Here is a 72,089-nt window from a genome sequence, read left to right on the forward strand (position 1 = left end):
ATTCTGTTTCGTCTTACATGTGGTAGGGACGTCGTGATGGTGTTGGACGCGTGAGGCTGTGCACTTTTGTGAAAAGCTTTTCGTGCTGGAAGCTCAGATATTCCCTCAGCGTACTCAAGAAGCGCGCGAAATTGTACACTTCAAAATGAAGGTTAGCATTCTCTGAATGCGTGCCGATGCAGCCTTCGGCACCGGCACATCAGTTATGCACCAGGGGAAAAAGCTTGGGATTGGAAGCCTGTGAGATTCCTGAGACTAACGGAAAAATTGACGTGTAGACATTCCGCTTATACAACATATTCTACCCTCTAACGGACGCGGCAGATAAAGAGTTTCCCGACAGTATCAGCCAACCTAGCTTTCACCATCTCACTCCATTGTTGTACACATTGGCCGACTGAAAGCTTACTTTATCTGATGGGCAAAAGCGTTGTGGTTCGAGTATCTTTTCGCATACGCCTATTCCGGTATTGCACTCCGCTACTACTGGCACCGCGCGTTGATTACCTTAACTGCCGCACTTGATGATTCCTTGCTTATGTCTTTTTATGGAGGAGATGGAATAATGCCCCCGATTTTCAAGTTGCCCGAGGTGGAAGAAACTCGCGGAGTTGTTTGCTATGAGCGCTTACCGCAGCATCCATGTTGAGCTACCTCTTTTAGGTTAATTGGTACGATATGACCCATTATTGTGGCAACATGGCAGCAGCAAATGAATGACCCACCGATGACCCAAGATGCACAGAACAAGTTAAAATGCAGGTTGTCTCTGGCTAAGCTACAACTAGCCTCCAATAACTAATCATAAGCAAATGTCTCCATAAATGCGTCTGCGTGCATAAAGACATATAAATGTTAGCTGTTTACATGAGTAACTATTACTCCTCGCATTTTATTTGATAAAAGTGTCACATGGCACACCTGAAATCATGCACATGGTGAATAACATAGGGAAGTTACAAATTCCTTTATTTTTAAAGACAGCATGGAATATATTTGTGCCATGTCTCGTACTCTTCGACATGGCCAGCCTAGAAAAGAGCAGAATAAATGTCAGTGTTAGTTGCAGCATTTCATAAATGCATTGTAAAGCGAGTGAAGCAGTGTCCAGTGCCATAAGAAACTAGCACCTATAAATCACTAAGCACACACCTGTACTAACATTCACTTATCTCTAATCATCTCTAATTTTGTATGGCTGGGAGGCATTATGAATATTGCACCAATACTTAGAGTAGGAAAGTACACAATTCTCTACTCCAGGAGTGTACAATCAGCAGACAGGAAGAGAGAAATGAATCCATGATAATGCTGGCTGACAAAAGCACATGCTTGACAGCATAGCTAAGTCAATGCAGAATATGCCTCACAGCTTGCGCGAAATCAATATAAAGAGTATCAATCTACAGTCAAACATAAACTCAGGTGAAAACCTTGTGATTTCGCAGCAAATTTGTTTTGCCCTATCAGAATGAAAACGGCTAACAAAAAATGAAATACATTAGGATTATCATAGGAAGAGTCATGCTGACAGATTACATCCTATATTGTCCATGCAAAATGAATGTTAATAATTAAATACCTGAAGGACCGAAACAGCTCTAGCCATTAGGAATGGCGCCACTTTGCTAAGCTCCAAGTAGTCAGAAGCAAAAAATAAATAGATCGGTTGGAAATAGTAATTTGTCGAACATATTGCAACAATTCTATGCCTCTCAGGTTTCTAATAAGAGTATATAATGCATGAGCTCCTAAATTCCCAATACCACAACAAGTATAATGGTCAGCATCTGAGGAAACGAGCCCTATGTAGTAATAGATTATGAAAAGCTAGTTCAGGCCATGAACACTTGAAAATCGTGTATTTATTTAATAGGTTTTCGGTCAGATGGAAATGGCAAGCCTTATTTATTTGTCAACAAAATGCAAATGAGTGCAAACCAGGGATAAGCAGATCCGAGAATTTGGGGTATTACAGCAAAGGGTGGCTAGCATGGCCTGATGAAAGAATTTTTTTCAGAGCATTATCGCCATCCATGCACATGACATAATGTTATCATGATAGGCAGTTTTTCACTTCAAGAAAAGGTCACCTTATTCTGCAAAAACGTTCTGGCAGAATCAAGACCTCGGAGCATCACACTGAATCTATAATAGGGGCACATATCAAAATGGGCATTTTATTCTTGAACGTAAATCAATTTACAATTACTACTGTTGTTATCTGAGGCGAAAGAAGCTACTTTAGGAAAACCTGCTAGTCAGTGATATTTCTCACAAAATGTGTCTTACATCTCCCAACATTCTTTATTGTCACTGCATTGGTATGGAATTGTAAAGATACAGTGGCCTCTCAAGCCTTAATATTCAACATTTTATAGTTATGTACGCCTGAGAGGCAAGAACAAGATCGACCGAGCTCGCCACCGAATTAGCATGCGACATTTTCTGCAGAGTTCAAAGTAATGCCTAATGCAGACGTAAACATTTGTAGTGCAGCGGTGAAACTAAATGAGTGGAAACACATTTACCACCAATTCAGTTATATCAAAGTATTTAATCGTTTATCAATGTATTTACCACCAATTCAGTTATATCAAAGTATTTAATCGTTTGTCAATGTTTAGCTTGACAAACAAAATATATATAAGTTTGGTACAATCTAAAATTTTAGCCTCTCTGTAAAGATGTTCCCTTTTGCTCAGAATTGTGCCATTTCACTTTATTGCCTAGTTATGTTCATACAGTAAGTTATTGGTGCACTTCCTCATCTGTGTAATGTGTATGCACCCGTAGCTCAGAAAAATGTGACGCACAACTTTAGTAAGTTGTTCAACCATTTTTCTGTTTCACATAGCCCGTTTCTTGGACAAAATGGTACAGATTATCAGCAGGTTTCTAGTTGCGGAGTAAAGCAGCTCTAAATCGCATCTGTTGCATATATTTATATTGTGGAAATTTCAGCGATATACGGATTAATGTGACAGTCTTCGACTGTATGACGGAACTGGTGAAAGTTACGAAATCTCGTAGGTCGTGCAGCTTATGTTGTGATGGTATCAATATGCTTAATACGTGGTTTGGCATGCTATATATATATATATATATATATATATTGTGGGACAGCACTTGCACAAAACGTCTGTCCTATTCCAGAACCAGCTGGCACACAGCGCGCGACGCTCCGAGCAGCAGTCAGCGATGATGATGATGATGATGGATATATACAGATGAAAGGGGTGAAAGTTCACGCGCTGCGCTCACACAAATCCCCCAACAAGAGAGCGGCCACCCTGGCCTCTGATTACAGGGATGAGCGACGACGGGCATAAGGCTTCATGCGCGAAACGTGCACGATCTCTTCGGAGCGACGACGTCGATCTGCGACGGTGTGCGAGGGAGTAACGCGGTAGTTCACCGGAGATGTTTGTTGAAGTACTGTATAAGGGCCAATTTAACGATGAAGGAACTTCTCACATAGGCCAGGAGTGCGGATTGGTGTCCACAGGAGAACTTCATCACCGGGGTAAAAGGAGGGAGTTCGATGGCGTTGATCATACAGGGCTTTGCGTTCTTGTTGAGCATCTTCAGTGTTCAAACGGGCAAGTTGGCGACACTGGGCCATACGAATGGCAAATTCTTCGCCCAGAGATTCAAACGTAGAGGGAGCAGAGAAGAAAGTAGTGTCGAATACTGTCGATGGTTGACGGCCATAAACTAAAAAGAAAGGGCTATAACCAGTAGGCGCTGAACAGCGGAATTGTAGGCGTAGGTGACGAAAGGTAAAACATTGTCCCAGTTCCGGTGATCCGGAGCAATATACATGGATATCATGTCGGACAAAGTGCGATGAAACCGCTCCATGAGTCCGTTGGTTTGAGGGTGGTAGCTAGAAGAAGTCTTATGAACGGTGTTGGCAGCGCGCAGTACTTCCTCAAGGACTTGAGAAAGAAATGTCTTTCCACGGTTGCTAATGAGAATACGAGGAGCACCATGACGCAAAACTATCGCACGCAGGAAAAAATCGGCGACTTCAGAGGCGGCACCGGAGCGAAGAGGTGCGGTTTCAGCGTACCGCGTTAGATGGTCGATGGCAGTGACAACAAAACGGTTGCCGTCTGACGTCAAAGGGAGAGGACCAAACAAGTCAATGGCGACCGTGTCAAAAGGCACAGATGGGCAAGGTAGAGGTTGCAGTAGGCCAGCAGGAGGGGATGTTGAACGCTTGCGATGCTGGCAAGACGGACATGATGAAATATATTTGGCGACGCTGGCAGAAAGCCCAGGTCAGAAGTAGCGGCTCTTGATACGGTCGTAAGTTTTAAAGTGGCCTAAATGTCCAGCAGTGGGGTCGTCGTAGTAAGCCTCCATAATTTTAAAACGAAGGGAGCGAGGGGCAACGGGTACCCAGCGTTGACCCGTAGGGTGATAAACGTCGCGGTAAAGTGTTCCATGGTGAAATCGGAACCGACTAAGCTGACGGCGCAAGCGAGTGTTCGGGACAACTGATTCTCCACGGAGGCGAGCGATGATTGCGCGGCAGTAAAGGTCAGTCAGCTGCAGGGACGAGAAATGACCATTGTTCTCGAGTGGAGCTGGAGCGATGGGTGCAACATTCAGGTGGGCCGCAGAAGGCTGACTCGGATGGCAGGAGGGAGAGGAGACCGTATGTGGGGCCGCGTCAGTAGGTATCAATGGGCAGCGAGAGAGCGTCAGCGTCGAGGTGTTTTCGCCCAGATTTATAAGTGATGGTGAAGGTGTATTCTTGAAGACGTAGTACCCAGCGACCCAGTCGACCCGATAAGTTATTCAGCGATGACAGCCAACAAAGTGCGTGATGGTCTGTGAGAATGGTGAAGTGACGGCCATACAAATAAGGTCGAAATTTTTGAACCGAGCAAACAATGGCGAGGCACTCTTTCTCGGTAATAGTATAGTTACGCTCAGCTGCAGTAAGCGTACGACTGGCGTATGCGACGACTTGCTCTTCAGACACTGCGTTGCGTTGCAAGAGAACCGCGCCAATACCGTGGCCACTGGCGTCTGTGTGAAGTATGGTGGGCACGTCAGCGTCAAAATGGCGAAGCAGAGGAGTGGAAGTGAGTGCCTGCTTGAGAGCTTTGAAGGCGTCTTCACATTCAGTGGACCAGGTGTAAAACACTTGGGAAGACACGAGCTTGTGTAACGGGGCCGCAATTGTTGCAAAGTTCCGAATTAAACGGCGGAAGTAGGAGGCTAAGCCAAGGAAGCTGCGAAGATCTTTCTGACGTTGGGGCCGAGGAAAATTAACGACAGCCGCAATTTTCTCGGGATCAGGCTGGATTCCTGCCTTACTGACGACATGGCCGAGTACTTTGATGATCTTACTGGCAAAGTGGCATTTCTTGGTATTCAGCTGAAGCCCCGCCTAGGCAAGGGACGTGCGGACTTCAGTGAGACGCCGTAAGTGCTGAGCGAAGTTTGACGAGAAGACAATGATGGCGTCGAGATAACATAGGCATGTTTTCCATTTCATGCCGCGAAGCACGGTATCAATCATGCGCTCAAAGATGGCCGGCGCATTGCAGAGTCCGAAAGGCATCACGTTGAATTCGTAGAGACCGTCGGGGGTAGAAAAGGCAGTCTTGTCCTTGTCTGCATCGTGCATAGGAATTTGCCAGTATCCCGAGCGGAGGTCGAGACTGGAGAAATACTCAGCGCCTTGGAGACAGTCTACTGCGTCATCAATACGAGGCAAAGGGTAAACATCATTGCGCGTGATCTTGTTAAGTGCCCGGTAATCCACGCAGAAGCGGACTGAGCCATCTTTTTTTCGAACGAGAACCACAGGTGACGACCAAGAGCTCGTGGATGGCCGGATTACATTTCGAGCAAGCATGTCAACAATTTGCTCCTCAATGACTTTGCGTTGTGCTGCTGAAACGCGATACGGCCGTCGTCGAACAATAGCAGAGCCGTCCGTCTCTATGCGATGAGAGGTGACGGAGGTCTTCCCTAACGCTGAGGCGCACACATCAAAAGACTCTCGGTGCCGCATGAGGACGTCTAGCAGAGCTGTGGACTGCTCGGATGTAAGGTCAGGGCTGATGGCGGCTGCGAGCGCAGAGGATGTCGGAAATGGAGGCTTGGCAGCAGGCGGTGGTGCGCTGGAAAGTGTGTTGAGGGGAACGGGAGCGCAGTCAAAAATAAACCCAACTGTGGCTCCTCTGGGCAGTAAGAACGGCTGGAGAGTTGTATTGAGGGCCGCAACCACCGCGCAACCACGGGTGAAGGAGGTGAGGCATGAGGCAAGAGCTAGGCCGTCGGAGGTCCACCGAGGAGCGGGCATAACGAAGGCTTCGCCATCTAGAGGGTAGTCCAATGGCACGATGATGAGCTGCTCGCGTCCTGGGGGCAAAACGAAATCAACAGCTGCGAACACGTGTGGTGGTGAACAATCAGAAGTCGTTAATATATCGGGGTCCGCAAGATGAATAAGGCGCTCACGGCAAGAGATGAGGGCGGACGCCGACGATAAAAAATCCCATCCCAAGATCATGAGATGAACGCACGTGGGGAGCACAATAAATTCGATATGATGCCGCTGGTTATCAATGAGGACACGTGCTGTGCATTGGCCGGTGGGTTTCATAAGAGTTCCATTAGCTCCACGAAGTGGTGGACCGATGTATGGCATTATAACTTTGCGCACGTGAGAACACAGAGAGAAATGCATGACGGAATAAGCGGTGCCGGTGTCGATGAGGGCCTCAACGTACAATCCTTCAACAATCACTACTCTAATATTCGACGGTCGCCCAGGAGGAATTGTAAATTTCGAACTCGAAGCAGCGTTCCCTCCAAAAACTGCTTCGGTTAGTTTTCCGTTATAGGTTGGAAGGGTTGCGAGACAGGACGAAGCGGTGACGTGCGGCGAAAAGGCGAAGGGGATCGGCGTCGGGAAGGACGCGAGGGCCGTGAAACATTGGTGGAATTCGGAGGAGAGAAAGAACGCCGGTAAATGTCTGAGTAGGGCAGTGCAGAATCATCAGGCTGGCGCACGCGGGCACGTTCAAAGGGAGCATAACCCCGTTGCTCGTCTTGCTGGCGGCGGCGACAGACATGGGCAATGTGGCCACGTATCCCACAATAGTAGCACACAGGGCGGGAGGGGCGCCAGGCTGAAACAGGACGGTGCACTGTAGGATATGGTGCCATGGCAGCGACGTGACCGCACACGGGTGCCGAACAAGTCGGGGAAGGCGGAGTGGGTTGACGTGATGTAATCTCGGCATAGGTTGGCAAGGAATGTTGGGAGGCGTTGGGAGGCGGCGAGGGAGGTTGGGAGGCAATGGGAGTTGGGGCAGGTGCCACAGTGCAGTTGAAATTCGTCAGTTCATCTTTGATGATGCTGCGCAAATTCACCGTTGCTGGCGGAAGAGTTGGAGATACTGCAGAGGGGTTGGTGAGGCCGTAGAGCTCCTCTCGGATCATGGTGCGTATTAGGGACCGCAAATTTCCATCTATGAGGGAGCCACCATCACTGGGGTCTTGCACGAGGCGGCAGGACTGTAGCTGGTCCAGACGTTGACATGTGGATGTGATGTCAGGTACGGACGACGGGTTCTTAAACACGAAGGCATTGATAGCAGCAGTGTTGATGCCCTTATTTAGTGGCGAACACGCTCAGATTCAGGCATAGCAGCGTCGACACGGCGACAAAGGGCCAGAACGTCCTCGATATACGACGTATAGGACTCGCCGGGCTGCTGGAGACAAGCTTCAAGTTTTTTCTTTGCCTGCTCTGAGCGACCAGCCGGAGTGCCGAAAATTTTCTTTAGCTGGTCCGTGAATGTAGGCCAGTCAGCGATGTCGTCCTCGTGATTGAGGAACCAGGTTTTGGCGACGTCAGCCAAGTAGAAGACGACGTTAAGTAGTTTATGAGCGTCATCCCAGCGGTTAAATGCACTGACCCTGTTGTAGTTGTCGAGCCAGAAGTCGACATCTTCACCGCGAAGGCCAGCAAAGATTTGCTGATCACGCTGGCGGCTGGTGACAGTCCAGGCAGGGGCAGCCGTAGTAGGAGGAGGAGACGCCGGGGGTGAGCGAGCACCGTTGCCCTCATCCATGGCACAGGGCCGTTGACGCAAGCGAAGGCCTGAACGGAGCTCCTGGGAGAACGGTAGGTGGGTCTAAACGAGATTTGGGGAATACAAATCGCACCTCCACCATTTGTGGGACAGCACTTGCACAAACTGTCTGTCCTATTCCAGAACCAGCTGGCACACAGCGCGCGACGCTCCGAGCAGCAGTCAGCGATGATGATGATGATGATGGATATATACAGATGAAAGGGGTGAAATTTCACGCGCTGCGCTCACAATATATATATATATATATATATATATATATATATGCTGCTGAAGGCTTTGAAACTCCAAAGCGAGTTGTAGATAGCTCAGATATGTAGCCAAAAAACGTGCTGCCGGAGTAACAGACGGTTAACCTAGTGTGACGCAGTTGTCAATTATTTCCGAAAGGAGAAAAAAAGACAAGCTTTCGTTTTAGGAAGGATATTTTCTCTAGACCACCTTCAGTTTGGCGATAAAGGCTACTAGCTGGTTTTTAAATATTATGTGGTCATTCCGTAAAAATCAATAGAGATAGGATCTAAAAAGAAATGCCCTCCTAAAAGAAAGCATATGTAATCTCGAGCCCACTTTTTTTAACTATGGCCGAGTCCTCAAGATACGATTCTCGCTAGCAGCGGTTAGAGGACCATTGTATTTTGTCTGCCTTGTTAACAATATGGCGTCGCCCCACACAACCCTCCCTCCATTTGTATCTATTTGAGATGATGTTCCGTTTGAAACCCTAAAAACTGCCTATGGAACTATCCGCACATGGAACATGTGAAGTTCATCCGGTCTAAGTGAAGAGCTGAGTGAACAGCGGCGATATCTTTCAAATCAGCATTTTCCATGCCACGATTCAATGTATCCCCGAGAAATAAAGAATGCTGGTTTGATATTAATGTTCTGCTGGCTGTATGGGAATACCTTTCCAGAGCGACTCAGGCTATGGAGAGGCGTAGTGAATGGAACCTAAAATTTCGACCACCTAGGGTTCTTTAACGTGCACTAACATCGCACAATACAGGAATGGCTAGCTTTTAGCGGCCACTGGAAAGCGGCCGCCGAGGCCGGGATGCCATTTCGTATCCTTGGGCACAATAGCCGAGCGCCCTAACTACTGCGCAAACCCGGCGGGGGTTTTTACCTTTATGGCCCAAGTATTATAAGCCATAAACAAGCGACATGAATATGTTTAGAAGTTCCACAAACCCGGCGGGGGTTTTTACCTTTATGGCCCAAGTATTATAAGCCATAAACAAGCGACATGAATATGTTTAGAAGTTCCATCGTGATTACAGTTTTTCACCGCATCTAAGAAGTAAAGATTTCAACAGGATTGCTGAAAAAAGAAAGCAGTTTACATCACTTCACTATTCCTTCAAGTGCACATAGCCCATCCGCTAAAGTGATGTATTTATGTGACACGGGAATGTGATCAGCTCCCACTGGCGATTCGCGTGACCGAATGTAAGGTGAAAACCTTAACGTGGCAGTAAAACATCCAGCATCCTTTGAAATGCCGAAGTGGTATGTTCTCATTGCTAAAGTTCAGGCCAATTAACCTAATTTAAATGATAAAGGAAGGGCTACTGTAGATATTTTGTTGAAGAATGTTTATTGTTTGCTTTCTTCAGGAGCGTAAGTGCATCGCAAGTAGTTTTTTCTTTTTCATATACTTTAAGGACTGGAGTACCGCATTGCGAAAACATAATGAAAAGGCACTGTCTTGGGGTCTCCATGGGGTGGTCGTTTGGCACTCACATTGTACACGGTGGTTGCCCTGCGGTAAGAAAGAAGACAATCACCACCAGTGATCCCAAAAAATATTGACGGACGAACCTCGTTCTGACAAATGTTCTCTGACCACTGCTTGGTCTGAAACAATGCATACAACAATGCTGGTGGATAATTGCTTGTCACAAGACAAAGGAGAAGGAAACATTGGCCGGTTTTGAGAAGCAAGAAGGAACGTTTTAGAAAGCAGCACATTTTTTTTTTTCAAATTATGTTTTGTGGTTATTCACAGTAAGTGCATACCATATCATTGTATTTAATCTCCGTTGTTGCAACTTTGGTGCAGCATCGTAGTCATAATGCTGATTGGAACTAGTGGTCATATTATTGTATAAATACTTTTCTTTATAAAGAAATGTGGCGGCACCCTTGTATTTGGCACTCAGAACTGCCACCGATGAAATGGTGCGGATTTTGCCCATTTTGTTTGCATTTTTTCGCATACCATTTATTCTTCCCTTTTATGATGCAGATAATATTCTTATATATAACTTAATTCAGAATTGAATATGTCTTCTTGCCAATGCTTAGTAAGAGGGTGCAACATACCGTTCTTATTTTTTTATCTTCAGGTTAAGCTGCTAAACACGTGTTACCTTTATTTTGTGTCGTGTTAGTGGTAGCCGTAGTAGGTAAAGGAATGGGGGTTGTCGGGCGAGCATTTCAGATGCTTTGGTTTTGTAAGATGGTAGCAGTTAAAATATAATTTTATACTAACTGCAGTTATGCATATATTTGCCTCGATTTGCATTTCTCTCTTTGTTGTAGCAGTATTGTCGCAGTAATCGCCATAATACTCGCCGAATCGCACCTTACGAGGTGGTAACAATATCATGAGCTTTTCTGAAGTAAACATAGCTATATTTTTCCACTTAGAGGGGTAAACATCCTGAGATGAGGAGCTTTGCTACAGCTGTGTACTTTGTGCAAACGCTAGCTAACTTCATGTAGAACTAAGCGTACAAACGCTAGGTATTACAAAACCGCAAAGACAGAAAATTTGAGGTCCGTGAACACTTTCAGTTTGCATGTTCAATAATACACATATTGTAGAACTGTATAATGGATGCTGCGATATCCCTGGAAATTCTAAAAAATATGTGTTTCCCACGGTTGGAACATTCCTGCGTGGCATTTATTCATAATCTGCTAGGAAGTTTTGAGTACTAACACATTTACTTATTACTTTCAAGGTAATAAAATACAACTTTTTATTGGTGGAATATTGGCGAATAAATTATCCTTTCTATCTCACCTTTTTGTCAAAAAAGTCTCATCACAAAATAAACAGAAAAGGGTTAGGAGCAAGAGGCTTAACTCGTAGACTAATATTCGCAAACAGAGGCTGCTCATCAAAGCTTGTTCGAATTTTTTTAATTTACTTTCTTAGCAGAAAGTTTGCAAATAATTATTTAGCACGTGCTACATATATGCAATGGATCTTGGTTTTTTAATAAAACAAGGTTTTCACAGGACACGGTCTGAGACTAGCCTGTATGTGGTAAAATTGTCTTACCATGTTCCGTCTCAAAAGCGCCCAGAATTATGCAGTAAGGGTCAGCGTACAATACGGGGTAATTGTTACCCTTCGAGAGAGGAAGTGTTTCTGAAACTGTAGAAATAAGACATGTTCACTTAAGTTGATAACAACTTCAATGTTCTGTAGCCAGGTATAATTCATCGGTAATAAAGGGAGAAAATATACACGCCATCCTTTAGCAGGCTTAATATACACCGCTTACTGCACCTCCGTGCTTGTGAAAAGTAATGTATTTGCTACGACAAAATATCATGTAATCAATTAACGCAGCATTAGCAGCACATTATTAGTACAACATTGCTCTTTTCTCCTCGTTTCTGCTGGTAGTATATTGCAGAGAAAACGTCACTGGCATTTGACGCCCCTCTTATACCCTGTGATCTTGAACGGGGCATTCCAGGCTCAAGAAGATGGAACACAGATTGAACCACGGGAAGCCCATTGTTTCGTGGATGAGTTGGGAAGGCGAAGGGGGTATTGCCTCTGCATTGAAAAGCCCATAATCCAAGGAAAGGCTGACTTGGCTATTTTTAGAGAGAAGCGTGGCACGATTACAGCGAGGCAAGATTTTTAAAGTAGTGCTTTATTGTAGTTATAGATGTGTTTGGGTCCACGAAAGCTGAGTTTTCTCTTCTCACAGCGAACCTTGGCGTAATTGCAGTGAGGCACGATGTTTTCAAGTAGCGTTTATAGTATTTTTAGATGATTTTGATTCGACGATTTTCCTTTTATCAGTATATATTAACGAATTATGCCACAGAGAAAAGGGTATGCTGCAGAGAAAATAATATTTTGGAAGATATTTGGACTATATTATAGCAGTTTCTCAGTATTGGAGTCGAGCATCATTTTTTTTCAGAAACCTTGACTGAAACAAATTATTAAGAGAGGGTAAATAGGACTTAGATGTGCGATTGCAGAATTATGATTCTTTGTGTAGTCGCATTTTCTTGCACTTTTGCACTTATTTCTTATTTCAATAAACATTTTCTGGTAATATTTTCGGGCTTCCCTAGAGTATTAGATTGTTCTGAAATATCTTAAGTGGCTTCCATTCAAAAGATATTGGGAACTTGTACCTACAAATCGACAGTAGTTTTCAAGGTCTCAAGCCTTGGTAGAAACAGGAAGTCGAGTGCATGCGGTGCTTCATATGAGTATTCAAACCTTAGCACGTTGGCATGGCCACTGTACTGCTCTGTTGCATTCTAGCAGTATTTTTCTGCAACGTCTGAACACACCCGAAACACAGGTTATTTATTTACACGCACCACAGGATGATCCTCTTTATCTTTGTGCCGACTACTTTCTTTGCCTATGCGCTGCCTGCTCCCCTCTAGCGCTGACAGCCTTGGTTCGAGCCAGAAAGTCCACAAATTTCGTTTGTTGAACTACATTTTCCCTGCGTTCTCACTCGCCGCCATTTTTATCGTATTATTCCAGTGCCTACGATAAAGTCAGATGTGCCTTATACTCTATGCATCATTCCGATATAGCTCTAAATTCTTCATTTTATACAAGCTAGTCCGGCAGCTTGCTCTCTTAGGCAACGAAGCCTGGCTGATTTTGATGTGGCTCAATGGTTCCCCATTAAAACAAATAATCAACACCGCGCTTTATTCACTACGTTGATTTGCTTCTTCCTTTCTGCGTCACAAAAGACCAAACATGAGTGTTCTCTACGCGTACTCAAGGAGCCTCATGAATGAGTACATCGAGTTGAGGCTTCCGATATTTAACAGGTGCTCGAACCATGTTGCTCGAGATTTCAAAGATGGCACACGAGAGAAAGTTAATGTCAATCAGGTCATAGCAATTGTCACGAACATTTGTCTTTATGGTTGCCATGCGTCCTGCCGGGCGTGAAAGATTTAGTGCAGACGAGCGGGCTGACCGTTGCCACCGCCGCTGGATTGGATTGCGGAGATGTGGTGTCATTGCTGAGCGACTTAGTGGGAGCATCGATCACCTAACAACTTTTTTGTCTTTGTAATTTGATGAGCGTTAAATATCCAGCTTCAAAATAAAAAAGTTGGTTGCCCGAGAAAACACGCCAAACCGAGAGCAAAATACGTGAGTCGCTACTAATCCAGCTCCGTCTGAATATTTTCTTGGCTAACCAAAATGTGCTAGCTAGCATTTCACGGCTGTCAGATGAGTGGCAACCTTCCCTCTAAACGCGACCAAAATATGTGCTGAAAACAAAATGGTGTTTTCAGATTGGAAGAGGCACATATCTCAAGCAGGCGTCAAATGAGGACGTGGATAATTGCCGCCTAGGTTTTGGAAAAAATCTATTTCTGAGTAAATATTTTCTTGTGCGCAAATGAATGACTTGACTGCTTAAAGGATGGAATATTGGTACTAAATTACCTAAAACTAAAAAAATATATATATTTTTTTTAATTTTGCCTGTTATGTTTCCTTAATCGCGCGGCACACGCACACCTTTTGATTTCTATTCTCCAGAAAACGGGGCAGCCATCGCCAGTTTGTTCTAGCTCAGGCACTACGGATCAGCAACCGAGCGTTGAAGCTAGAGAGCCAGGGTGACGGGTCCGCTTTGTGCAAGCATCCTGCCTCACTGCAGTAAATATAGTTCATCCTGAAATGGAGTTGCCCCTGCAATAAAATATATGCTGTTGGAGCACCTTGCTAGTATGCCAGTCGCCGCAGAGAGGTGGCCGTCTACCAGCAGTATGGATCTAGACCACGGTGATAGATTTAGTTTTCCTACACATAGCAGAAGCTAGTGGCAATGTGGCAGTGCCCAAACTAATAAGTGGGTAGCACCTGCTCATGAGTGCTATTGGTATCGACGAATATTCTAGAAGAATTTGATAGAAGAATGCTGGAAGCATTGCGTGACGGCTTGTATCGGAAAACGATAGAAACACCTCACCTGTGGCACAAATCCTCATACAAGGGCAAGCTGTGTCAAGAAATAAAAGTTTAGCTCACCTCTCTTGCCCAGTTCCTTAATTCTTAGTTTAGTTTGCGATCCTGCAGTTTCCTTGACTGCAATGGAAATGTCGAGTTCTCTATAAATAATAAAGCATCTGTCAGTTGCCATTCACTAACTCGCCCACGTGGACAATGAGCCAATTTTTCACGCTTTATATGACAAAATCTGTTTAATGTTGTGATTATTAAAATATAAATAATTTCAACCATATCAATTTTCTAGCCAAATATCCTCGCCTTTAGAAAGAACGTGTAAACGCTCAACGCTTTACGACCATAATACAATTTTTCAAAAGTGCATTTACTAAACGTTACAACTTCGAAAAATCTAGGTAGTACACCTTGAAGAATAACGTGGTGTCGAACATGGGAATGACATGATATATATCAAGGCACGCGAAATTTTCGTCATGTATCCGTTGAGAACAAACCATTGTGGCTAACCTGCAAACAAAGCTACAAGACATATTTACGCAGAAACTTTAAAGTAACATTCTTTACAATATTACCAGCAGCTTGCTCGATATCGCGGGATAGAACTTTATGTGGTAACTTTCGGCAGGTGACATTTGTTTTACGACTTGGAATGGAATTTATAGATTGGCGTGTCGTATGAGGTTTCCACTCTAGATGAGAGGGCAAGGGTCGTGGCCGTGGAGTTCTTGTGAGATTGCAAGCTGATACAAAAAATGCACGTTGCCTCTGCTGCACTGCACAATGCTTGCAGGAAATGGCCAAAGGAGGTGGAGCACGTACGTTGAGCGTCTTGCATATGTAATGATAGCTTCTGTGTTTATGTTAAGGGTACATTAATAGAGGCAAACATTAAGGGACGACTGATTGGTTTGGTTTATTTTATGGGTTTTTTCTCCCAAAGCGATTCTGGCTATGAGAGACGCCGCAGTGGAGGGCTCTGGAAATTTCACGCACCTGGGGCTCTTTACCGCGCACTGATATCGCACAGCACACAGGCGCCTTGCTTTTCGCCTCCAATAAAATACGGCCGCAGAGCCCGAGATTTGATATCGAATCCGTAAGCACAATAGTCGAACGCCCTAACTACTGCACTGCCCTGGCGGGGAGACGACTGATTCATGAAGTTGCAAGTGCACGGATGATAGATGGCATGATGACGGCGAACCGGGGACTGGAATCAATCTCAATGCAGTGTTTACGTCTTTAATGAGGAATTTGTTTGTCCTACACTTTAATTACGCGAGTGGGTAAAAGGTTCTGTCCAGTATAATCCCCCTTAGTCGCTGTGCGAGAAATATGAAGGACGTGGCATTGATAGGTGATAGCACATGGCTAGCATGATGCACTGGCTGGACGTATAGAGACATCTGAAGGAATGTGACCATGTTCCAAGGCTGATTCGACAGGAGCTGCCACCTCGACAATCTCCTTTTGAAATAGAAGGATTGATTTGAAGCCGCCTTGCAGCACCCTTGCTATCTGAGTTAAACGCTCGGACCTGGGTGAATGTATTCTTCTCATAGCTCCCTTACACGAGCCGTGCTGTCTTCGTCGTTTACCCTTTCCAATGTAACTCTTTGATAGAGACTGCGTGAGATATTACAAGAAAAAAATTTAGTATTACTATTTCGGGCTAGTAGCAAATTTCATTTCATTGAAAAGGACTCTAAAGGAGATTTGGCAGATGGGAATAATTGCCTATATATTGTTATGCCCTTGAAGGCGGACCTGAACTGTGCCTCGAGTTTTTCTATCACGCGTCTATCATTGCTGCCATGACAAGGGCTGTCATTATTAGCGAACACTGGAAAAATATAGTCTAGAACATAGCTCTTCTTAGACCGGAATTGCCTTGTAAATAGAGTGTACTAATACTATAGTACCAAAAACACTAGGCTTTCGAAGAATAATATATTTCATCTATATGGTTACGGGTGGGAACCCAACTGTAGTGTGTAACACTATGCCAGGCTCGATGGACATCGCTAACCCTACTCACTTAGCGTCGTCTTCGTCAGGCCGACAATGACACTTCGTCTTTCATTTCCTGAATGACAGCATGGAACGCCAATTGACAATATAATGAAGCAACTTAACTTCCCCAGTTATTATGGAAAACATGCAGGTAAAGAAAGTGAAAAGGAACTCAAGAGACTTCTGATGCGCGTACAAGAAGAGAGTGAGACGTTTGGGCTTAAACTGAACATTAAAAGGACAAAGATCATGGCGTCTTGCCCCATCACGTCCTGGAGCATCAAGGGAGAAGATGTGGAGCTGTGACAGATTTTCTCTTCTTGGGCTCCAAGATTACCTCGGAAGGAGACTGCAGCCGTGAAATTAGAAGACGCCTGCTTCTGGGAAAGAGAGCCATGGCTAGCCTTGACCGCCTAGTAAAGAGCAGAGACATTACACTGCCAACCAAGATCCGTATAACTCGTGCTATGGTATTTCCAGTTGTGATGTATGGATTCTAGAGTTGGACTGTGAAGAAGGCTGACCGCTGAAAAATTGACGCGTTTGAATTGTGGTGCTGGCGGAGACATTTGAGAGTTCCTTGGACTGCGAGAAAATCAAATCAGTCGATATTGTCGGCCATAAACCTTGACTGCTCATTGGAGGGTCAAATTCTAAAGTTCAAGCTCAGCTACTTTGGTCATCTGATGAGAAGAGAGGAGTCTCTGGAGGAAGATTTGATGTTGGGAAAGGTTGAGAGTCACCGGAGAAGCAAGATAGTGAGAGACCGGAAAGCGTGGCGTGATATGGTCCATAGAGTCACGAAGAGTCGGACACGACTGAACAACTGAACTTAACTGAACTGAACTGAACTGTAAGAATATCCGGGATGCCGCGGATTTAGTTCCTGAGACTAACGGAACAATTCGAGTCTGTGTAAAACAGAAACTGCGCCTTTCTATTTCGCACAATTTGAATGCATTTAAGAGCGTCCCACATGCGCAGGTATTGAGAATGCATTAATATTACAACTTGTATTCCAACTTCGCGATCTTCTCGGGAGCGGTGAACAGGCCTCGAAAATAATAACAAACGTCACGGTACATGTGATCTTCGCCTGTAATGTGATGCCCAGAAAGCTTTATTAACTGTCGTGCGCAGTTTCTAGTGCGGATCCTTGTCTGCGTCCGCTCATGTCTTATTACATTCTGCCATTCTCTGATTCATTTATTTATGCTTCCAAGATATAAAAAATGATGTTTATTTATACGATTGCAACTACCAAATAACGGAGAAATCCAGGTGACAAAAATATAATGTTGCTCTTTACCAGGCCATATAAAGGAGCCTTCACGGTCACCAAGAAGCCTATTTGAATTCCGATAACAGAAGTTCTCGGAAGTTTAATTTCCATTCTTCGTACGCTCCTTGATGGAACTACAACATTTGATGCCAAGTCAGTCATGTCAGGTATTTCCTAACGCTGAATAAAGCACCGATTAGGAGTGTCTGGCCAATTTTCCTGAGAACGATCTAGTTCCTAAGACGTGCGCGTAATTTATTAATTCAGAACGCTGACATCGGAATGTTTCAAAGATATATTTAACGCTCTAGATTAAAAAACAACAATATTGACTGCCTCAAGACTATTCAAATATTCTGGACAAAATATATTCAGCCTCGCTTATTTGTTGGTATAAGGCTTGATTATCTTCAAAATATTTCTTCCTCAAGAATTAACGACCATAATCATTTCATTTGGCAGTCGTAATGTGGACATTCCAGTTACAGTAGCACAGCTCCTTACCCAGTCTGCTGCATGCGCAGAATTTCGGAATAATATATCAACCCATATGCACAGCGTCTAAGGAAAAACGTGATTGGGAAGATGTGACTAAAATAAAGTGATAAGGAGAGCTTTTCATTCGCGACGGAGTCCTCTTAGTGTCTACTGATTGGGGTACGTAAATAATGTTAAGAGAAAACTATTATTAGCATTCTCTTAAGTCGGGTTTGAAAAAAAAATCAAATCACTTCATGATGTTACTTTATCTGCTATTTTTGGCTTGTTCTTATTGCACCCACATTTTGTAGCCCCTTTCATTATGCTCCTTCAGTGGAGGCCCTTTCCGCCCCTTTTATTGCGTAAACAATACTACGCCAGGTTTCAGCCCGTCGCATAAACTCTGTCAGTAGCAACGTTTGCCATTATAGCGATCGCAGATGGGGCCCTTCTTCAAGGCGTTGGGTAAACCCGGTCGGTAGCCACGCCGCGCCGCAGAAGAAGAAGAAGAAGAAAAAAAAGCAGAAGGAGAAGAAGAAAGAACAGAAAAACAAGATATGTCGACTTTGCTTACGCAACCTACCGGGTTTAACTAAAGCTCAACCGCAGCTAATTGTTTATAACTGTTGCTTCGTAGCACCTTCTCTTTTAGAATTTTTTTTTTATCACGCATGCATGTCCCTACGACATTCAGGACTCTTTCCACTCTTACATGATTTTTACCACGACTCTTCTTAATCACTTTAAAGCTAGTAGCCACAAAGCGCAAAACGACTGGTAACGATGACCGCCAAGCAACCTTGCTTCTATACCTGACGGTAAGGAAATGCTTGTGGTTCAATTTTGGTAATCTCTCAAGATTGAGGAGATATGTAACAAATGAGTAATTATGCACAACCATACTCTCAAGTAAAACTTTCTAGGCTAGCTGGTCAATTTTTACTCATGCAAAAAGTTTAGATTAGTAAACATCGATCATCATCATCATCAGCCTGACTATACCCACTGCAGGGCGAAGGCCTCTCCCATATTTCTCCACTTAGCCCGGTTCTGTGCTAGCTGCATTCACTTGACCGCTTTGAACTTCTTAACCTCATCCGCCCACCTAACTTTCTGCCGCCCCCTGCTACGCTTTCCTTCCCTTGGAATCCAGATTTTTGCCCTAAGCGACCATCGGCTATCCTCTCTTCGCACTACATGTCCTGCCCATGCCCATTTCTTCTTCTTAATTTCCACTAGAATGTCGGCAACCTGAGTTATTTCTCTGACCCACTCTTCACGCTTCCTATCTCTTAATGTTACCCCTACCATGTTTCGTTCCATAGCCCTCTGGGTTGTCCTCAACTTAAGTAGAACTTTCTTGGTTAGCCTCCACGTTTCAGCGCCATAGTGGAGCACAGGTAGGATGCAACTGTTATATACTTTCCTCTTCAGCGATACCGGTAAGCTGCTAGACATAATCTGCGAGTGCTTGCCATATGCGCTCCATCCCAATCTTATTCTTCTTATTTCCTTTTCATGGTCCGGATCTGCTGTTACTACCTGTCCTAAGTAGACATATTCGCCTACTAATTCCGGTACTTCGCTACCAAAATCGATCACCTAGTCTGAAATTCAATTTTTTACAAAATTCAAGCACCGATTTCGATCATGGCTTTGCATGGTTCCAAGTGAAAACTTCTTTTTGCCAGATTGGAATTGAGGAAACAAATCGTGAATACTTATTGCACGTTAACCTCACATTCATCCTTAGGTCTGTTAGAGTGACTGCACTGCATGTCTTTAATTGTATATGCAGTTAATAATGGCAGCGGCCTGAAAAACGTAATCAAAACCAACCGCTAATTGGACAGGCCAAAATTGGACGTTCCAACTAGGCTCGGCTGGAACTTTCCAAACTCTCGTGCACACCCAGAATGACTTGTGTTGCCGAAAATCAAATTCTTTCAGCTGCAGGATCTGTGTTACGTGAGTGTCTCTCTGAAATCCTAGCGCCATTCGGACTCGATGGCAATATTTGGCAAAATATTCAGCGTCTGGAGAGTGGCGGCGCACTATGTGTTGATATCTGTCTTCCAGCGCCCTAACTGCCTAGAAGTCCACCTATTCACAGCAATATTGTGCTTTGAAGCGTAACTCTTACACAGGAAATTACGCGCACACGCTCAGAGCGGAGTCTGCATACATGCAGCAGCGTTAGTTACTTGAAAAGGTGTGCGTGCATGTTTTAATACAATGCGACATAGAATGTTGCCTTAGTCTGCATCGACACGAAATAGCATGATTTCCTTTTTCCAGCAAATGCGCCTTCATTTGCGAACATGCTGTAGTCGCATTTATTATTTTTTTTTACGAATATATTGCGGAAACAGCAAGGATATTCTTGAGGCGGTAAGGCTCTGTATTTCTGAATAATTGCATAAGCTTCATAGGGTGAACTTTTTCACAGAAACTTCCTCAGTTCTAGATACAATGATTTGTGGCGTTGACCAAACAGTTGTCAGCCAGGCCTCTGAATATTAAATAGAGGCATTAGCTCAGTATATGCATCATGTGGAATATAGAAATCGCCGACATTGACCGTAACATCTCTAGGATTCGTAATTCGCATGCGACCAATCTCATAGATCCTCGCATTATCGACAATTCTTATTCGTCCTATCCATACTTTGCCATTTATAAGAGTAAAATCTTTTTTTTTTCCTTTTTCCTGCATGAAAACTCCACGCTTACGAACGTTATACCATCACGATGAATTGGCGGTAACCTTCACATACACTATCGCGTTAGGTCACATAATGCGCTTTTCTGCTATCACAAAAGCGCATCATGTTTTGTTCTTTTCTACATACCTACGGACATCTGAGGATCCGGCATTTGTACATGCTTTGTTTCCTTATTTTGCGGCTGCATAAAAGCGATGCACTCATATAATAATTGCTGAATGAGATTTGACTGTTCATAACTAGAGAACAATGTATATTCAGCCATTTTAGCACAGCCATTATTGTTGACGCGTATCACGTTGCAACACTCAAAACAAATTAATGGTCAGCTAGTTTATAAAGCTTCTTGCAATTTCGGTAGATGCGTAAAAGGTGCACTTACTTCTCTTCCAGTTGCCCTCGTTCTTCACTGAAATAAATGAAAATTCTTAATGCAGTGTTTCGGCATCACAAGCAGCACATTAAGCTTTGGCATGCAGATGGGCCACACCACACGCCACGATTTGTGAAAATGACCACGGCTAAAATTCATTAACAATGCGAAGTGAATACTTTATACAGAGAGGATTAATAAAATCTCTTTGCTGTTACTAGAAGTCATTGATCACCTAAGCTCCTTCTGTTGAAAGAAATCAGCCTTAGCACAAAACATTTCCTTGCAGCCCACGTCTTGAATAAAGAACGAAAATATGCATTAAACTGGCACGCACTGAATTACGTTCGCCATTACCCAAGTTACAAGTTTTTCATAATCTGCAAGAGCAAAATTATGCACCGGTAGGTAACTTTGCGCCAGATTTAGTTATGTCCACTAGCTCCGTCTCGTTTTTATGCAGCGTTTTGAAGAATAAAAGACTTTGCTACAGTGGTGTCTTTGAAACCACCAACACAGTTAAGGATTAAATACCTGCCACTTAGACTGAGGCCGCCTCTACAAAATGTTAGACATCTAACAAAATATTAGACATCTGAAATGTTAGACTGTGAAGGCATAAATTGTCTTCACAGTTAGACAGAGTACTGTAATATGAAAAAATAATGAATTTAACATCAGCAATGGCCGCATGGATAGGTGACGTGGTCACTTTTGAGCGATCAAATTTCCGGTTTGCTTTCGCGTAGAGGTTTGTATTCGGTTTATGTTTTAGTGGTTATTCTTTTACATACACGAGGACAGAAGATGCGTTTAAGATGATGTTCATTAAAACTATTCGCTTTTGTTTATTGCGGAACGCGACATCAAAATCTAATGAATATAAGCGGAGGAAACCTGACGAATGGTTTTATGCTACCCGAAGCCCCTTTTCGCCTGGCGAGTTCGGCTAGCTTCAGGTCTCGCTGCTGCAGAGGTCGTGTTCGAGGTCCGCAACATTCTGGCAAGTTCCCTAGCAGCGGATCCGTACAACAAATTGAAAGCAGCCATTCTGGAACACACTTTGTCATCCTACAGCTGCAGCAGCTCCACATAGCTCGGCGACAAGCGTCACTCACAGCCTCCTAAGCCCATGCAGGGCCTTCTTGGCAACCGCACAGCCTCTATTGACATTCAGCTTCTTCGGGAATGGTTGCTACAACGCATCCCTCCTACAGTGAAGATTTTACTGGCGACGGCAATCAACACGCCCCTTATGACATTAGCCGACCACGCGGCTAAGATTCTGTACTTCGCCGCATTTCCAGCAGTGTCCCCCTCTGTGGCATCTCCTCGTTCTTCGGCTCCGGAAACTTCGCTGCCACTTAGTACAACACCATCCCGACTGTTTCACTGACATTGTTTTTCAAGTGTCTCCCTTTCGTGTTCGCTTGCATCGATGATGTCCTTTTCGCCCGTTCTTCCTCCGAGCCCCTCCGTCATGTGCGCCTCATCTTTGAATGTTTAGGCGAAGACGGACTCATTTTTAACACCGACACATGTGTAATTGGCTTTCAATTCTTGGCGTTCTTCAAACATATCGTGGACGTCAACGGTATCCAATCGCTTACGGATAAAGTCAAAGCACTAGCGGGTTTCCCCCTCCCCCCCTTACCCCCGACTCATACGGCACCTCTGCAGTTTCATCAGCCTTGTCAACTACTACATATGTTTTTCTTAGACGCGTTGTTATTTATCCACTCACAAATCTACTTTGGCTGGCGAAACCCAAGGCACCCGCTCTCACCTGTAACGACGATGCCCAAGCTGCTTTTATTGCCCTTAAGGAGGGCCTCGCCTCTGCCCCCTTCTCTTTCACCCGCCCCAAGATGCACCCACGAGCCTCGCAGTGGATGCTTCAAGCACCGCTATTGGTAGCCTCCTGAAGTAATTTCTTAATGGCGAATAGTGTCCAGCTGGGTTTTCATCTAAGAATATTTCATCGTCAGAACAGCGATACAGTGTTTCGGCTGTGAGCTGCTCGTGACCTAGCTCGCAGTAAACGACTTCCCTTTTCTTTGGCAGATGGCTAGTTTGTGATCTTCACAGGCCACCAACTACTCATGAGCGATTTCTCGTCCTCTAAGACCACCTACCTAATTGAAATTCAAAATTGGTTTATTGATTCCTCATACAAGCGAGAGGAGGCAAGCACTAAAGGCTATGTGAAAGCCTGATAGAGGTCCCTGTCCCCCACACATATTCTTACATTAAAATTGAGAACATGTATCAGTAACAGTTTGTCATTGCACGCAGAAAGAGAAATTTGGAATTTCGATTTCCTACCCGAATTTATGCCGACATGCGACACATCAGGGTGCCAATAACACCACCGGCGACACACTCAGTCGTGTATCTGACTTACATCTCCTTCTTTCATCTTAGCAGATCTGGTTCGGTATCAACAGCAGGTTGAAGAGCTCCAAGTACTTTGTTCATGATGTTCATAATCTACACCTGTGCCCTGTGCATTATCCTGTTGTCCATCCTGGCGTCAACCTTCTTTGCAACGTGAACCCTGTCACAGGATGCACATGCGCTTATATTCCTGTACCTTTTCGCCTCATCGTTTTCAATGATCTTCGCCAACATTTTCATCCCTGATGCCGTGCCTCACGCCGCCTAATTGCGGAGCGTTTTGTCTGGCCTGGACTCAAAGCTGACGTTCACAATTGGGCTGCACTGTACCAGGGCTGCCAATAATGCAAGATTAAACGTCACACTACCACTCCTCTGGGAAATGTTCAGCCGTACGACTCGCGTTTTTCTGTTATTCACATCGATCACCTAGTACCATTGCAATCATCACACAGTTACCGTTATATAATAATTATAATTGACCGTGTTACGTGCTAGCCGTAAGCCAGCTCTATACAGGCCTCCACCGTTGAAATGCTTGCCTCCGCACTCATTTCCATGTGTGCCGCCCTGTTTCTCCGTACCAGCGGAGATCATCACCATCAGAGGTCACCAGTTCGAGCCCACACTCTTGGCTAGTTTGACTCAGCTACTCGGCATCACCCAGCTCAAAACTACAGCTTACCACCCGCATGCCAACGGCTTGGTCTAGAGGCTACACCATCAGCCGAAGCTTTTGCTCATGGCATACGACCTCCCGGAGCACTGGGCCACTTCCCTACTAATCGTCCGTTTAGGAATTCGGACGGCCATCAAGGAAGACCTCGGACATGCCTCTTCTCATCTCGTCTATGGCACATCGTCGCGCCCACCGGCCAATATCGTCTGCCCCCCTGCCAAGAGCGCCGTCTGCCCTAATACCATATCTTACGCTAACTACTCTCCTGTGCACTATCAGCGCCCCTCCACCACGCGCTCGCCAGTACAAGTCTTTCTTTGGCCATCGCAATTTGACACACAGCGCCTACGTTTTTGTGCCCGTGGAATGTTCCCGCTCCTCACATAATGCTCCCTATACTCGACCCCATTTCTCTGTGCGCGGGGCGACAAAAAGTGTGCGCTGCGCGTAAACGGTCGCGACATGATGGTCTCCCTCGACTGTCTAAGGCCTGCACAAATTGACAACATCATGCTACCTTCTCCAGCTGCCCTCTCGCGTTTTTTCGTTTATCGCAACGAGACATCTCTCTGCCTCTTTCCACTCCGGCTAAAAACCTTTCCGTGGGACGACTCCGTCTCCTGAAGGGGAGGTACAGTGTTGGCGCGTTTACCACCGCGCGCAGTGAAAAAAGCAGCTTAAACAACATCTTCTACATTACCATTAAATGACATCTATTGGACGCAGTGCTGTTTGCTTTGTACACTCCAAACAGGCCATGACAACAAACCTCAACGTACAACCTCGAATCCCCCGTCTACTGTGCACTAAGCCAGTCGCCATCCGCAGTGCTGACTACTAGTCTCAGACTCTACCCCAGAAGGACGCTTTAGCTTCGACAATATCTGAGCCCAGACTAACGGTTAAAATTGTCCTTCACTGCCACACACCATGGTTCATTTTCAATAGTGCTTTGATGAAGCTGGCGAGGCGTGGCTGGATGAATATAAATGAATAGCATCCTTTAACAATGGGTACAATGGTTTAAAAATCCGGAACCCCTTATTAGGAATTCATAAGTCTGTTCTACATTAAATAAAACTCTTCCCTGATAATATAGGAAGAATTAAGAGGAATGTGTTGAAAGCGTCTACGAATGACATGAGGAGCAAATGACCCGCAATGCTTCTTCCATCGCAGATCTAGCTGCGTAAGCAACTGTGCTCAGTTATGTATAAAGCACAACATGCCAGTTTTAAATAAATTCAATTCAATTTATTTGCCATCATGGTACGGGCCAAATGTTACAGTTTTGGCGCTCGTCAAGGCAACGGGTCCTCATTTTGGAAGCCTTACAGTAGTCAGGCATATGGATAAAAAGTATCTGTCATGTGCATGTCAATGCATGATAGACAGCCAGAAGGGAGAATAAAGCTCTTTTTATTTAAAGCCATCAACGTACGAAAAGTACTCAAGAAACCAAAGGGACAAAAGCGTGTTGTTTTGTGTCGGTTTTAATGGCGCATAAGCAGTTAAGCCTATAATGAGCCAAGCACAATGTTATAATATGTTTATTGGAGCACATTTGATTCATTCTACAGTATGTGTAAGACATGATGCACCACGCTGCAGAGTAGGCGATGACAAATAGGAGAGGCCCACAACCACATACACACACATACACATAAACAAGGACAATGCTGCCTTGTTATGTCTTGTTATGGTGTTATGCCTTGTTATGTTGTTTATGTGTTGGTGTGTGTGTATATGTGTGTGTGTGTACCTCTCCTATTTGTCAGCACCTACTCTGCAGCGTGGTACATCATGTCGTCTGACCAACTAGCTTGACTTTCTACTCTATTTTGTAAGACATTTGTTTCTCTTACAAAACTGAACATACAAGAAGCATTAGCAACTCCATCGGCACCAAAAATCATTTTTTGGTGAAAAGGAATGTGTTCTGTAAAACGGGGTAAATATTGTTATATAGTTCCAAGAGAAGAGTTCCATGAGAATAATATGTGGTAAATAATCAGTGCCTCCCAACATTATTCACTTTAGGGTTTGGCTTATTTTCTCAGCAGAAATTTGTGTGTCATGTGTGTGAGTGAGTGAGTGAGTGAGTGTGTGCGTGTGTGTGCGTGCGTGTGTGTGTGCGTGCGTGTGTGCGTGCGTGTCTGTGTGTGTGCGTGCGTGTGTGTGTGCGTGCGTGTGTGTGTGTGTGTGTGTGTGTGTGTGTGCGTGTGTGTGTGTGTGTGTGTGTGTGTGTGTGTGTGTGTGTGTGTGTGTGTGTGTGTGTGTGTGTGTGTGTGTGTGTGTGTGTGTGTGTGTGTGTGTGTGTGTGTGTGTGTGTGTGTGTGTGTGTGTGTGTGTGTGTGTGTGTGTGTGTGTGTGTGTGTGTGTGTGTGTGTGTGTGTGTGTGTGTGTGTGTGTGTGTGTGTGTGTGTGTGTGTGTGTGTGTGTGTGTGTGTGTGTGTGTGTGTGTGTGTGTGTGTGTGTGTGTGTGTGTGTGTGTGTGTGTGTGTGTGTGTGTGTGTGTGTGTGTGTGTGTGTGTGTGTGTGTGTGTGTGTGTGTGTGTGTGTGTGTGTGTGTGTGTGTGTGTGTGTGTGTGTGTGTGTGTGTGTGTGTGTGTGTGTGTGTGTGTGTGTGTGTGTGTGTGTGTGTGTGTGTGTGTGTGTGTGTGTGTGTGTGTGTGTGTGTGTGTGTGTGTGTGTGTGTGTGTGTGTGTGTGTGTGTGTGTGTGTGTGTGACGCGGAGACAGTATAAAATTACTTCTACGAAACGTTCCTCCTGCTGGCACAACTTCCATTCTCCAAAATTGAGCTTTACTAAGTGTAGTTGATTATCCCCGTCGGCGTTCCAGGAAGATTGCCACTTGTCTTTTAGTCTGAGATATACAAGTTTTATGCAGTTTCTGTAAAAATGTTTATACTCTTCATTTGCTTGTCAAGGATTTTAACAGCAAAAGCATCGGCTCTCTCGTTGCCTTGAAAGCTCTTCTCATTTACAGCCATCAACGCACGAACAAGTACACAATAAAACACAGGGAAAGAAGCGCTTTGTTTTATGTCAGTAAGCCCATGATGAGCCAAGCACATTGTTATAATTTGTTTATTGGAGCACGTTTATTTCATTCTACAGTTTGTGTAAGACATTTGCTTCTCTTAAAAAACTGAACATACAAGAAAATAACAGCTCCATCGTCGACTAAAATCAGTTTTTGATGAAAAGGAATGTATTCTGTAAAACAGGGTAAATATTTTATAGCTTCCAGATCTGTGCATGAAAATAAAACGTGGTAAATAGTCAGTGCCCAACAACATTATTAACGTAGGGGTTTGTCTTCTTTTCTCAACAGAAATTTGTGTGTCATATGTGTGTGCCTAACGTGGAGACGGCATAAAATTACCTCTACGAAACGTTCCTCATGCCGGCACGATTTCCATTCAACAAAAATGGGCTTTACTAAGTGTAATAAATTATCCCCGTCAGCATTCCAGGAAAACTGCCACTTGTCATTCAGTCTGCTATGTACAAGTTTCATACAGTGTCTGTAAATATATTTATACTCTTCATTTGCTTGTCAAAGACTTTAGCAGCAAATGTGTCTGCTCTATCGTTGCCTTGAATGCCCACATGACTCGGGATCCAGCAAAGTTTTATCTTACATCCTCGAGCACTGCTGTTGTTATATTCTGTAAGATGTCTCTGAGTAAGATAGCGACTCTATTTATGGGATTAAGAGCTGTGAGAACGCTTCGGAAATCTGTGTAAATGATGCACGGTATGATGTTATCTCTCATTATTTTTTCTACAGCAACAGAAATGGCGTGAGATTCAGTAGTGTAAATAGATTCACAATGCGGAAGTCTTATTATTCCATCACAATCTCCTCACTCAACTGCACTTACAGGGTGTACGTTAGTTTTCGACCCATCGAAATAAAAGGCTTTGATGCTTATGTACTCTTCCTGCAGTTTAAGGAATTCCTGCATAATGTGCTGCTCTGGGGTTTTAGTTTAGGAAACTGTGTGTAAATGTGGTCACAGATTGCAGGATTGTTGTAGCATAGAGGGAGCGGGCTACGTCGTGGAGCCATTCAAGGCAGGGTACATTCCGAAACTCAGAAACACCTGTTCAAGTCTCAAAAGCAGGGACCTTATGGCTTGAGCTTTGGCATTCCACAGCAGTTTGGATGGGCACGTCGTTACGTGTGGACGAGACGTGTTTCGGCATAAATGGAATTTTTAGAACATAAGTACAAGAGCAGTTGGCCTCCTTTCGACTGGGGGTTCATTTTTCTCTGCATACAAGCTGAGAATACTAGGAACTATGTGTGTGCTCCGCATGAAAGCTGCAAACCGGAGTTATGCACAGTATCTAGTTTCTGTAGATATGATGGTCTTGCAGAACCATAAGCTAAGCTATGCATCCGTAGTACAAAGAGAACTGTACCACACAGCGATAGATCTGCATAAGGTATGTTCTATCTGATCACCAGTGCTCCTCTGAGAACACTTTCAGTGTTTTAGAAGACTGCAGTGTTTTATTTTCGAGGACTTTTTTTTTTGGGGGGGGGGGATAGGAACGCGCGTTTTCTGTCAAGCACTATGGCTAAAAAGCTATGTTCGTTTTTACCGGTCATACATTTTTATTAAGACACATGGTGGAATCAATCTGCAAGTCTGTTCTGATTGAGAAACGAACCGCCACTGTTTTTGTGGAGGGAAGCGAAGTCCACTTCTGTCTGCCCAAGTTGCTAATTTATTTGGTGTCAACTGTACCTGCCGCTCACATGTTTATACGCTAGATGACCTGCATGCTTTTTGGATGTCGTCGACATAAATTAAATACATTATGCCCTTTGAAATATTTTAGCCATGCAATTCATTTTTATGATGAAGAGAGGAGTGCCTAAAGTAAAACCTTGCGGTACTCCTTTTTCCTGAATAAATTAGTTGAAAAGGTTCATCTTAGGCGGAACTGAAACGAATGATTGGACCAAAAATCTTTCCTGGACTTATGTGATCTGATGCGGATGCCTAGGTCGGTGAGGTAGCGGAGAATCGCGAACCTCCAGGTGGTGAAATAAGTTTTGTGCCATGTCTGAAAAGACTGCTAGGTACTGTTATTTGTGGATGAAAGCTTCACGAATTGTATTCTCTAAGCGAACAAGATGAATAGTTATTGAGTGTGCCTTCTTAGAACCACATTATTTGGATGTCTAAATGTTTCTAAAGTTCGATAATATACATTAGCCTAGTATTAAGATAACACTTCCAAATGCTTTTGCGAGACATGTTAATGCTATGGGCCTATAACTGCTTGAAGAGGTTGGCAACTTGCCAGGTTTGAGAAAGGGTATTGCGACCAGGAAATGCGACGCCTGGAAAACTCAACATATGTTGACTGATATTTTAAGGTGGGAACAGCCAGCCACATCCTTCGCTACAGCAGATATAGACGAACTGACCTAAACAGTATTGCCATCGTCGCTCCTCGACGCCGTTCTTAAAAGCTACCACCGTGACGCCACTCTGCGCAGTGAAGTGCACGCCTAGTCTCCGCGTTGTTCCGTTCCGGATCATCGTTGACAGTACGCTTTCTGTCCCTGTGCCATTAGCTAGCTATCTTCAAAAATGCCTTAGTCCTCCTAGAAAAACTGAATATTTCAACATTTTGAAGTGAGGCTGCTAAACCGAATTTCTCCCTTTGAGAGCGAATGACAATGCGGTCACCATTGCACCACCGCTGCATTTGGGTACAACAGTTACTACGATACAATCAGACTTAAAAATGACACCACTTCAAAGCGAAGAGAAGACGGTATGACCCGGCCTCAACATCAGTAGATGACGGACCTGAAGACAACCACCGAGGGAAATGTAAAATGGAGGGAGGCAAACGAACACCAGTAATGGAGCTGTCAATGTGGTATTAGTCAACGCAGAGCTGCCGTTCGGTGCCAAGATCAAGAACCTATACACTACTTAAGATTCTCCGCTGATTCACTCAGCTGGGACTGGCCTTATTACACTCTCCAGGCCATACGCCACCTGATAGCAGTGAAAGGATTTACTTAACCTTCCAGCTGCATAAACCACAACAGTTCCCCCTTGACGTTAGAATGAGCATCAACTAACGTCTAAATGTAGCAGTGATCGACCTTTTATCAAAACTATTCAAGCTTTTTAAGGACGATGCCATAACAGATAGGTCAGCTTGATCCATAACGCTTGTAAACATCTCCGATGAAGGATTCAGATCTCCAAATTAATCAAACGTCATCGTACACTTTGGTATTGGATTAATGATAGCCACCAAAGCCTCGTCTGATGAAACAACCAGTTGATTTTGGAACAATCTCTCTGCATCGCAAGAACCATTACCATCTCGATACCGGACAAGCCAAGGTCCTGGTGATATACTTCACAAAAGAACATCAGCACCACATCAAGCCCACGATCATCGCTTTCCTAGAGGAACTAGCAGATATCCAGATGCATTTGTCCTCCCCGGCCAACTGGAAAACGATGCACCTAACCAACGCTGATGGCTGACGCTCGACACCAACCGAGCGCTACCCGGAAGCAGGCAAGCGCCGGATACACCTTTCTTCAAAGCTACAAGTGCTTTACGTGAGCACAGGAGGTGGATCGAAATGCGATGGCCAAGTACCGCATTGTCAATGACGAATTTGCCTTCCGTCTGCGCCTATGCTTCTAATGTCTACCGATCAGTGAACGGCACTAAATTCGCAATCACTTTGAAACAATGGTTTGCGATTTTATTGGCAAATGATTATCAAACAGCTTTTGAGTGTTACCACTTTTTCGGAGTGAAAACAAAACACGAGTTTTCTTCTGGGTCGATTACTAGGGCTTGAACAGGTTATCTAACAGGGATGTCTACCCTCATCGCATCGATGACACAATGTATCTATTCAGCGCTAAGTACTTCTTTTCAGTGATCAAAAGAGTGGGTACTGGCAAACAGAATAAAATAAGTGGGCTGCGAAAGGACCTATTTAATGACACTATACTGCCTCCTCGAATTCAAAGTGATGTCTTTAGACTACGCGGCCAACCAGCAATGTTCTTACGAGCAATTGATGATGTACTGGCTGTAATTCAATCATAAATTTATCTGCCATAGGTAAATGATATCGATGCTTGCTCTCCAAACACTAACCCCATTTTAAAAGTCTGCGCGGAGTGTTGGACGCTACGATGTATCTGGGGCTTACTTTACAAACATAAAAGTGCAAATTCACTAAAAGCGCACTTATTCTTGGGCCGTACCGTAAGCAAGGATGAAGTTCGCCCAGACCCGCAGAGAATGTCTGCGATAGAGTGTGTTCAACAAAAGGGTGACAAGAAATCAGTGCTCAGGATTTCCTGGGCTGTGACCCTCCTACTCGTGATTTGTGAGAAACAATTCGAGTAACGCAGAAGCTTTCACGCAGCTTAAAAATGCAGACATGTCCTTTAAATGGGAAGCGCGATAAGAGAAAACTTTTAAGGAACTTAAGCGCCTATCACAGTCCCCACCTATCCTTGAGCCCCTTGATGAAAGTGCTGAAACTCAAATTTTCGACGAGGCAAGTTAGGTGGTCTAGGCACCGTTGACGTTCAAAGAAGCGCTCGTCTTGAGGACGCTCGCAGGTCCCGTTCAAAAGCCGAAGCCAATTATTCGACTACTGAGGCACAGTACCTTGCGATCGTTAGGACAAGATCGTCCTAAAGTATGCACTATATGGTGAACATATCGGTTTATTAAGCAATAACCATGACCTCTAAGCTCCCCCCCATGCTCGATAGGGCCTAAGTACAATTCACACCTGCTTTACCGGTGCCTATGCACTGTTATGTGAATTGTTCAATCACATCGAACTTGCTTCTATATTCTAATATTCCACATTATTTGTTTTTCTATACTTCGCTCATTGCAGTGCGAAAATTCACAATTTATGCTTATTGTGGCAGCTTATGCAGTACCAGACGCAGAACGCTTGCTTTAAACCATGCTAGAGAGATAGCTCTTCGTGTATTGGCCTTATCCATGTAAGGTCAATTCTAGAGACGCGGAGGTCGTGGAACACTATGACGATTGTATAGTGTAAAGTACTCACAATTAATATAAATGAGACAATCTGGTTACCTAGCCAATTTGAATAAATTTTTCTGAAACGATTGCCAGCGCCCTTCGGCGCACCCTTTGTTCAAGCAGAGCGCTCTGTTCCTTTGCTACATTCCTTTATTCAGCGTTCTATGGGCCTAGGAGATTGTTCCAAACAAATGTTTACTTTCAATCCACTCAACACATCGTGAAAAGTGCCTGTTGGCTAACCACAAAGAATTAACTGTAGGTAGGCACTATAATAAAGTACCCTTGGCCTTCATTAGAAACGTGATTAAAAAGTGCACTTTTATGAAGTCTTTACATACCAATGCCATATAAATTCGTAGAGCTTCATGTGTGGCGTACTATCCAAGTTTAATCTGACAGCCAATTCTTATAAGCTGGCTCTACGTTTTCTATGTATCGCTAAAGACAATGAGGCCGGTACAAAATTCCTCGTGCATTTGATATTTGTCAGGCTCTGAACACTGACTCTGACTCTTACCTGATTTGTGTAATCGAGCGGTAGCTTACTTTATGGTTGAATGCGTTCTTTGTTTTATTAATAAATGTAGTCCGGAGGCACATGCTTTTAGACTCATCCCAGGCGGATTGTGTAGCTGCGAGGAGCAGGAAATCTTGACCAAGCCACTGCAATAAAAATGAGGCGGCGTGTATTTGTGAACTGCAATAAATATTCAATAGTATTGCTTTGCAGTTCATCACCTGCATAACTACGTCTATACTGAAGGAACGCTGCATATTAATCGAAATGCTTAAGATAAGTTTGGCTTTCTCTAAACCACAATTAGCTGATTAGATAGGTAAATTAGCCCTTGTGGTCAGGGTTTTTGGCATGGAATATTAAATATATTCAACACATTCCTTAATTGTCTTACCTGCCACGCGACAAAGTTGTGAAAAAGAAAAAGAACTGTGACACCTGAAGCTGTTTGCAGGCGCCTTGGCTAAGGCAGCAGCACTTGCCTCTAAAACGTATTAGCATAAACCAATTCGAAACATGCCGTACCTACTCTGTGATTGTTGTAATGGTTTGACAAGATTTTGCTTACTGGATGAGACACTGCGAGACCGACAAAGTGATTGGCCCTCAGTCACTTTTATTGAGCAGCACAGAATTGGAAGTCCATATGTTGCCAGTTCGAATTCGTATACGAATCTGACCTCCAACCTCATTAACGCAGATATCACCTCTAATCTCACTAGCGTAGAATTCAGAAAGACTGGCATGGCGCATCATTTATCCCTAAACAAAGGATGGTTGTGCCATTGTTTTGAAGAAAAACCGAGAAATCTGCAGCCACAACACAACTTGGTTGTGATATTTTGCGTGCAGATGGCGCGTATAAAAAGCGATATGGGAAATGACTTGGCCATGGGCTTTTCATTTTGCCTGCCGTCGTTCTACTGATCGATTCGGTGGCTGGAAAATAGGGCTTGTGTTACTGTTGTTGGGGCAACTAGCTTCAAACCTATTGCTAACTCTGAAAATTATGAGAGTTTCTGCTCTACAGGGGACAGATCCGACAGTAGGCGGATAATCTGCAGCCAAATTCAGGCCCATATCTCTTTTCCTTCTGCAAAATGCTTAAAAGCAGTTGCCGCTAAGAAGCCCACTTGTGCAAATATAACCAGAATTTCTTAAAAATTGAAAACTATCATGAAAAAGACAGCAAAAAAATCTGCATTCTTGCCCGTTTTGTGAAGTGAGTAAAGTAAGAGTCGAGCCATTACCAGGTGCGATCCCTAAGCGTATCGAGTAACATACGCAGAAAGGTAATAGTTCGGACAAGATGGTGAGGAAAGGTAAGGTTACCTATTGCGAGCATCAAGGTTCCAGGCACTATCCTCGAATGAACGCTTGCATTTCGCACACGCAATTTGAGCGGGTTCAGAAGACAACCACAAAAAAAAAAAAAAATATTGGGCACTCGTCGCGAATTCGCAGGATTCACTTCTTGCAAAAGGAAATAGTTCCTTCAAAGCAAAATTGAAGGCCTCTAAGTACCTAAATAACCACTTAAGTGAAGCCCAGGAGATTGTGAGAGACATGGATCTCATAGCATGGCACTACACTGCCGTTTGCACTCTTACAAGCGTACCCTTCTGTATAGTCTGGCAACAGAGATAAATGGTGATATAATCCCATATCGAAGATTAAGGGTCATTGAATGAAAATGTTGGAAATGCACACTGTTAAATTCTTTTTATTAAACACTGCAGCAGAGATACCCTTCTTTAATGCAGTGAAATTTACAAATCCTTGCAAATGCACACCTGTCTTACTGCAACAGCGCTACGTTCGGTGTATATCGCAAACTCGCTAAGTACCTGCGACACCTCCACCTATAAGCTTTGTATCGGAAAATCCTTGGGAGTGGATTCGAAGCCATGAGTATATCGTAGGACGCGAGTAGGAAACGCTCGTCTCTGCCACCGCTGCCTATCACCTCGGACGGCTAACTGCCGCTCTCTCGCACTTTGGATTGCATGTTGTCTTCTTATTCGATCCTTGCTCATTGGCCCAAACACATCGTTATCGCATTATGTCCTTAGGGTTACTTAGCATTCCAACACCTTTTAGTTCATCAGGACTAAGGGTTCGTTCAGAGATGCTTTTGTTGAAGCCTAACATTCGGGTTCCAGCCTGAGGCCGAAAACGATATTGAACGTGACATGCCTTCGCACATGTGACCTTTGATCAAATTAGCTAAATCATAAGCATGAGTAGCGCGAACACAATAAAAATACAAAATGGAGATAGGAGAGAGCATTGAGCTTGCAACTTTACTTGAGAAAACTGAAACCCACCTGTACACAGAAGGCATGCACCCATCAAGGGTAATAATCATGCAGCGTGACATCCAGGGCGCGCCAATAAACTGAGAACCACATGTTATGCAGGTTATAAAACCAGATAGCAACTTGACATTGGAAAAGCCTAACTAGACAGTATTTTCGGTGAAAAAAGCCAAACAGATGTGTGGAAAAAAAGATGAGAAGAAAAAGGAATAAGGGCGCACGAACGAAAGATGAATAATGTGCAAAACCAAGGTTGAGTAGCCGTGAAAAGATTAACGCCCACGATGTTTTTCTATTTTTTAAACATTTTTATTTACAACCTTCTTGAGAAAAGAATTATACAATTGGTTTCTGCTCATCGCATCTTTGTTCCCTGAAAAGCCGCTTGAGCACAAAACAAACTTCCCGATTTCGTTTAGTTCATCGGTCTTGCCTTTATTTCGCACTATGTATGTTCACATGTAAGGTATTATTACTTTACGCACTCTCCGCTTGTAAAGCAAGCTGCCGTGCCGCTATATATTTTTTATATGCGTTCTTCCACATCGCCACCCATCATGTTGTTCTTCTTCGCCCCTTCCCTTTCCCCAGTGCAGAGTAGCAGTCCAGATTTCAATCGTTCCGGCCAACCTCTGTGCCTTTCATTTGAATACATACATCTATCAATTTATTTAAGCACTTTCGGAGATGATGAAGATGTACTGGGGCAGTCCTGATGGCGAGTATGCCCCTGACGGTTAACTGTTGCGGCTACGTCGGAGTGTGCGTGGTAACATTTTGGAGCAGCGTGTCGGCTATGAGACGAGAGTGGCCGCCGGCCAAATTATATCAATATGCTATCCGAAGGAATCCCTTGTACAGCAGCACAATCAGCATCCACTGTCGTCGTTCCACAGCCTCATAATCCGCGTACCTTTTGCGGCACCAATGTAAGCTATGTACGGGCACGTCAGTAAGCATGACAGACGGGGCGCGGACCTAATGATTGCAAACCTCATCTTCGCACAGTGGATACGGCGCGCGTCTAGTTTACGAAGCGCGAAGATGTCACATCCTGCCATATGTGCATAGAGTAGAACCTGAATCTTATTGGAAAGCCGATTGGACGGAAGCGAAGCGCTAAGAAAGACCTAGCGTCACGAGCAGAGTCATCAACCGAATCATATCTGTCTGCATACAACACATCCTACCTCTATGCCGCAAAGTATACAGCACCATTTCCGAGTCTGATAAGGTGCGCCAAATCTGAAAGGGAATTCATGGCGCCGCATTTAACCACCTCCATTGTAAAGACTGTGTGACGGCCAACTGCGTTTTTGAGGTATGTCGGCGGTTGGAGCAAGCTAAGCACCGTCGTAATTCTCCCCGCTTCGACTGCTTGCCAAACGCAGCTCCTACGTCTCCAAGCCAGGATCTTCCAACATTGCAGCAGCCGTCCCATCTGCAAACATGGAAGAAATGTTCGTAGAGAGTAGGAGGCTACGACCCCCGTTGCATTCACCCCTCAGCGGGAGTTCCTAATATAGCCCTGAATCAAGCTGTCATTCGAAAGTAATTCGCGTATATGGGCCTCAATGCTACGTAAGCCTCAACTCTCGTCAGCCATCCGCGCAGCCATCTTTCCATCCCACCGTTCCTTTGGTATCTGCTGCTGCTCCTACTGCGCCCCTCCCAACGTTGTACTGCTACCTCTACCGCAACTCCTCAAAATGTCTAAACTCTGACGATCGATCCATCTGCTTCTTCTGCTCCCGTGTCGGCCACATTTCTCGCCATTGCCGCAGTCGTTGGTTTCCGCCACTTCGACCTCGCTACTATCACGATCGCAACGACGACTAACGACCACACGCAAAATCTTCCCGTGGTACGCCTTCCCATAAATTTAAATCTGCGTCCCCGCGCACCTCCTGCCGCTCGCCGTCTCCCACTCGCCCCAACCTTGCCGTTGATCATCCCCCCATTCTATGGCTCTCTTCTTGAAAAATTACCGATGCAGATCCTGGAGGTGACGCTGCATTGAAGACCTGGTCCGAAAATCCTCTGCTGACCCTCGTTTATTGCCGCAACCTTGTAGATATATACGTGTATAGTGTTCTTGTTACCACACTCATCGACACTGGTGCTCAAATTGCCATCCTCAGCTCTTAGTTTCGCCGCCGTCTCAAAAGGTAGTCACAACCACCGATTCATGAGGTGTTTGCGTCGCCGATGGAAGCGTTGGCGAAGTCATGGGACTGTGCACTGCGCGCGTAAGCATTTGCTGTAGCACTGCCCCTGTGCTCCTTACTGTCATCGACCGCTGCTCTCAAGATGTGATCCTTGGTATCGAAGTTTTAACGGCCCACTCTGCCCTGGTTTATTGCTCGAGTGGCCTTCTTCACTTAGACCTCTTGTTCTGCTCCTAACCCACAGATATCAAGTCATGCCTCCCATTCACCGAGATTGTTCGCCCACTGCCCGAAGCTGCCATATATGTTCCTTTGGCCTCCTTCCCTGCCATTCTTGATGACATATACGCCACCTGCCCAATTACTGTTGTATTTCTGCATCGCAACGTTATCCTCAATACACCGTAGTTATCGTCATGACTAACCGCACCTACCTTCACTCCTTAACTTCAGCCGCTCCGTCCGTTTTATCCCATTGAATTGCTCTGGCTGACCGTTTGCGTTGGCTGCCTTCGAAGTTGTTGCCCTTGAATCTGCGCATGTGTCTGAGCCACCGGTACAAGCTTCTCTATACAACTTTCTTTCCGATGAAAGCAGCAGAGCGATAGATGCTCTTTCCTTCTTTTCTTTTCGTACAGCGACATATTTGAAATTAGGGCACACCTTTGAGCCCACTCATCAGTCGTTCGTCATCAGTCGTTTCTTGTTGCATCAATACTGATGATGCCAGCCCTATTCACTGAAGGCCTTATCGTCTCTCCATTGTTGAGTGCCACCTAATATACAAGGAAGTCTACAAGATGCTGACGAACAATGTTACTGAGCCTTCCTGTAGTCTCTGAACGTCGACTGCCGTTTTCGAAAGAAGAAAAATCAAACTTGTGGATTCTGTGTCAACTATCTCCACGTTATTCAAATATTAAGGAATACTTTGAACGTGTCTGAACGCATGCTATCAACGCCAGAGTTGGTTATCTTCGATGTTCTGTTATTCACTCAATGTTTCCGATTATGAATGCTGATTTCTCGTTCTTAAACCTGATTGCTGGCTTTTGCATTGTTATGTTGTTAACTTGCCTTCTTGTTGTCTATAAATTCAATCCTGTAAAGGTCCCAAAAGGGAACAAACAGTATGTTCATATAAAACAAAACTAAAAGCCCGTTTAATCTCTTCCAAGAAATTACGACGCACTTGACTGCTTTCAGGGGGAAAGCTAGTTTTCTTCCGTACATATGCATTCCGGCTATTTAAAAACAGCTGTTGACAAACAGGGTCGCGAGAAAACCGCATTTGTCAGTTCAGTCAATTCAAGGTCATGCCAATTGGCATTGCTAACGCTAATGTGACTTTCGAGCACATTATGGATTCGCTCCTCTGTGGCTTCAAATGGACGACATATTTATGCTACTTAGATGACGTTGCCGTTCTCTCTCCCCCGAACACAAGACACCTTCACTGACTTTCTACGATCCTGGCGGCCTTTCGCCGCGCCGATCTTCAACTTGATGCCAAGAAATTCAGCTTCGGCCACCGCCAAATAATAATCCTGTTCCATTTCGTTGATGCAACTGGTGTGCAGCCGGCCTGAATAATATCGTGCACTTCGAGAATCCCCTTCTTCATGTAACACAGTTGAGTGGTATTTGATGTATTCTCGGGCTGTTCTCCTATTCCGCGCCTTCATTCGGAACTTCGCAGATATAGTCTCCTTACCTCCCCTCTTCAGAAAAACATGAATTTCTCCTGGAACCGTGAGCAAGTGCCTACCTTCAGAACGCTTATTTCCGCGCTCTCAGATCCCCGTTCTGGCGCAATTCGACCCGTCTACACCTACTGAACTGTACACTGATGCTAGTGGTCAAGGTATTGACACAATCCTTGCCCAGCACCACCACGGGCACTTGTGATTTCCTATGCTTGCCGCCTGCTATCTCAGTCCAAGCGCAACTACTTCAATACTGAGCGCCAATTGCTCGCCCTTTCAATTGCCGTATTCTGCCCTTATTTGTTTGGGAGGCTCCCCAGCATAGTGACGGGCCACCATGCCTTTTCTCAGCTGCTTTTATTAAAGGACCCTACTGGCCGGTTAGGTTGCTGGGCCTTCCGATTACAACCATACATGTTGACTGCTATGTACAAGTCAGGCCGCTTACATCAAGACGCCGCCTGCTTGTCCCATCATCCCGTCTATGCTCCCGAACTGCCTGACCACACTGCTGAGGACTGCGATTTTCCATATCGGATTTTCTCCGCACCGGCGTTGAAGAGAGTCGTGAATATTCCTTGCGTCCTATCATTAACATCTTCGCCGACAGCTCCCGTCTATCCGTCTATACGTTTGGGCTGCATAACGAAAAATTATTCTCACGCAACGTGCGTTCAGACGTTGTAGACCTTTTGCTTGTGGTTCCGACCAATCTCCTCCGCTCTACAGCCCTAGCGTACCTTCATGACGCCTTAACGCAGCATACTTGGAAATGTCGGGTGCATAGACCAGTATTCTATGACGATTCTACCGGCCAGGTATCTACCTTTCTGTTCAGCCCAGTTGGTTCCTGAAACCTCTAGCAGTTCCAACTGCGTTGTTTTGTTGTGTCTGTCTCGACCTTATTGAACAATTTCCCATGTCGACCTCATTGAACAAACTGATTGCCATGGCAACTGATTACACACCTGGTATGCTATACGAAGAGCTATCCCCACCAGATGTGCCTCCAACTTTGTAGACTTTCTTGACTTTCTTCTGCATGACGTCATTTTGCTTCATGGCACTTATCGACAATTGCTCACCGACTGCCATCGCAGCTACCTTTCTCAAGTTGTGTGTGACATTTGTCGCTCATACGCCGTGTGCAACAAGATAATAGCAGCCTACCATTCACAAACGAACGGTCTTACAGCGCGCCTAAATCGCACACTGACCGACTTGGTGTCAATGTATGTTTCTGACCACCACTGTGAATGAAATATCTTTACTTCTCATGACATTCACCTGACTTCCTCACGCCATGATACCGCCAGGTACTCTCCCTTCTATCAACTTTTCGGCCGTGATCCTTTACTTTTCTTCGACACCTTACTGCCTTTAGACCACTCCTGATTGTACGCCTCTGATTTCATCGCCCGCGCTGATGCCGCCAATCATAAGGCTCGAGATCGGCTAGGAGCTTCTCAGCGCTTTCAAAATCATGGTTACAGTGTTGAACACCAGGACGTCCACTACCCTCCTAGTTGAGTTGTACTTCTTGGCTCCCAGCCAGACGTGTGGGCATATGTGAGAAACTTCTGCCTCGTTACATCGACCCTTACCGCGTCTAGTGGAAACTAATCAGTCAACAACGTTATAATGCTCTGCCCCCAAATCAAATGGGAGATTGAAATAAAAGGCTGATTAGACAAGCTTTTGAAAGGTCTATAAAGCACATTTTTCGTGGGGAAGGGATAAGGACGATGATTACTTTGACGATGATAATAATGATGCATTTAGTTGATAATGGTAATGAGAATAAACGTGATACACCCTGTGCACCACCAATGCTTAGGCTTTGCATTTCTGCACTGTAGATTCCGTAGGACTTTCGATATTCTGACTTTCCGAGCCGGAACTTAAAAGTTCAGTAAAGGTACCGCTTGACTAAACCGGGGGAGCGGTCCATTATCATACCACGTGACTCGCCTCAGCTGCGACAGCTGCTGCCACCGCCACGCGCAGCTAAGCTAAGCTCCTTCGATCACTCGTGCAGTTTTGCAGGCCGGGCCTACTAAGAGAATGGTAAGGCACAGAAACCAGGCAAAACAGTGTGTAACCTTGCTAAAATAGTGCTTCCGCTCGTCTCTTTATGAATAACAGTGAAACTAATGCTAGGTCTTATTTTCTTTCCAAGACGTTTGCTCCTCAGCAAGAATAGAACAGAATCACAACTAGATGCTAGTGAAACACCGGCGATAGTGTAAACATCATGATGCATCGGAAGTTTCAAGAATATATTTACCCTTAGCAAACAGTTTTCCAAGTTTTCCAATTTTTTCCAAGTTTACTATCAAATATATTAAACATATAATCTTATTCCGTTTCTTAGACAATATTCGAAATATATTTTTAAAATATGCGTATATATATATATATCTAAACGCTCGGGGTGGACCGACGTCAGCGCCGCGAGGCGATAGTCACTGGATGCAAAATAATGCTCACGGCACGTTTGCTACTGCGGACAGCTGGCGCGCCAATCGCTTTGGCTGCTCTTTTGCTTCTGCTTATTGCCGCGTGGACGGAGTGCTCCCTGCGGAGGAGTTTCTGAGCTTTGTGCTTGCCGATGCGTCCTCCCAAGCCGTGCAATACTCTCTGCTGTTTTTCTGATCGCGAGAACCGAAAATTGCGCGCTAAATTGCTGTGGTTGGCGCCCTTGCGAGTTTATTATGAATGATGCGGATCTATCAACTTTTACATTATCAGAAGTTTGACGCGCTTTCAAAATATTTCTACATAAAATCAAAGGCATTCTGTCCCAGCAAAGACGTCAAAACCAAGCAGCAAGCCGAAAATTCGCAAGTAGAGGCCGTAAAGTTTAGCAGGAAATCAATCTGTCGCGTGAAATTGTCAGTTCGTCCTCATTTTCGTACTCTTCCACTCTCCTTATCGGTTTACTTTTTGCGGAACAATTTCCCTCGATGTCCTGCTTTTTTTAGTCCGCTTTGGAGATCATACATGGGACGAAGCGAGGCAAAAGTGCTAATTTGTGACCAAAAAAATATAAGCGTGCTATCTAAGCTAACAAGGAACACATTTGCTATCCTGCAAAATGCGTAAGGATAGCAAATCTACTCGTCTATGCTAGCGTTTATTACATTTTGGAATATTCTGTTTAGGTTTTTACTGCCGCCACAACTGGTTCGCAGGCAATCTTTAGGTCATGTTTAGAAAATGACTCGCGTGTATGCCACATCATTTACCCTTATATATTTATGAGAGGTATATGGCCAGTAAATTGCCACAATTACACAGGTTATTAGTGGCGTCGTAATACAGAGGTCTTATTTGATCTGGCTAACCCGTGTTCTTAAACGGGAGCTCCGTTCGCGCGGCGCACAAACGAGAAGGCAAAAATTTCTACACCGGAGCTGCATGCATATGGAATTTGTCAAAGGGTGATAATCTGGAGTGCCCTGCAATAAATAACCTTGACACTGAAGACGAGGGGGCGTGAAACGATGATAAAGCGCGAGATCTTTCGTGCAATTCAAACAAATAACGAAAAACAGTGTGGGAGTGTCAACGATAATACCGCTAAAACCGGGTGATAGGCAATGCAATTAATATTAGAGGATGACGTGTCATCAAAAGTATTGCGAAGCCAAGTGTTTCAGGACCATTTTGTTTAAATGCCCCGAAGAGTGGCCGCAGACGAGCGTGCTGCCATAGTGTATATGGCTCAGCTGCTGAGCCGAAGTGAAATCCCTGAAATTACTGGGTGGTCTGTTTATACTGTCAACCGCATTATTCAGGCGTTTAGCGACGGAGTGAGATAGTAAGATGCTCCGCGTGGAGTTCCGGAGCACACTAAAACGCCCTAAGATCTGATTTTCGCGGCTTCGATTGATGATCCATTTCTCACGACGCGAGAAATACGCGACGAACTCGGCCTATATGTCAGTGAGAAAACCTCGAGCAGAAGGCTCCATAATGCTGGAATTCCAAACCGGGCAACCACTACGAATCCAGGACCTTACCCGCCGCACCACCGCCAGCAGCTGGATTTCGCAGAGGCTAACGAAAAATGTACAGCAGAAGACAGGTTCTACATCGTGTTCAACAATGATGCAAGATTCTGCACATGATGGAAACAGTGCCAGGGAGCTTGGCGTCCTGAAAACCACTGATATATTTTTGAAGCGTCCTTTTATACCTGTTGAATGGATAAAAAATGGTCCCTTTTTTCGGTTACGAGGAGTGGCATATCTTTGACGTGTGGTAGAGCGGGCGCACGGCTGTGAGCCTCTGGGGTGCCATGAGCTACCAGGGCTTAGAACTCACCCACATCATTCAATGCAGGATGACCGTATAGGCATGCATTAACTACTAGAGAATTTTATAAGTCTGCTCCGCCCTGGTTCCTAACCCTATATTCTCGACCAGTCTTGAATAATGCTTTGATGCCATATGTGTTGGATAGGCCCTTTCCGTAAGGCTGCCTTTGAATTCAATACGATCACGCTTCAATACACACGCAAGCCTTCGCAGGCAACAATGGTGTAATGCAGATTCTTTAGCCAAGCCACAGACCCGACCTCAACATCATCGAAAATGTTTGGGGCATGATGAATGCAATGGTCTCCTGGCGTTTAGGCTCCAGTTCAGCCATTTCAGACTTACTCTGGGTTGCGACTCTGTAGTAACGACAGCTTCGGCAGGCGAACGTAGAGCTAGTGGACGCGCTTTATCAATCACTGACGGAGCGCATGGAGGCATTAACAGTGCTTGTGATGGAGCCACCCGCTCTAGACTGTTTAAGTCATTTTTGCATTCTTTTTGTTTTCTGCTTCACCTAGCCAGAATCAAATGTTCCTACCTATTTCCTTTCCATGCTGAGACGGCGGAATATTTCTTTTTGAAAGAGACAGCGTGTGTGCATGAGTGTAACATGCAAATATTTGATAGAAAAAAGCTCAAAACACGATGTTAACGAAACTATGTCCCAAAATAAAGATGAATCTGAGTTATAGCACAAAGCATAACAAATGTTTTGTACATAGGGTCTCTCAGTTTTCTTACTGCCCGAAGTTTAGGCATATAAGGGGATTACTTTGAAGCATACCACAGAACCGAAATATTTTGTTACGTGGACGGAAATTCAATAAATCTCGCAAATGGCGCTAGTTGTGTCAGCTTAGCGCGCAGTTTATGGTTCCCGCGATAACTGCAAAGAGCGTTGCCGGAGCCCTGGAGGCCGCATAGGCGATAAAGAAGCTCAAAAACGCCCTCTTGATGAGCTGCGTACTACCATCCACAAAGTACCGAGATCATTATCACGCGTGGATGACTATCGCTCCGTGGCGCTGACGGTAGTCCAGGCCTGCATCATTCTGTCATTGCTGTTAAGTCTGTCGGTGGCTTTACATATGCCTTTGAAACATTATGGCAATGCATTAAATATGTACTTTTGTAAGTATCAAATAATTCGTATGAAGTACACTTCAAGTATTGCTCCTCAAAGAAGGTTATCTTTAATATGTGAGATTTTTCCTTTAGCTATAATGTCTGTCGCAAGTAGAGTCTGACTTGACTAATAGTTTTATGCTACTTAAAACGAGTAATCGTGTGAAAGCACTCAGAATACGGCGCTAAGAATAGTTGGCAAACAAATATCTCATGCATAAACCTCATAAGTAGTGACACACTGACATCTGTCAGGGACAAGGTCTGTTGCTACACGATGCCTAATGCTCCCTTTACGTGCCATTAAACTTCCACACGCACGCATGCAGCCGGAGATTTATCACATAATGAACAGGGCTAGCAAGGTTAAGGATATACTTCCGAATGAAAATGCTTGTAATGTCACCTCGCGTGAAGATTGCAAAAGCTCGATCGCAAGGAGCATGAAAAAACCGACACACATTTCGACGTAGGTACATAAGTGAATAATACCCTTTTTTGTTTCTTCTTAGCCAGCTCTGAAAGCGCTTCGCGTATTTGTACTTTTTCACAAAATTGATGAGTGTATTTCTGATGCCGTTTCTGTGTATTGGTTTTTCTTTTTTGAAAAGTGCATTTTATTTCTAGCACATTTTAACTGTATCCGATGCATAATAGAAATATACGTGTGGCACATTATTTGTATAGTTCCTGCTAGCATTTTAAAAAAATTCATTTGTACAGTGGTACATTTATCCCTGTATAACGAGCCGAAGTTTATAAGAACGTACAAAAGTACAATTCCTATGTTTGAAATAGACAAAGAGAACAAAGAATTTACACTTAAGATATTTCCAAAAGTATACAGTGTTGGACATCTAGCACATTTATAATGCATTTATTCTACATTTCAAGTATAAGGATAAAAGTGACAAATTTGTACCATGTAAATACAGTAAACTTGAAACGCATTTTTAGCACATCATTTTTTCTCTGAGGTAAGGCGGAGTAGACAAACAAAACAGAAGCTCAGATTGATTATTCACATCCAGATCTGTCGATTATATATTTAGTACGCACTACACACTGTCGTCAGTACATTCTGTACAGGAGCGATGATGTTGGGCGCTACACGAAATTTCAAGCCGAAAATGGAAAGGTTGACTTTTTAGAGTTCATTACCTAAAAAGTTGAAAAGGTGGACGGGTGTCTCAAGTAATCTTAGGAAACAAAGAACGGTGCCGATGACATAAACTATAAAGGCGATTTGTGAATTATTATAATGAGACACAGCCATCATTGGTCCCTCTCGCAGGATATACGCTTATATATCTGGCAAAGTTAAAATGGGAGCATTACTTTAAATAACTGCCCCGCCGGGGTGGCGCAGTGGTTACGGCACTCGACTACTCTTCCCAAGGACGCGGGATCGAATCCCGGCCTCGGCGGCCGCTTTTCGGTGGAGGCGCAAAGCAAGGTGCCCGTGTGCTGTGCGATGTCAGTGCACGTTAAAGAACCCCAGGTGGTCGAAATTTCCGGAGTCCTCCACTACGGCGTCTCTCATAGCCTGAGTCGCTTTGGGACGTTAAACCCCACAAACCAAACCAAACCAAACCAAACTTTAAATAACTACTCCGCCGGGGTGGCGCAGTGGTTACGGCGCTCGACTACTGTTCCCAAGGCCTCGGGAACGAATCCCGGACTCGGTGGTAGCTTTTCGACGTAGGCGAAAAGCAAGGCGCTTGTATACTGTGCGATGTCAGTGCATGTTAAAAAGCCCCAGGTGGTCGAAATTTCCGGAGTCCTCCACTACGGCGTCTCTCATAGCCTGAGTCGCTTTGAGGCGGTAAACCCCACAAACCAAACCAAACTTAAAAAAAAAACATAAAAAAACTGATAATACAGGTGTACGAGGTTCTTCATCTGATGAAAATTTTGTCCTGAGAAAACTTTGATAAGGAAATGTTGAAAGAACTTCAGCAAAATAAAGCAGAGGTCAAAGACACTAAAACACCCCAAACTTTGAGTTGCTGCTGCGAAACTATGGGTATGTACTTGAGACCAAACCGGTTGATATATAACGAAGATGTACGGAGGCGAAAATATTCGGCAACAGTAGAATTACCCGCAAATATTGAGAGAGGAACGCTTTTTAATGCCAGAAGACTAACTATGGCAGTCCCATCTTAAAATACCCAGAACGGTGAAGTATATGCTGTTTACTGAAATAGCATATTGTAGAGGTCACCATAGGAACACTACAGCGAAAACACATTAAAAATCTCCCAAGAAGAGGTTTCACGCTTTTCAGGAGAACGAATACTTTGTGGGGTTCTTTACATATAGCCCATATAGCATTTAAACTACAGATTGTAAAAGGCATTGGAATATCGTCCATCATCCAATCTGAAATTTTCACCTCATTTTACTGCTTTTCATATATACGAAAGAGCATGCGGTGAGATAATTTCTTACAGCCACTGTTAAAAACCGAATCATTAATTCAGCCTGTGGTCATATTGAGAAAACGAAATTGCATGAAAAATAATTTTACAAAGAGTAAACAAATAAGGTGCTGCTCAGCTTTGAAGAGAGAAGTTTTATAGCCAAATTGTATGAAAAGGTGTTCAAAATTGGCGATGAGACTAGTTTGTGCGATGAAACAACCAAAGTAAAGCGCTAATCATGAAAAAGTAGGAGATGTGCGCCGCACGCACTAAAATTTTGGTTGCTGAGATACTGATATCAGAAAATGTAACCGAAAACTGAAATGAACACCAAAAAAAAAAAACAGACAGAGAACCCCATATTATGGTCACACTAAAACAAAAAAGCAGTTTGATCGTAGAACTTTATGGGGTCGTATAGCAAAAAGGAATAAATTTCCAGGCAACGAACACGAATTCCGTTCTGGCGGATTGTCTAGCTGATGAGACTATTTGCGGCGTTCCGGAACGTAAAAATGTTAAAGGTGCTTAAATTTACTATGAGACAGCAAGATGGGAAATTATATGCGCAGTCTCATGATTTGAACAACTAAAAACTGATATCTTCAACAGGTTCGCGCAAACTAAATAGCAGCTAATGTTCACGCTAAAAAAAAAGCATAAAATGAGTCCTGAAGCAGACAATAGCACGGGCAAATCGACTGTCTTACCGGTGAAGGATTCTGATATTGAAACGCGTCTTCTCTTTTCAATAGCCAAGGGTTCTCGTCTGTGTCTTGAGTATAGACAACTGCTGATTGCAGCAGGACGATGCATAGCATCCTGGTCATTTTTGCAAGGAACAGTACGAATGGATACGGGAATAAAGCAGCGTGTCACGCACCCGACTGCTCTTTGAGTTCACAGGTAAACAAGTAGCGTTTATATATCAAGGGCATGAAATACCGTCAGTCCTAAATGCTGGAGTTCCGAAAGGCGCCCTGCTTTCAATTGTAGTCCGTTGCAATGCAAAGGTTATATATCAAAGCTTATTAGCAGTTCAATCTCTATAAAGTTCTGAAATGTCGACGGCATTGAACCTTTTGCTCGACTTTCAAGAACATAAATACCAAAGCTTTCGCAGTAAGGAGAAAAAGTCAGCATTTTAAAGTTTACTCATAAAATGTTCCTTGATATTGAGTATACCCGCTGTTCACTTTTAATTGATATTTGTCTACAAATGGTTTCTGTCAAACACAACCACCCCCCAAAAGGTTTGCTACATTTGATATTACCAAGCTCCCCTACAGCCTTACCTTTGCACACTTTCGCTAATAGGGAAGGTTACTCAAGATGCCTGAGCAAGAACAAACAGTTTGCATCATCAGGCATTACCTTCCCTTGCGGTCAAAAACGTTCGCAGAATCGGACCCAGTTTGTTAGAATAAACGTATCTTAACGTAATAAAGAGCAACCAGTGCGTCAAGAGGCAACGGCGTGTACATTTCCAAGTTTAGCACAATTAAACCACACTGCTGGAATTTGCATCGCTTTATTGACAGGTCGGTAACAAAGTGGCAATAATATGGTATACCGTGTACGAAAAACGAAAGGTGTCTTCACAAAAAGTTGCCCCCCTATACATGGACAAACCACTTCACGAAATAATTATTTCAATGTAACGCGCGCGATTGTTTAGCGGGTAGGAGAGAAAACAGCTGTAAATTCATTGCATTCAGCATTAAAGTTTTGTTTACTGCAAAAGTAAAAGGAACATGTAGCATTCTGCCCATACAAACATCTACCAAGTAGCAAGGAAATAAATAATAATTGATATCGTTTCGGGTAAAAACTTTAAACGTCGAGCACCGAAGAACACAAGGATCTGAATTGATTTTCAAGCTCTGCCGCACAAATTTCACATTTCCTGTATTATGTGTCTGCCATGCATGCCGCTATGACTCCGACACGGCTGCCCCCATTGACATCGCCTGTCACATTCTTCCTCTTTTGCAATTATTTACAGACTGTTCTGCAAATTTGCAAAACAAAAAAAAAGAAACCAGTAGAACGGCTTCCAGAATATGCAATTCATAAATGAGAGATCAGTTTACTGCCTGAAGGAACGCTCGAATGATTTATCGTTTTAACGATTTGCCCATTTTGCGGAAATTAATTTAGTGCATGGTTGTAAGAGTGGTGCTAAATGTTTTCGTGCTTAGGCGACCTTTAGTGGGTTTTTTAACGTTGTTTCTCTTTTAGTTTTTCCGAAGCGAAGTTATCAGGAGTAGTGCGCTGAAGAATTCTCAGAATATAAAACATAACTATTGTTTTATCCATGTCCTTTGAAGCTTTCGCCACAAGAAGCACCAAGTTCAGAATAAGGCGCATTCATCAAAAAGATTTAGTAAAAGCGTTTTCTACAAGAAGCTTCATTCAATTGCTCCGCTTGGTATTATCATGCTTTTTATGCTAACATAAAATTTGAAGATTTCTTGTTCTCGGTCTAGACAAGTTATTTTCATTACTTAAAGCACACATTATCCTCGTCATACGTCAAAAATCCTATGCAATATCAGTTTTCGGGGCCATGCTCTTTTTGCTTGCTAGCATAAATCTGTAATTTTTAATAGGGTAAGGCGATTGACAGCGGCTGCCTGTGCACGCATCCGCAACGTAAGGAGTATATAGTTTAGCTCCCGGGAGAAGGAAAACGTGAATAATGCAAATAATGCCTGTGTTGTTAATATAATTTACGTAATGGTTGCTGAGTGGAGTGAAATGCGCCGACAATCCTAAGGACAACAATAAATAGAATACTTATACGCCTGGCAGGCTTCTAGTATTACGTTCGCTGTTTCAAATATAAGCCAGTTATTAACGAATTATTTTCAGACTAACTAGACCACAGACAAAAAATTACGTACACACTTCCACCATACGTTTTGCCGCTCTCAGAGATTATACCGCCTTAACTGAGGCCAACTGCACTGCTCTTCTCAACATCTCGCCGCACATTCATGAGAAGCACTTTAAAACTTGCGCTATGCTAAAAAGAAAAAAAAACTAAAGATAAGTAGAAAGAAAAAAGTCATTCTACTTCGAGGCCATGAACGCAACAGGTTCAGTGACGGTTCGCAGAATATTTGAGAGTGGTGCTCGTCTCCATCGTTTGAAAACTAACCTTCATCAGTGACCGCAGTCCTCATATACGTTATGCACTATAATAAATAAATAAATATATAAAAGTGCACCGCGAAATTTGTACCTGCAGGAAAAGCATGTGTACCTAATTCGTGCAGTACCTGATTGTTGTTATAAGCAGAGAATGGGTTTAGGTCCCATTGCTTCGCCCTTGAGGTGACTTCAAACCAAGCCTAAGCGCAAACATGGAGGCAACGATTTCCTCTCCTCCGGGCCCTATTTTGTCTTCGTAGTAAAGACAAAATTCGTATATCTGGGCAAGATCTTTCTCAGGCTTCCGCTCCCTCCGCAATAATGTCGGCATGGTGCCACACGTTGAAACCCGTCAAACGCCAGCAGTCAGCTAGGCAGCAGTTATAATCTGTTCCGAATATTCTGAATAAGGCCCGCTGCTGATTTTCGCCGTCAGATCCTCACGTTTCCTTTGTGAGTAGGCAGTTATATGCATGGCCGCGGAGTCCTCACAAGCTATGCTTCTCCCACCTTCTTCATCTGTTCAATGCCGTCATTGTCGCATCTCCTTAAGACTGGGAATGGAGCGGGATGAGAGTATAGGAACCGTCCTTCCAAAGCAATATCACTGCGATTTATATGTCCCAGCGGAATACTGGCCGCCCCTGCCGACATTTTTTTATTCTCATAAGGTAAATACATCTATCCTCGATTACGAGACACGCAGCTTTTTAGCAGTGCCGCGACGGAATTACCATGACTGCTCGGTATTTTCCATTCATCATCATCATCATCAGCCTGATTATACCCACTGCAGGGCGAAGGCCTCTCCCATATTTCTCCACTTAACCCGGTTCTGTGCTAGCTGCATCCACTTGACCCCTGCGAACTTCTTAATCTCATCCGCCCACCTAACTTTCTGCCGCCCCCTGCTACGCTTTCCTTCCCTTGCAATCCAGTTTGTTACCCTAAGCGACCATCGGTTATCCTCTCTTCGCACTACATGCCCTGCCCAGGTCCATTTCTTCTTCTTAATTTCTACTTAATTTCTAATTTTTCCATTCAAGTTTTTTCAAACATGTTCCTCACAACCTGACGCCAAGCGATGAAAGCAAGAAAATGCATACAGAATGCCGCTGGCTTGCGGCAAAATGTGATATATATCCGGTTATCTGCGAGCATTGCTCGAGCACGGGGATGGGCGTGCACTGCGTGCCGTTACCGCCCATACGCACCTATGGGGCTGAAACGTGGAGGCTAACAAAGTGGGTCTACCTAAGTTAGGACAACGCAGGTAGCTATGGAACGAAAAATGGTAGGGGTAAAATTAAGAGATAGAAAGCGTGCAGAGTGGGTCAGAGAAATAACTCAAGTTACCGACATTCTAGTGGACATTAAGAAAAAGAAATGGGCATGGGCAGGACATGTAGTGCGAAGAGAGGATAACCGATGGTCGCTTAGGACAACAAACTGGATTCCAAGGGAAGGAAAGTGTAGCAGGGGGTGGCAGAAAATTAGGTGGGCGGATTAGGTTAAGAAGTTCGCAGAGGTCAAGTGGACGCAGCTAGCACAAAATCGGGTTAATTGGAGACATATGGGAGTGGCCTTCGCCCTGCAATGGGTATAGTCAGGCTTATGATGATGATGATGATGATGATTACCGGCCATACTCAGCAGCGTGCTTTCCAATAGCAATAAAATAAATAACAGTGTTCTTGATCGTACGCTCCGCTGAGCATCTTCAGACAACCTAATGAAGGCATTTGGTTTCCGCGTGGATTAGAAAGGATGCATGCCAACCAGCAGCCATGACCATAAGCATTATCCCCTAGATAAGGAGCATGAACTGTGGCTTGAGGGTGTAAATATAGTCGCAAGGTATTGTGCCGATCGAATAAACCTTGTAGGTTTTCAGTTTTATAGTGCGGAGCTGGCTATTTATTATTCTGATTCAATAAAGTTCCAAAGCTGGAAATTGATTACAGTAGTGGCGAAGAGTGCCTGCGTCCATGGTCAAGCATCCGAAGAGCATGCAGCTCTGACGGTCGCTGTATTGTGGGCATTGGAATTCCGTCATCGTTTTGGAGCCGGGTCCCGTCATCGAAGCCGTCGACACATCCCTCTTAAGAGCAACGAACACATGTTACGCTTCCAGACAATGTGTTTGTTTGAAAGAGCGCTGCGCATTCATAGTGCTTAGGCGGCTTCAAGAAAGGAAGTGAGAGCGGACGCGGTCGTGGTTCGGGGAACAGTGAAGCAAAGCAGCCAGCGATCCTCTGTTGAGACGCTCTTTAATGCTAAATGATATCTATGCTTGGTAATAGCAGTGGCAAATTCCAACGTGTTCAAAATGAGAACTCGGAAAACATAAATGATGCCATGAAATATAAATGCTAGCCCAAAAAGGCCACGAAACATCACACTTAATTTGTGATCGAAGTATACAGAAACTTCCGCGCCCATTCATAAAGACAACGAAATTGCTGCTACGAAGATGAGTGTTAAAAGATTGATCGGCTGCTTAGAGTCCTGCCAACTTATTCTTTTAGGGAACGAAAGCGTATAAAGCTCAAAAGTAGTTCGCAGCGCAGTATAACGGAAGGCCTGACCATTTCACTGTGGCTTACGCAGGGTAAATCAAAGGAAAATAAAAGTAACAGGGCACAGCTGCTGTATGCAAGGCGGCATAAATATGCTGGGTTAGCGATATTAATGAATAATAGTGTTCCGTTTCACCGAACGTCACCGTGAAGCTGTCTTTGCAGACATTTGTTTTTGCAATTCAAGCCATTGGAATGAAAAGCTAATCCTTCTATGTGAAAACGAAACTACATTTCAAATTCATAAAATACTTATTTGATATAATTTTCAATGTGGGCCAAGAGTTGACGGATATATGTACCTGGCGTCCTGGCAGTACTGAAGAAATGAGATGAGGTGGTAGCTTTGTGGCTATCAGATGGCTGCGCCTTCAGCGGCTTGTGTCCTACTGTATAGTAAGTTACTAACTGGAGAGGCTCAGTTGGATTTATAATCTCTGCTTCACAGTATTCTTTCTTTTAGGGAATATGCTCTGAGACCTCAAACCGGCGACGGCATGGTTTCTTGCACATCCCTCCCTTGGTGCGGCAGAGATTACTAAATTCTGGATCAAATAAAAAAGTTTACATCAGGGCCAAGTATAAAATAAAGGAAATATATGGGAACTGAGACGACTTTTTCTGTTTTTCAGTCAAAAGCTAGAACTTTTAAACCTTTCTAGACAAGCATATATGCCACGACTTGGACAGGAATGCCGCGTAGAAGAGCAGAGACCTATGCTTTTCTCTCGGTTTCTGTTTAAATTATCTTTTTAGAGACATAAACGTAGTGGTATTCAATCTTATATAAGTGTGGGGTTAACGAAAGACAGATAATTTTAATATTAGAAAACAATTCCGTAGGAAGATTGGTTCATAACGCAAAACTGAAATAACAGTCACAATATTAACAGTGGTTAAGGTAGGGCAGGTTAGATTATCGTACACTGTAAAACAAATGCGCGAACTGGATTCATTTCCAACGGCACCGTCAGTCATCACAGTCGCATGCTATAGTGCCTCCTCATCAATAATTCAAAACTGTTGGTGGTCAAGGCCCGAAAACTTTAAATAATTGCGGAGAAAGCATCAGGGTACCTGATGTGTAGTATATGAAAAAAAAAACATTTCTCCATATCATATGTTTCTAATAAAGAGCAGTGCATCAGGTCTAAGTAACGCAACAAGATATATACATAGCTCCAATGTTGAACATATTTCGCGCCAATCGTTGTTCTTCGCGAACTCTCGCCTAAGTGATGTAGTATCCTCGTACCAAAGAACATAACACCTACTTGTTTTTCCACCAAAACGTAGTATCTAGAAGTATATGTTGCAGGTTTTCCACTGCCTATGGAGTGCCATGGGGAAACTGGTAATTAGTGCACACCTGAAGACTTCTCGCCAATTTAAAAGTGCTTAGTAGCGTTGCGCTTGTTTAACTATAACTTGGTCTTTGTACTTCTTTGCTACTGTTTATGCTGTATGCGTCCTTAGCAATGTGCCTCAATAACAACTGGCTGAAGGCATTCCTGTGTGACAGCATGTTTGTAGTGGAATGGAACTGGCTGATAGCAATGTAGAGTGCGCCTTGAGCATCCTCGAATATTTACGACCCGAGACAACGCTATTCCTGTGCGATTATCAATCGTGAGCTCTGTGACCGCATATACGTTATACACTTATAAAGCTTGTTATCTCGCCCCATGCAGCGTGCTGCAAGTGCAGCGGATGCCAACTCAAGCCTGAGGTATTTTGGTACTGGTAAAAATTTCATAATTTTAAGAAAACGCAACCTTATTTAGGGAAATGATATGTTTTAAAGCTTACAATCTGCAGCCACCGTTTTAGGCGTATGGATGCTCTAGTGCAGCATAATGTATATATCAGGTCTTTGCCAATATTCGGCATCTCCGCATGTGCGCAGGCGACATTTTCGGCACCGCTTATTCAAAGACAGCACAACGTCTTTCTTCGTTTCTGACTACGCCCAAAAAGCACTGTGAGGTATAAGAACGTGACCACAAGTTTATATTCGACGGATTTTCGTATGTAAATAGTTCTGAACGCTCAGAGTGGTAAGTAAGTGTCCGTTCCAGTCTCTCCAGTTTTAGAGATAGCAACAACCAGGATAAAAGAAGTAAGGTGTTATATCTCAATATTTAGGGCTTCAAGAATAGGAGGCGCAGTGAATAAATGTTTGCACATTTGTTAGATTACTGAGCATAAAATGTTTCTTATTTATCCAATGCCACTGTCGACCATTAACGAAAGTGCTAAAAAATGTCGGCGCACGACCTTCACTGCAATGAGGCCAACGTTTATGAAAACCTGTTTTATAATCTTTGTCTAAATAACATATTCGGAAAAGGCACAAGCTGCTGCACTAAAGTCAAAAGGCATTGTGGATCTTTTCTCCTTAGTATTCTTTCATTGGCGCTAGAATACGTCAGAATTTCTTAGAAACAATATATAACTCCCTCCTTCTCTCTGTTTCTCTCTATCACGAGACTATTGCTGTTATTCTTGTAGGAGCAGCGAAGACCTTCGATACAAGATTGAATTTTCTTCGCTCGTTATTCGCCTACGTCTGACGGGAGCCCCTTGCACTCACTAGGCTCAGGCAGCGCTCGCGACGTTTGGTCACAGAAGGATAAGTGTGAAGGGCATAATGGTTGGAGCTTTTCGAGGTTCTTTGCGAAACCAAAACTTATTATTGTGTGTTGAGGCCTTAAATTTCTGCCTGTCGATGTGGCTGCGAAATAACTGTGGTCTGGCAGGCTAAGTATAGGGGAAGGTTAATGCAACGGCTATCAGTTCCTATTGTGAGACGAGTGTAGAAGAGGGCAAAATGGTGTATACTGTTTGCTTTTTTTATTTCTAAACTTCAGGCTCAAATAGGTGACAGGCAAAACTTAAACCGGCCAGATTAACAGCCATGTTTCGTCTAAGAATCCTTTTTAGGACACACAAAACTGGATTTATTATCATTCAAAAAACACTGGGAGATAATACGTATTTCGGAATAATTCATCGCCTGATTCTCTTATACCACTGGTTCATTTAGGGATGTTATCGATGATAAACAATGCAGCATCATCAATGAATTCTTTTGAGCATTTGCCTTAACGTCAACTTGGAGCATTCATTACACGTGAAAATGAGTTTGAACGCCCGCATTTAAGTTTTTTCCGCTGACTCTTATAACCTCATGAACTGTATAAAGTCATACATGCCTCGATAACTATAAGCCCTGGAATTGATATTTTGTCCTCGTTATATCAAACTGATTCGCCGCCGTATCTATGAGCTGCAGTGTTTCTAATTACTTTTGCCGAGCAATCTCGAAAACCGTAAACCATGACACGAGGCTCCAGTAATTCTATTCTTCCATGAAGTCTAACTAATTGTAGCAAACATTGCACCTGATGTTAGCATGCATATTTATATACAAAAGTGAAAATAATGCGCATTCTTTTTTTCGTAAGCATTAAAAGTTTTACTGGGCGAAAACAAAAATACAAAGCTCTTATTGCGTACTATCCAGCAATTATTTTGCTTTTATATTATCGCGACAGATCGCCTTGTGTCGGCTCTGAGATGTTTTCTATAAACAATGAAACCAAATACTGCATAGTATACACTCTGGTGTGTGTGTGTGTGTGTGTGCGTGCGTGTGTGTGTGTGTGTGTGTGTGCGTGCGTGCGTGCGTGCGTGTGGTTGTGTGCGTGTGCGTGTGCGTGTGCGTGTATGTGTGTGTGTGTGTGCGTGTGCGTGCGTGTGTGTGTGTGTGTGTGTGTGTGTGTGTGTGTGTGTGTGTGTGTGTGTGTGTGTGTGTGTGTGTGTGTGTGTGTGTGTGTGTGTGTGTGTGTGTGTGTGTGTGTGTGTGTGTGTGTGTGTGTGTGTGTGTGTGTGTGTGTGTGTGTGTGTGTGTGTGTGTGTGTGTGTGTGTGTGTGTGTGTGTGTGTGTGTGTGTGTGTGTGTGTGTGTGTGTGTGTGTGTGTGTGTGTGTGTGTGTGTGTGTGTGTGTGTGTGTGTGTGTGTGTGTGTGTGTGTGTGTGTGTGTGTGTGTGTGTGTGTGTGTGTGTGTGTGTGTGTGTGTGTGTGTGTGTGTGTGTGTGTGTGTGTGTGTGTGTGTGTGTGTGTGTGTGTGTGTGTGTGTGTGTGTGTGTGTGTGTGTGTGTGTGTGTGTGTGTGTGTGTGTGTGTGTGTGTGTGTGTGTGTGTGTGTGTGTGTGTGTGTGTGTGTGTGTGTGTGTGTGTGTGTGTGTGTGTGTGTGTGTGTGTGTGTGTGTGTGTGTGTGTGTGTGTGTGTGTGTGTGTGTGTGTGTGTGTGTGTGTGTGTGTGTGTGTGTGTGTGTGTGTGTGTGTGTGTGTGTGTGTGTGTGTGTGTGTGTGTAAGCGACCACACTGCTTCTGTACTTCGGACTAGTTGTGGCTGATCCATTCTCATTGACAGCCCTAAGACACACGGACAGAGGGCAGAAAAAGAAAAAATATGGGTACAACCGGTAACTTCAACTTTATTTCAGAACCTGCGCAGCACTGCATATATATCCAAAAAAGGAGGCCGACAGGTAGCGATTTATTGCCCTACTGGCAACAAGAAGTGATATTACATGTGAAAACGAGTGAACATTAAAGCGATAAAACGAAGGGTAAAATCCGGACAAGATGAGAACAAAATAACCAAGTGATTTTTAGGTCGCCGATAAGTGAAACAATGAAAAGATTTGACTAAAACTTTCTCAAAACCTCGTCAGATAATATGTAATAACATTGTACATGCATACATAACATGCATGCCTTTACAAAGTAATTCTGGGGACAAATTGCAAATAATGATTAAATATCAAGCCAAGAAAAGCGTAAAGGTAGGCCTAAAATTAATATTCAGAAGACTATGTTGAACAACCTGGGGAAAAAATAGCAGTTTAAAATAGGTAGCAAAGCGCGAGAAGTGGCAAACGAATCTGTCTACTCGGGACACGTAGTCACCACCGATCCGGACCACGCACGGAAAATAAGTAGAGAAATAAGATTGTGACGGAGCGCGTTTGGAAGATAATCAAACTTTTTAACTAGCAGCTTACTGGCATCAATCAAAAGGAAAGTGTATAACAGTTCCATCCTACCGCGACTCGCCTATAGAACTGAGACATGGAGGCTAACGGAGAGGCTTTTACTTAAGTTGAGGACAACGCAGAAGGCTATGGAGCAAAAAAATTATAGGTAAAAGGTTCAGAGATTAGTTGGTCAGCTGGGGAGGGGGTCCGTTGAGTTTACGTGCTGAGTTGGCAGAGAAGTAACCCAAGTTACTGTATTCTAATTGAAATTAGCGAGAAATGGAAATGGACTGGACATTTAGAGCGAAGAGATTACAACTGATTTTCTCTAAGAGTAAACACTTAGATTTCAAGAATCTTTCGTCCCTGTAGCGGAGGCGGTAGAAAATTAGATGTGTGAATGCGGTCAAGAAATTCGCAGGGGTCAGTTGGATGCAGCAAGTAATGGACCGGGTTAATTGGACGAACATGAAAGAAGCCTTCGCCCTGGCGTGGGTATAGTCTGGCTGATGATGATGATGAGGATACATAAAAATCGCAGTGAATGTAGGAAGGCGCACTAGCGAGAAAAACGCGCAGTCGGAACAAACTGTTGCCCGTGTAATTACATGAAAAATAAGCAAAAAACGTGAAGTCAACAATTAACACAGCGAAACGCAAAAAAATGAGACACACTAAAAAGTAAAGGACAAAAAAGAACTGACGCATGAGCAACAAAGGTGAAGCCAGAAAACAACAAGGCTAAATATTAAACATTAGCTGCAGTAGAACCGAAAGAGATAGGTAACATAGCAACAAATGAAATTAAGAAAATAATTGAAGGTCAAAAAGCAAAAACACGAAACTAGCGGCTGTCGGCGGTAAAACTAACGGCCTGTAAACCGTTTGTGAAACCGAAGCTAGGACAAACAGGTCCGTAACGAAAGGCAAGCTTTTTTTCCAAGAGTGAAACTGAAGGTGTAATTACATATTTACCTTTGAACCTAATTATCTTGATCGTTTCCAATGCATCATATGTGAGCATAAGCGCTGCCTTTTCGATTATCATCTGACATAAATTTCGGGGTCACATTTTTTGCAGACAAATGGCAGATTCCTGGGGAAACTGTTAGATACATAGGTAGGGACCTAAATACAAATTACTGCCTTAATAAATATCTACTCAACTTTGGGGGTTTGCACTATATCTTTGAGCAACACTGGATAATGTTCCGATTGAGTCTATAACACCCTACCGGTAAAAGGATGTGCTTATATCCTCATCGCTAACCTGAAACCACATATTGAGCCAATTATTAGCACAGCTAATCAAAATTCAGACGGCATTCTTAGCGCAGAAAAACACACATGCACACGAGAGAAAAGGAAGGACACGGGACAGACGCTAGCCCGTCTACAAGTTCTTTTAAAGCTAATCAAAAGTTCGGTTTTTTACGCCAAAATTTCAGCAATGTGTGATCGCCGGAAAATTACTATTAAAACACTTGTTCTTTACCTTATCCGTGTCTTATCCATAAATTAGGGAGTAATCTCTCTCCTATTACAATCCAGGGTATAGAAAGAGGGAGTGTATTTTGGCCTAGAAACTTCCTTTCATGCCTTTACAACCCAACTCTGCAATCTCTACATTCCTCCTCCCCTACCTAGTCTTTATCCTCTGTAAACTGGTGCTTCCAATGAGGAACTCGATGAGCCATTTACCATCTGGGATCTAGACTGGGCGCTATAACAGCTAAAGCGGAAGCTTGTCCCGGGTGAGGAACAGATTACGTACGCACTTATTCGAAACCTCTCTGACAAGGACAAAGAAATGTTTCTGAGCATTATAAACTTACACTGGGAAGAAAGCACCCTTCCAGCATCTTGAAAACAATCACTTATAACCCTACTGCCAAAACCAGGCAAAACACCTGCGCTTGAAAACCTGCGCCAAGTTTTCTGACATCTTGCCTAGAAAAGACAATTGAACAGATGGTGCTCAATCGGCTCGAGGCTCATCTTGAATCCACAGATTTCATTCCCTATCAACAAATTGGCTTCTGAAAAGGTGCGTCTAGTCAGGACCGCTTTCTTCAACTCATGCGCGAATTTGATCGTCCGCCCTCTTCCCAGATCCAAGCCATATTGGCCCTTGATGTGCCTAAGGCCCTTGCCCATGTTCCTCTTTTAAACATCCTGGCCTCTAATGACTGTGGTCCAAAGATTTACCGCTACTTCACTGCATTTCTCAGCGACCGCACGGCCAAGTTCCGTCTCCCCGATTCTGTCTCTGATCCTTTCCCCCTCACACGTGGCACTCCTCTGGGTGTTATTCTCTTAACCACCCTTTTTATCCTTGGAATGGCTCCCCTATCTCGTATTCTAGCTTGTATTTCGAACATAAAACATACATTCGATGCAGACGACCTTACTCTTTGGTGCACTTCTCGGTCTCCAGGAGCAGTAGAGGAGACCTTACAGCAAGGTATCGATGCAGTCGCTAAATATCTTGACAAAGGTAGGCTACTTCCCGCACCTGAAAAATTTGAATTGCTGCTGATTGCAAAAACTCGCTAGCAACGACAGCATAACCATCTAATCAGTCTCACAATGGCAGGCCACCCCATCCCACGCGTATTGTCCTGCCCGAATCCTTGGACTACATATCCATGAGTCAACTAATCAGGCCAATATTTCTACAGCCGTTAAAGTTTGCAATCAGCTTACGCATATGGTTCGCCGCATTGTCAATAAGCAAGCTGGGCTACGCGAGTGTCAAGTAAGGCAGCTTGTCCACGCATTAGCATTGAGAAAAATTCTGTATGCAGTTCCATACCAATTACTCTAACCTGTCGCCAAAAACATAAAATTGAAGTTGCACTTTATATATTGCATAAGGCTGCCCTTAACGTCCCTGTACATACGTCTACGGAGCACCTATACTCACCAGGGCTGTTCTTGCCCTTGGGAGACCTCATACAGCAACATCGAGACCTGCAAATGGCACGTCTTTCAAGCATCAAACAAGGACATTGGATACTTCAACAAGTTGCACTCAAACCTATCGACCTCTCTATCATAACCCCTCCTTCCCCGCTCCCAGATAACTCATGAGTAACTCCTGTTCCAAAAAACGTTGCGCCCGATACTAACCCAAGCAGACGTTCCGCTCGCGTTTCCAAGCATGTTCATCCTACTGATTCCACGCTCGTCTACACAGATGCATCAAGAACGGATATCGGAGCAGGTGCTTACTTAATTGAGAGCTTTAGTGAGGCAGTGACGCATACCCTCAGTCTTTGCATAGATCCTCATCCTACAGCGACTCTCGAGACCCTACCGATAGTCGCCAGTATTCAAGACCTCGTTCAAGCACCCCCTAATCCTTCAAGATATACAATTAATATAGACTGATTCAATACAAGCTATACGTGCCATTCACACGGGTCGCATTCCTGACCTGAAGAACTGCAAGATGATCTACACAGAGGTCTCACCAAACTACGTCCCAACACTCACACTGAGGTGGATTCCTGGTCACGCTGGAATTCCGGGCAACGAGGTAATCCATCGCCTCGCCCGCGAACTTCAGCACCGGGCGCTTGGAATTCCCTGGCCTTATCCATCCACGTGGGACGCTACTCTTCACTACAAAAAAGAAATCAACTCTCACTATAACAACATATTAAGCAAACTCTTCGTACACTTCCTTGTCCTGATAAATCCCTCACTACAACGCAAATACGCATACTTGGACGTTTGCAAATAAATACAATCCTTACTCCTGCGCGATAATTTCTATACCGAATCACACATTCCACCCACATGCCCAAATTGTTCTGAACATTATGCAAACTAAGAACACTGCATGTTTTCCTGCCCTGTTGCAATAGTCACCACACTTTCCACACCCTCCTCTCCCAACCTGGCGGGCTTGGTTAGCCTCTGACCAGCTGAAGGACCAATTGGTCTTGATGTCTCTGGCTCGGGACATTCTCGACACTTAATAGTGCGTTGAATAAAGTTGTTTCCTCCTACCTTCCTCCTCCTCCTTACTATTCTTAATAATTTTTGGCTTCTGTCGCCCCCTGCTACGTTTTCCTTCCCTTGTAATCCAGTTCGTTACCCTAAGCGACCATCCGTTATCCTCTCTTCGCACTACAGTACATATCCTGCACATGCCCGTATATTCTTCCCCGACAAGCGTTACCCAAAAATAGTTTTGGCTGAATATTTCTAATGTTTCACATTTTGGAGGCTTAAACATGACTTGTATTTTTTGCTCTCATCTTGTCCTGGCTTTAACGTTGGTTCTATATTTTCAATTTTTGTTGTTTTCTCATTGTGACATCACTTCTTTGTTGCCACGAGCGTTAAAACTCCCCGCCTGTGGACTCCCTTTTTGGGTATATATTCAGTTATTCGGCGGATCTCAAATAAAGATGAAGTTAAGCGCCTTTGTCGTCTTTTCGGTTTCTGTCCTCTGTACTAGATTTGACTTAAGGCGGTCATACACGAAAGCTCCTCAGCTGTATATTTTCTTGTTTTGCCCAAACCTAAAGAATATGTCAAGAGTAATATTACTACTACTAATATTATTGATGTATTGTGACGTTTAGTTGGCCTAATTTTATAACTGCTATCTTCAATAATGTTTGAGAAATCAAAGATCATTTATTTTTTCGAAGAAATGAGAGAAGAAAGTTGAATTTATAACTTTCGACCCGGCATATTTTTTTCTCATTTTCAGCAATATGATAGAAACAGCGTGTGTATTATAAATGATTAACATCTCCAGAAATTTAGTATTTTGTGTCGGAAGATATTAAAATTTCATAGCCTGAGTCGCATTGGGACGTTAAACCCCACAAAGCAACAAACCAATCATCAGTCCACTTCATTCGCAATTGTGCATTCTTGTGACGCTTTTCATGTCCTGAAGTAATCAAAACGGTGTCCCCAGAGTTTCATTCTTGCTTCATTTTTTCCTTTTATTTATACATTACCAGAAATGCAGGTTTTACGTGTATTTTGTAAAAAGAGAGCAAAACAATTACCTGTTCTGAAAAAATTGGCGACGATTACCATACTTCCGAATGCTAAAATTGAGCGCAGCTTGTCAACTGTTCCAGGTTTTCGATAGATTGAGGCAAAGAATTTGAGCAAGACATATATGTACAATTACAGACAACTGGTTACGAGGGACAACGGTGACGACCACGACGACGAGAAACCCAGGTACGGGTGCCAAATAGCTTAATGCTGAAACGATGCCATTCGAGACATTTGAAAAGCGAAGCTTTTTTTTTTTTTTTGACTGAGATGGAGTAGGTGTATATACGGAAGCTACATCAAAACATGATGCTTTTTTCTGTGAATGTGTGAACTCTCGTTTACTGCACATGTTACCCTGCAGTTCGGAGTGGGCGCTCGCATTATTTATGAATCATCTTTGAGCGTGTACCATGTGTGGTCACGTCTCACTTGAGCTGGGAAGCGCTGTTGTGGCTGTTGGAAGAAGGAAACGAAAATGCGGGCGCCTGCTACTGGCTCCACAGCTGAGCCACCTCCGCTGCCTCGTGCGGACAGAAGAGAAAACCGAGAACAAAGAAAAAAGAAGAGAGAGAGAAAAACGCGCGATACAACAGCTGTCGTCCACCACCGAAGCGGTGACGGATGCAATGACGGCATCCAAAGGATTCAAAATTTGGTGGCAGGCTACCTGGGGATCTTTAATGTGTGCTGTGCGATGTCAGCGCACGTTAATGATCCCCAGGTGGTCGAAATTACTCCGTAGCCCTCCACTACGGCTCCTCTTTCTCTCTTTCCACTTTCACTCCCACCTTCCTCCCTTCCCCTATGGCGCGGTTCAGGTGCCCACAGAAACAAGTGGGACAGATACTGCGCCTTTCCCTTACTGTGAACAAACTATAAACGACCCCCCCCCCCCCCCCGGCAAGAGGCGGGGACCTACCTGTCCCGGCCCCATCAGTGCCAGGATCAGCCACCCTGTGAAGCGTGCCTTTCATAATTGGTTCATAGGAATGAAAGGCACAGTATTTGTCATTGTTGTTTCCGTGGACACCTGAATCGCGCCGTAAGGAAAGGAAAGAAAATGGGAGTGAAAGTCCACCTGAGCTCTGAAGCGTGGCTTTCATAATTGATTCACATGAATGGAAAGGTGCGGTATCTGTCACACTTGTTTCTGTGGACACCTGAGTCATGCCGTAAGGACAGGAAGGAAGGTGGGATTGAAAGTGGAGCTGGTTACGAGAAACAACGCAGACGCCGCAAAACCCAGGAACGGGCGCTTAAGAACTGCACTCTAAAATGCTTAGACACATCATTAAAAACATTAAAATTTATGAACGAAGGTATTGTCTTCGCATTAATGCAGTAAGTTGGCGGGGTGGTGCAGTGGTAAGACGCCCGACTACTGTGCCGGAGTTCCCGGGTTCGAACCCGACCTCGGCGGCTGCGTTTCGATGGAGGCGAAACGAAGAGGCGTCGTGTGCTGTGCGATGTCAGCGCACGTTAAAGATCCCCAGGTGGTCGAAATTACTCCGTAGCCCTCCACTACGGCTCCTTTTTCTCTCTTTCCACTTTCATTCCCATCTTCCTCCCTTCCCTTACGGCGCGGTTCGGGTGTCCACAGAGCAAGTGTGACAGTTACTGCGCCTTTCCCTTCCTGTGAACCAATTTAACTTAACTTTTTCTCGTGATTTTATCGAACTGTTGATTTTATGATTCTCTAACCAAACTTTTTGATGCAGTCATTAGTCAAAATGTTTTACTTGGAAAGCACGTTTCATTTAGGACAAAACAATATTATATGAGTTTAGAGTGCCGATAAGTGCCACAATATACTTTAAGATACGCACACTAATATCAGTCAATTACGGCATCAATAACAGCCATACCAGAATCTACCTCATATCTTAAAGTAACAAGTACATAGCGTATTCAACATCGTCTGCGTATTTTGAAAAAAGCTCTTCGAATGTCATCCTGCATCAACAATACCTGCAAAGGTAAGATATTGCTACGAAGATGACGAAGCGGGCAGTGGCGCGGGGCGGACCGCTCGCGCCAGGCCCGCTGGCCATTAAAGCATATTTCATTGTCATGTCATCACGTCGTTCTGTTTCTGTTGTGTCGCCGTGTTCCATCGCTTTTCATGCCACCACGTAACATTTTGGTTGGAGGTGCGGTTTATCCCCATCCTCGTCTTGCCCCGTCGAAGCCAACCGTACGCCGGGTCCATCGGACGAGAGCCCGTGAGATCACCGCCCAGCTCTGCCCCAGCCCTTTTTGCTCAGACCCGACCAGCCGCTCTCCCCAGCCTCGTCCCCAGCCCTGACCACAACACACGACGACCAGGAAGAGCCCAAAGCCGACCCTACCGATCCCACGAGGAAGCGACCTCACGACCACTCGAGCGAAGACAGCACCCCCGCCTACGCCGTTCGGCATGTCCATGAGCCTTGGCCTTCGGCAAACGGTGAAGATTGGACTTGATGATCCGGTGCAAGTATTCCTCCCATCTTCGCATTCATTGTGGTGTCCGGCGTTTCATATCCCAATCCTGTGTCTGTGTTCATCATCTCGTCATGCATTGGATTTCTAGCAATCGATCGGGACGATCGCTCGGTGGCCCCGGGTAATGCTACGAAGATGACGAAGCGGGCAGTGGCGCGGGGAGGAGCGCTCGCGCCAGGCGCGCTGGCCATTAAAGCATATTTCATCGTCATGTCATCACGTCGTTCTCTTTCTGTTGTGTCGCCGTGTTCCATCACTTTTCATGCCACCACGTAACAATATCAATATCAAATCTAAGTGAATGCTCGCTGGGCAGTTTGTCATTCAACTATCCAAAAAGAAAACGACCGTCTACTCTCTCACTCATAACCCAGTTAATTACATTAAAAACACTCACTTTGATTACCTGAAAAGTTATTTACCGTATCTCAAGGCCAACTACAGCAAAAACACCATCCATTTCTTGTGACACTTAGTAATGCGCTTCGAAATCGTTAAGAGGCAATGGCTCACTATACCTATTTTAAAAACCATTTCAGTTCTTCTCACTCCTTAATAATTTCTGGTGTATTGGGTAAAATGTAGTTCTGTTTTAGCCCAATTGGTTGTAAACATTTCCCTTTAGTGTTGTTTTCATGCTGTGAGCCTTGTTGCCAACAGCAGTCTTCTGTCACAACTTAGAAAAAAGTCGCTCCAGGGTTTCTTACTTTTGCACTTTCTGAATATTCACTCTACAGTCAGACACACAAGAAAAAATTGGGGTGGTAAAGCGAGGCTCACACCTAGTGATAAAGCAAACGCTGTGTTTTGCAGTGATAATGCCTCTAACATCACCTATTGAATCCACTTTTTTTCAGGCGTTATATTTAAGTTATTGTTTTAGGAAAGAATACGTCTGATACTTTTGGTCAGACACCACGCAATGATGGACACCTACACCTAATCACCTCAAGGTCATTGTTTATCTTTTCGCTTGTAAATTGAAAATTGATTTATAAAGTGAGCTTTGGCTGCGGGCATCAGAACGTGGCATATCGAACACAACCAGTTTCGCTAAACGCATCAAGTTTACCGGCGTTTTAAACAGAATTCGATTTCGTGCCGTGCACATGCAATGATAAAAAACACTTCAGTGCTCCACTCCATCTCTCCTCGGTGGAGTGCGCATGCTCAATGTGGAAACAACCGTTCACCTACCCGCGTCTGCGCGCGCATCTGTTGGGACGCCGTTACCCTCCTTCTTTGTAGCGAGCGCAGTGGCGGAGCACCTGTGGTATGGCACCACGGGTTGCCATAGTTATGAAGCATGAGCTATAGCGGCTTGTGTCATGCACGGCGACTTTGGCTTTACATAGCGTAGTAAAGCCCGCGCTTCAAAACTAATCAGCGTTTAAGAATTGCAGGCGTTTAACTACAAGCAAAATACTAAGGTGGGGAAAGCATTGTTTGGCGTTATTCCCCTTGACAGTGTCGAATAGATTAATTTATCTATTCGATAATGTCTTCATTGAACTGCTTACAATTGGAGGCAACTATGTTCTCGATTCGAACGATGTGTCGTAAAGTAGCCTCCAATTGGACTAGCACATGAATATTAAAAGGGATGCGCAATTATACGATGCTAAACTCAGTACTACACAAACTCCCTGCATGCCAATGTTAACAAAATTTAAAATCTAACTATAGTTACCTCTACCTACTCACTTTTCTACTGGTGCCACTGTCGAGGAAAGTAAGGTCTTAGCCGTGAAACTCTAGGAATCATCTTAACACCTCAGTTTCACCGTCCGCCCAATGCGAATCACCAATTCTTATGGATAATATTTTATGCAGTGAAGGCTGCATTGACAATACCATCCCCTTGAAAAGCTTTCGGTTTCTGGCAATTGGTGTATAATTAATGGTCATGGCCAAGCAATTTATTAGATTTTTTAACTTCGTTCAATTTATCATAACCCTATCATACAAAGGCTTGCTACGCATCTATGCGCTAGTGAGTGACTTTTTCCTAAAAAAAAGATGAATGGGAAGCATAGCTTTCAAAACTTTTACGCTGAAGTAATAACGGAAATTATACCATAGCATTATAAATAATACATATTTAGGTAATTGCATGAAACATAGATAATAATTAAAATAGTTATTTATTATAATTATGCCATACTAACTATACTAAAGCAGTATTCTTGTGCTCGATCCTTACGAGGTTATTAGGGTTAACCCTTTAATGTACAAACGATATCTTGGTCGACTAAGCGAGCCTAGGAGAAAAACAAGCGAACACCATCAATATGTGTTCAGCCTCTCCTGTTCTAATGCAGTACTCGTGGTTTTTAGACAAAAGTCTTATTCAGTCAAGTATGGCCTTTCAAACCTAACAGGAGGAAACAGAGTGCACATGAACTCTGTCGCCATTGTCCGCTCATTCAATGGGTCATTTTGAGTTCAATTACTATCACCTACTGATTATCCGAACTTTAACGGTGGAACTTCGAACAAATCCAATTTCGAGTTCTTTATCTTTTAGACTGCAATCCTGGAAATTTGTACGCTACTCCACGTTTATATTGTCTCGCAGCCGTTTAGACCCGTAACTAGAAGGTTGGGTTTTAATAGGGGGTTGATCTAGTAGGTACCGGAGAGCAGGTCCAGAGCGCCAAGAGACACAGCCTCTTATAATCGAACGCCATGGGGCCACTTCTTCGAGACCGCGCACGAGACTCTCGATGAGCAGCCGCCTAGCGGCTGCTATTGCATACGCTGCCCATTACCCCCTCTCTAAAAAAAATAAACGTCAACTTGATGAATTCGAAAGCAGAGAGAAAAAAAAATAAAGCAAGGAACATGCGGTAGGCGGTGCGCTAATTTTCCCGCACAAAGTACGGCTTCATGCGCACAACGTGAACCACGGGTTTCTGCTGGCGACGAGTGAAAGAAAAGCCGTCCGGAAGCACTTCGTAGGTGACGTTACTTAGCTGACGGAGCACTTTGTATAGGCCACTGCTTCAGAAGTTTTTTGGGCAGTCCACGACGTCGAATCGGAGTCCAGAGCCACACTTTGTCGCCCGGTTCGAAAGGCACAACACGGTGGCGGTGATCGTAACGCTGGGCGTCTCGACTTTGCTGGTTCCGGATGCGGGTCCTCGCTAGCTGTCGCGCTTCTTCTGCGCGTTGAGTGAACTCCTCGGCGCCAACTTCGAGGTATCGGCCGTCGTGGGGCAACATGGCTTCGAGCATTGTCGAAACTTCGCGGCCATACAATAAGGAGAACGGCGTCATTTGTGTTGTTTCCTGCTGCGCCGTGTTGTACGCAAACGTGACGTACGGCAGGAAGTCATCCCAAGACCGATGCTCAACATCCACGTTCATGGACTTCATGTCGGCAAGAGTTTTGTTCAGACATTCTGTCAAGCCATTAGTTGGTGGATGGTAGGTGGGGGAACTGGTTGAGTAGTGGCGCTCATCATCATCATCATCATGATAATCGTCATCAGCCTGATTATACCCACTGCAGGGCGAAGGCCCCTCCCATATTTCTCCACTTAACCCGGTTCTGTGCTAGCTGCATCCACTTGACCCCTGCGAACTTCTTAATCTCATCCGCCCACCTAACTTTCTGCCGCCCCCTGCTACGCTTTCTTTCCCTTGGAATCCAGTTTGTTACCCTCAGCGACCATTGATTATCCTCTCTTCACACTACACGTCCTGCCCATGTCATTTCATCTTAATTTCCACTAGAATGTCGTTAACTTGAGTTATTTCTCTGACCCACTCTGCAGGCTTTCTATCTCTTAATGTTACCCCTACCATTTTTCGTTCCATAGCCCTCTGGGTTGTCCTCAACTTAAGAAGAACTCTCTTGGTTAGCCTCCACGTTTCAGCCCCATAGGTGAGTACAGGCAAGATGCAACTGTTGTATACTTTCCTCTTGAGCGATACCGGTAAGCTGCTAGTCATAATCTCCGAGTGCTTGCCAAATGCGCTCCATCCCAATCTTATTCTTCTTGTTATTTCCTTTTCATGGTCCGGATCTGCGGTCCGGATCTGTCATGCGGCTCAGCTGCATGACAAATTCCAGTAACTTGGCAGTGAAAGCAGTGCCTCGGTCCGTTATTATAACTGTCGGGGCGCCGTGCCTCAGGGCGATGCGTTCGATGAAACATTTCGCTGCCTCGATTGCCGTACCGCGCTGGAGGGCCTTCGTTTCAGCGTAACACGTGAGGTAATCTGTAACGACAATTATGCACCTGTTGCCCGAATCAGAATTTGGAAAAGGACTTGACAGATCCGTGTCAACTTGTTCAAATGGGTATATTGTTCAAATCGGTGATTCCCCGCGTCCCCGGGTCGGCGAACGCCCTCCAGAAATCGCAGAATACCTCGCAACAAGTGCAACCTCTTCGAGCGACCACGCACAGTCTTCTCCCACGCGCTACTCCTCACCTAGCTGCCGTGATCTTAACGATACGCCGAGGCGCCAAGCCCACGCCGGGGAAACTGAAGGTGGCGACCTCAGGTGGGCAGGTTGCTGACGAACGGAATCGACGTCCCGAAGACCCCGCCGTGACGACTATGCCCGATGCTGTGACTACGATGCTGCCGCCGCCACATGAACCCGAAACTCCCAATCAACCTCAAGCCGATCATGTTGTTAGCGCCGACCTTCCCGTTTTCATTGACGGGCACCCAGTGACCGCTTTGTTAGACACCGGAGCAGACTTCTAAATAATAAGCAAGAATTTCGCAGATCGGCTCTCCAAGGTGAAAACTGAATGGCTGGGGCCGCAAGTTCTTACTGCTGGCGGTCACCTTATGACGCCGATCGGACGGCGCACTGCCCGAGTAACCATCGCCGGGTCAGCCTTTGTAGCCGTTTTTGTTGTCCTGCCGCACTGCTGCAAGGACCTCCTACTCGGCACATTTTAAGCGAGCATGGAGCCATTATTAATGTTCCTCGCCGTACTGCAACGTTTTCGACGCCTGCAACAATGACCGCTGACTGATCGACGCCACGCACCTTTACGCATCGTTGGCGCGGATGTATTCATGCCGCCACGTTCGTCTGCTCTCGTCACAGTCAGGTGCGACGGCCAGTCCTGTGCTGCCGGCGTTGCCGAACAGAACACAGAGTTTCTGTTAAATCATGGAGTTTGTGTTGGACGTGGTATAGTTCATCTGACTAATGGTCTAGCGCACGTGCTGATTACGAACTTGGAGAACGAACGCCAACGCATCGCTACAGGCACCACTGAAGGCGTCGCAGAAGCAGCTCACGACTGCTTTTTTCTTAAGACCAACATGTCTGCCAGCCAAACGCCCAACTTCAACGCTGATGTGAATTCCGCTCTATCACCGGCAGAGAACAACAGACTCGTCGGGCTACTCTTTCAGTTTCAAGACGGCTTCTTGTCCGCCTCCGTGGTTAAACAGACGCCCCTGACCAAGCACCACATAATAACCGACGACCGCACCCGACTCGTCCGACAAAACCCCTACCGAGTGTCGCCGCGGGAACGCGAAGTCATTGCTCAACAGGTAGACGAGATGTTAAATGACAGTGTCATACAGCCATCGAGGAGTCCCTGGGCTTCATCTGTTGTCCTCGGTAAGAAGAAAGACGGAAGTTTAATGTTCTGTGTTGACTACCGTAAGCTCAATCAGGTCACAAAAAAAGAAGGCTACCCGCTGCCACGCATTGTTGATTCATTTGACCGGCTACGCCACGCGCGCTACTTTTCATCGCTTGATCTTACGAGCGGCTACTGGCAGATCGAAGTCGATGAATGTGATCGCGAGACGACAGCGTTTGTCACGTCCGATGGACTTTCACGCCCGATAGACTTTATGAATTCAAAGTCCTACCTTTGGGATTGGGCTCCGCTCCAGCGACATTTCAGCGAATGATGGACGCAGTTATATCTGGTCTTAAATGGCAGATGTGTCTAGTCTACCTAGATGGCGTTGTGTTTTCGCCAAAGTTCGAGGAACACCTTCAACGTCTCTCCACTGTGCTACGGGCTTTCAGATCTGCCAGCCTAAGGTTAAAACCCCAAAAAAGGTCACGTGGCGTTTAGACCCGTAACCAGAAGGTCGGGTTTTTAATGGGGGTTGATCTAGCAGGCACAGGAGAGCAGGTCCAGAGCGCCGAGAGACAGCTGCCAACTTCAGCCTCTTCTAATCGAACGCCACGGGGTTACTTCTTCAAGTCCGCGCACGAGACTCTCGATGAGCAGCCGCCTAGCGGCTGCTGTCGCATACGCGACAATATTTTATTCATAAAGTCAACATATAAAATAACGATGCTGCACCTAAGAGCTCATAAGTGCTATTGTAGATCAAAACTATTTCATTAGCAAAAAAGCTAACAACCTAGGACACGAGGTATGTGTAAGACACGGACATATATATAAATCAAAATGTAAAGCAAGATTTAAGTAGAAATGATAAAACAATACAAGTTGCGGACATAGTTCTGCTAGGAGCTCGGCATGCGTTTTTATTTTGCGATGCTATTCCAATTTCATTATTTCTTCCCTGCAAAGTGTCTGCAGCATGTAGCTATGACATCAGCAGCTCGTTCTTAACAAGGTATTGTCCCGACACATTCATGTCACGTGATCAGGTGAAGACATCATCACTATTATTAACTATCACTAACGTATCAGAAATATCATTACTATGCTCCAGGTTGGCTCCAGGCTGCTCCATGTTTAGCTAAGCCGCCGATTGTCATACCGGTTTGTGGCGAGGACAAGCTTGCCTTGCTTACTCAAGCCTAGAGTGTGGGGGAAAAAAAGCGTTTCCAAAACGCCCATAAA

General features: G+C 44.4%; 1 protein-coding gene across 1 annotated transcript; it reads right to left on the reverse strand.

The window, feature by feature from the left end:
- Positions 1–9,716: 9,716 nt before the first annotated feature.
- On the reverse strand, positions 9,717–47,887 carry LOC146176969 (uncharacterized). The gene is made up of 6 exons (XM_084581059.1): positions 47,685–47,887; positions 32,906–33,051; positions 21,233–21,259; positions 14,410–14,489; positions 11,425–11,520; positions 9,717–9,894 (listed from the first exon to the last, which is right to left on the reverse strand). The coding sequence occupies exons 1-6, from the start codon at positions 47,802–47,804 to the stop codon at positions 9,872–9,874; spliced, it is 492 nt and encodes a 163-aa protein (XP_084437185.1). The 5' UTR covers positions 47,805–47,887; the 3' UTR covers positions 9,717–9,871.
- Between the last annotated feature and the right edge of the window lie 24,202 nt (positions 47,888–72,089).

Source organism: Amblyomma maculatum, chromosome 10 (assembly GCF_055883805.1).
Source record: "Amblyomma maculatum isolate TAMU_Amacu chromosome 10, ASM5588380v1, whole genome shotgun sequence".
In the NCBI taxonomy this organism is placed as follows: domain Eukaryota; kingdom Metazoa; phylum Arthropoda; class Arachnida; order Ixodida; family Ixodidae; genus Amblyomma; species Amblyomma maculatum.

Bases quoted from the DNA above. Each gene is read 5' to 3' on its own strand.
- LOC146176969 (XM_084581059.1), bottom strand. From the start codon at position 47,804: ATGACCAGGATGCTATGCATCGTCCTGCTGCAATCAGCAGTTGTCTAT. The intron at 33,052-47,684 runs GTAAGACAGTCG...TTTTTATTGCAG, and splicing joins AATATCAGAATCCTTCACCG to TGGCTTGGTCAAGATTTCCT. The intron at 14,490-21,232 runs GTAAGTGCACCT...TATTATTTATAG, and splicing joins CGAGGGCAACTGGAAGAGAA to AGAACTCGACATTTCCATTG.